This window comes from Fringilla coelebs (assembly GCF_963513975.1).
Source record: "Fringilla coelebs genome assembly, chromosome: 17".
Classification (NCBI taxonomy): Eukaryota; Metazoa; Chordata; class Aves; order Passeriformes; family Fringillidae; genus Fringilla; species Fringilla coelebs.
In genome coordinates this window covers 3,966,315-4,027,262 of record NC_140043.1, presented here as the reverse complement: position 1 = coordinate 4,027,262, position 60,948 = coordinate 3,966,315, and the positions used below count along the sequence as shown (strand labels likewise).

At 47.1% G+C, this 60,948-nt stretch overlaps 4 protein-coding genes across 4 annotated transcripts; 2 read left to right on the top strand and 2 right to left on the bottom strand.

The window, feature by feature from the left end:
- Positions 1-645: 645 nt before the first annotated feature.
- UPB1 (beta-ureidopropionase 1) lies at positions 646-14,061 on the top strand (the record flags this gene model as incomplete). The annotated part of the gene is made up of 10 exons (XM_084217126.1): positions 646-746; positions 1,393-1,564; positions 3,031-3,118; positions 3,790-3,884; positions 4,127-4,288; positions 7,148-7,317; positions 8,849-8,930; positions 9,732-9,774; positions 10,510-10,664; positions 13,954-14,061. 10 exons carry the CDS (start codon positions 646-648, stop codon positions 14,035-14,037), a joined length of 1,152 nt encoding a protein of 383 aa, XP_084073252.1. The 3' UTR covers positions 14,038-14,061.
- A 1,084-nt stretch (positions 14,062-15,145) lies between these two features.
- GUCD1 (guanylyl cyclase domain containing 1) lies at positions 15,146-24,456 on the bottom strand. The gene is made up of 6 exons (XM_084217398.1): positions 24,133-24,456; positions 22,563-22,647; positions 20,941-21,106; positions 20,118-20,209; positions 18,274-18,515; positions 15,146-17,798 (listed from the first exon to the last, which is right to left on the bottom strand). Exons 1-6 carry the CDS (start codon positions 24,167-24,169, stop codon positions 17,707-17,709), a joined length of 714 nt encoding a protein of 237 aa, XP_084073524.1. The 5' UTR covers positions 24,170-24,456; the 3' UTR covers positions 15,146-17,706.
- On the top strand, positions 24,434-26,974 carry SNRPD3 (small nuclear ribonucleoprotein D3 polypeptide). Its single transcript, XM_084217399.1, has 4 exons — positions 24,434-24,528; positions 25,047-25,196; positions 25,795-25,987; positions 26,811-26,974. The coding sequence occupies exons 2-4, from the start codon at positions 25,071-25,073 to the stop codon at positions 26,870-26,872; spliced, it is 381 nt and encodes a 126-aa protein (XP_084073525.1). The 5' UTR covers positions 24,434-24,528; positions 25,047-25,070; the 3' UTR covers positions 26,873-26,974.
- A 10,716-nt stretch (positions 26,975-37,690) lies between these two features.
- On the bottom strand, positions 37,691-56,429 carry LRRC75B (leucine rich repeat containing 75B; the record flags this gene model as incomplete). Its single annotated transcript, XM_084216930.1, has 4 exons — positions 37,691-38,213; positions 48,645-48,757; positions 51,679-51,807; positions 56,172-56,429. 4 exons carry the CDS (start codon positions 56,427-56,429, stop codon positions 37,691-37,693), a joined length of 1,023 nt encoding a protein of 340 aa, XP_084073056.1.
- Positions 56,430-60,948: the final 4,519 nt, after the last annotated feature.

Genomic DNA, 60,948 nt, shown 5'->3' with positions numbered 1-60,948 from the left:
ACCACTGCCATTTAATGAATTATTTCCAAGCCTTTTTGTTGGACAGGTATCACTAGAAAAAGCTCCTACAGATGTTCTGCTTTTAGATGAGTTATTGTCTGAAGCACAAGAGCTGGTCCAGAAATGGCAAGCAGCCAGGAATGGCCCCGTCCCCCCACATCCCATCGGCTGGGCCGATGGAACCAGGGCAGGTGATCTTTTCCCTTTCCTCTCCTTACCTCTCCTTTCCTTCCTTCTTTTTCTTTCTTTCCTCTTCTTCTCTCTCTTTTCCCCCCCTTTTTCTTTCTTTCTACTCTGTGCTCATATAGTAGGTCAGGCACCAACATAACGTATTCCCACACCAAGTGACTTTTTGTGCACTCTCCGACTTTGTGGTTCTTTTCCACCACGAGCATTTACGAGTCCTGAGCTCTCCCTGCCCGTTTGTGGCCCCACTCGCTCCCGGGGCGGCGAGACTCCGGCAATGGCGGCGCCCCCTCCCCCCGTCCCTGAGGGCACCGGGCGGGCCTGTCCCGCCAAAACCCGTGAGGGGAGCGGGGCGTGGCCGACGGGGCCGCCCGGGGCAAAGTGCAGGGGGCGCCTGAGGGGCCGCGCGTGCCTGAGGGGTGCGGGTGCGTGAGGGGCTGCGCGCGCTCGGCCTCCGCCATGGCGGCAGAGCTGGAGTCGCTGGAGTTGTGCCTGGAGCGGCACATCCCGCCCGGGGAACTCGCCGAGGTGAAGCGGATCCTCTATGGGGGCGAGGCCAGGTGCGCCACCAGGACGGGCTCGCCCCCCGCTCTGAGGGTTTCCGTCCGTCCCTCCTCTCGCCGGGCTCCGCGGGGGTGCCCGGCCCGGGCGTGAGGGGAAGGGGGCAGTGTGAGGGCGGGTGGGCAAGACTCAGGGCTGGGCTGAGGGGGAAAAGGAAAAGTAGGGCCTGTGGTGCTGCAGTGAGGTGGCTGGGGTTTTTTGGAGGTGATCCGGGTGTGGGGAGCAAGGCAGTGCGAGAAGATGACGGACAGGATGGAAGACGTGAGGGAGTAGTGATATCGGGGCGATGGAGCCTGAAGAGTAGGGATTAAACTTGAGGGGAAGACATGGGAGGGAAAGTGTTTGTAATCCAGGTATGGCCGGTGGAAGTTTGTGTGTGTGCTCCTTGATTTCTGCAGCAAGGTGTTAATGTCTGGGAATGACAGGAGGACAGAGGGCGATGATGGGTGAGGTGGAGGTGAACAAGCGGGAATCAGCACAGGAGCTGGGCTCTGCCTGTACCCTGGCTGGTGGGTGATGTGGGGCATGCGAGCTTGGGTGTCTCTGCAGGGTAAGACAGAATTGTCATCCCCTTGGTCCATTGCATTCAGAACAGGAAAAGAGAACATCTCATCTTGAAATGTCTTTGTTTCCCGTTCAATCCAGAAAACTTGATTTGCCAACTGCTGCGGTGTCAGCAGCTCAGGAAAGAGATTTTGAACTACAGGGCTATGGATTTGAAGCTGCTTTGGAGCAATTGAGAAGGCCACGTATTGTTCGAGTGGGACTGATCCAGAATAAACTTCCTCTTCCCACAGACACAGCAGTGGCAGTCCAGGTACACAAACTGGGACTGGGGCTCTTTCTGTCTCCTCCTCTGCTGGGTTGAGACGTAACACAGTTCAGTTGTTGATTTTAGGAACTTATCATGAAATGTCTAATGATTGCCTGGCAGTACAGGACCCATCACTACTGCAGTAGAGCATTCTGTAAGAAATTTGAGTGACACATTTAGGTTCATTGTTTCTCAGAAACATCTCCTGTATTTACCTAGCACGTCCAACCTGCTTGCAGTTTTTCCAAAGCTCAATATAAGTAGCTCATTTTATACATGAAAATCCTTTGCCTCTAAAATGAAACAGAAAATCATTTACACAAAATCAAAAGGGATGGCAACCAGAGGAAACCACAGGTGCAGTTCTTGTTTTAATTGAGAAATGTTCCATTACAGGAAAATCCATTAGAGGAAACAGATTAATAAAGCTGTGTTCATTATTCTTTGTACGGCAGTGAGTGAAATCTTATTACAAGATAACATGGTTTAGTGGTGACTTGGCAGTGCTGGGTTAATGGCTGGACTTGGTTGATGATCTTAGAGGTCTATTCCAACATTAATTATTCTGGAACCATCATCTTTTAACATCTTGGACACAGCAGCACAGAAGTGACAAATCTGTATAGAAATAGTCTCCTGGGACTAGCTTTAAAAAAGGGAAAGAAAATACTGCATTTGTAAAATATCCTGGAGTAGTAGTTTTATACGGTGACAGGACAGAACATTTCTGAAGTAGTTTGTTTTGGAAACATTACCTATCACAGATGCAAGTCATTAATTCAGTGAACAGATCAAGTTTGGGGATTCTTTATAAGGGCTATTGAATAAAGTACCAGCTGTATTAATGATTTTACTTTATGAATAACTAGTTAACTGTTTCTGTAAATCAATGTACAGTTTTTGATTTCACAGACATAGACAAGACTGCAGTCTTGTCTTAATTAATTTTTTTTTTGAAACCTGAAAGTAGCAATGCAAAGTACTACGCCTATGCTTATCTTTACATAGAATACTCTAGAAAATATAATTCATATTATATTCATATATTCATAAATACTTTGATCATCTTTCTTGGTAATAATTAGCTAGCTGTTAGGACAGAGGGCTTAACATCCTGTAGGTTGTTTACAATGAGAAACAAAATTATAGTTTTTGTTGATTCTGTTTAGATTTTCAGCTTTTTGCGAGTCAGGCAGCAGTGAGTTTCTAGCTATATGAATGTTGCAACCATGGAATTAGAATCCCATTGGAATGCCTTCTCTATTTTCAGTATCTAAATGCTTTTAAAAGTCTAACTCTATTACCAGTGTTCAGGAATGATTCCTCGAGTTACTCCCCCTGGAAGCAATGGCACTAAGTATAGAACAGGATAAACTCAGTGTGAGCAACGGGTGTAAAGCCAGGCAGGTGACACAGAGGTGAGTTAGAGCATGTGGCGTTTTTAGTGGTGTGACATTTCTCGCCCTCAGGTGGCTGCTCTGCACAGACGCATCGAGGAGATGGTGGGCGTGGCTGCCATGTGTGGGGTCAACATTGTGTGCTTCCAGGAGGCTTGGAGTGAGTATTGCCGTGGTTCCCTCTAGGCTCTCTGAGTGCCCTCTATTGTAACAGCTGTCCTGTAAATGAACAGTAGAAATCTTCCAAGCTACAACAATTGACTGTAGTGATTTGCTTCCTAAAGGAAAAACCAAAGAGTCTGAGGTAGCAGGACTGTATGGAAGAAGTATGAGGGGTGTGTTGTATTGAAGACTGCCATGTGATATTTGGAGCTCCTTCATAGCATCCTTTATGATCCTTTCCTCATTTTTTTTCTCCTAAAATTTTGGTTTGTTTTTCTAGAAAGGTATTAATATTTAAAAATCTGCTTTTAATTAACATGGAATGTTTGAGGCTTAATAGAAGCAAAACCCTTTACTTTCATGGGCAGGTGAAAATCCATGAAATGTTTGTGAAAGCAGGTTGTTCACAGTTACACCAGTGGCTGGGGTATAATGTCTTTTTGCCCCTTCACTAAATGCATCCATTCTCTTCTGGTTTGCCCTGTGTGAGCTCAAAACTCCTTGCCCTGGCTAAAAATGTTTTAAAATAGCTTTTACCTTTAACAGTAGAAGGAAAACAGTTGAATCATTAATTGCTTAATTTTTTAATCTGTATTCATGCAAATATCATTTATTTCTTAAATGACATGAACAATTTTATACATTTTACTTTGCTTTGGTGTTTTCCAGCCATGCCCTTTGCTTTTTGTACAAGAGAGAAACTTCCTTGGACTGAATTCGCTGAGCCAGCAGAGGATGGGCCAACAACAAAATTCTGTCAAGAGGTAAAAAACCAAGCAAGTAAAAAAAAAAGACCAACTGACATCATTTGAAGGAAAATACAATATATTGGTGAACTGGCAGGCAGAATTTGCTGTATTTCTGATTTGTACCTGTCTTATTTAACATTTCTAGTTAACATGTAATGCTGTTTTACCTTTAATTAGCTGTTTTTTGGCTGTGATGTCTGTCATTCTGGGGTGCTGCAGGCTGGTGTCTAATAGAGGAATTGTGTTCATTTGTGCAGCTTGCAAAGAAGTACAATATGGTTGTGGTGTCTCCAATCCTGGAGAGAGATGAACTGCATGGTGGAATTCTGTGGAATACTGCAGTGGTCATTTCTAATTCTGGAGCACTCCTTGGCAAAAGTAGGAAAAATCACATTCCAAGGGTTGGAGATTTCAATGAGGTAAGGTGCAGTGTTGTGACAGTCAGGTTAGTCTTACCTTGCAGCCCTTGTTTGTGCCAGCATGTGTTGTGTCAGAGTCACAGTGGCAGGAAATGCAATGTGTTTCTAGAAAACGTGGTTCATTTGCTGTCAAATCAGTTTTTCTGAGATGAAGTGATAGTTAATTTATCAAGAAGGAATAATTTTTGTGAGAATGATGAGTCTTAAAGGAAAAATAACATTGGATCTTGTTAGGTACTCTTCCTTGGCCCAGTGAAACTTCAAAAGTATCAGGTGTCCTTTAAAAGGATTGTTTAAGTTACAGCTGTGTTATGTTTGTTGTGCATGATTGGCTTGGGTAGTTTTGTCATGTGTGCACGTTGAACTTACTTTAATTGGCAGGGCAATTGTTTCATGGTTCAAGCATGAACATTACTTACAGCCTTTCTCTGTTTTTCTGTGGGGTTGTCTTGGAAATGACAGTTCTTTTGCTTGTGCTTATTCGAGCAGAATCCCTTAATTCATTGTGCCTCTGACTGAATAGCTGGTTTATGGCATCTTCTGTTTGCTAATGGCCTTATTGCAGCTGAAGCCCCCAGCAGGTTTTGGGCCGTCCTCCAGAATCAGAAACTGAACTGGCAGTAAAGGCAGTGACTGGTAGATCTGAAACGTGTTTATCCATCCAAACAATTATCACAAGCAGAAAGATCAGGATTAAAAATTAACTGAAATCTAAAAATACATTGTCTTACCTGACTAAATCTCTCCTTGTCAGCTAAAGTGAGTAATTAACAGAGGCATTTCTGCTAAGCACTGGAGGCTGCTGTATACCTGCAGTAGCTTTTGTTCCCTGTCTGAACATCAAACTGAGGCATCAGAACCTAAAGTGCTTTTTTATTAATATAAAAAGTTCTTTTGGGTGTCAAAACTTTGTGTTCAAAGACCTCTGGAAGTTTTGACCTTGCTCCCAGTCCTGATCAGGCTGGTTTGAGTTTCCCCAGAAGAGGCTGTTAATAGAGTTCTCCACAATGAATTTCTGGCACAGCCTGTCAGTCACCAGTCTTAACTTTGTATTTTTAACACTTATTCTGATATTGAATATTATTTTATATTTGTCATTTAGCTAGCAAAACTAGTAACTAACAAATCCATTGGTTACTTTCCACATTTTTTTATTTGTTCTTTATGTAGTCCAACTAAAAATAAATTCCTGTTGCTTGTGCTAAAATATGATGTGTTTCAGTTTTCCTGACAGTGTTTCGTGGAGAATCAACAGATTCCAAGAAACTGATTGTTTGCTATGAAACTGTAATGAGAGACACCTAAAAAAAGAATGTATTTTTACTTTCTCATGTGAAGTATAAATAGTTTCCCTGAGAGTTTTGCATAGTTGCTAAAAGAAGTTAGGTCTTAGAATCCTAAATGCCAGAATTACTACAAATCTGTTTATAGCTTCCAGATATCCTGTAATGATTTGGTGTTTGTATCTGCTTGTTACAGAATCAAGTAGTGCTTACCCAAGACAACACTGTCTTCAGCTGGCTTTGTTAGCAAAGCATTAAGTCCACTTTTCTCAGCTGAACAATTCTGATAAAGCAACTTCAGAAACCACCCAGGCTACAGGAAGGGATTATATTCATCTCTGTTACTTTAATGTTGTTTTCTTTATCAACAAAGTTAACCTCAAGGAAATATCGAATTTGAAATTATTTCTTGTGGATTGTCTCTGTAGGGCAGATGGGAAAGGAGCCTTGTTAAAATCATGCCCGTTGAATCAGTAAGAACTAAATATAAAGGGCAGAGAGGTTGGTCTGTGGCCTATTCAGCCATGTGTGGGAGGCCTTATAAACAAAAATCAATCCTTCTTGAGACATCACAGTTTATTGCTGTGGAGAGGATTGTGACCTCTGGTGTGAAATAAAGAAATAGGAGCTGATGAATTCCCTGAAGCAACAGCATTCTTTTTTTTCTTCTGCTGTTGTAAGAAAAGAAACTGAGAATAGGAGAAAAAATGGAAATATATTCATTCATCAGAATTGTTTTGAAAAAGACTTGTGTGAGCACCCACCATGTGGTCTGCTGTCCACAGACATGAAAGGAGATCAAATCACTGCCCAAGGGACTGTGCAATTTCATGAGAACTGATAATAAACAAGAAACATGAGATGATTATTTTACTGGACATACTGAACCTGTAGCCCTTGGTTTCAGAAGGTGACCCCCCTGTATCTTTCACGTCACTGTCCCACACTTATAGGAGGCCCAGGTCTGTTCCCCAGCTGTACCTGCTTGCTTTAGGCCTCAGGTGTTTCCACTTCCTTCAGGACCAGTGGCAGTTGCAAGGAACAGATCATTTCAGTAAAGAGGGCTCTGCTTTACAGCACACCTTCCTTCTGTGATGAGAGATGTATCCTGTTGGCTCAGGATGGTGCATGGTGTCCCTTGCTCTTCTGTCTCAGATCAGCACCAGAGGATCCTGTCAGCACTCAGCCTGGCCACTGCAACTTCTGTGCTCCCTTGGGATCCTCAGTATTGTATAAGGAATGTTGGGTGGCATGTCTTGTCTCCTTATCTGTGGGTCTTCATCACTGTCTTTGTCCTTGTCTGAACCTGGTGATGGTAGAAGTTCCTTTGCTTGAAGGCAGGTATAAGAGTGTAATTTCAGTGAATACACACTCCTCCTGCTGCCTTGGCATTCCTGTATCCATCTTTTCTACTGCCTAAGTGATTTTGTAAATCTCATCATATTATCCTCAGCCTTCCATCTACAGATTAAAAAGCTTTTTTAGTTAGAGGTAATTCATTGCACTCTTTTAAGATGTCTGCCTTTGTGGGGTTTTGTTGGTTGGTTGGACTTTTTACTTTTTTGTTTGTTTGTAGTCTACTTACTATATGGAAGGAAATACAGGACACCCAGTGTTTCAGACACAGTTTGGGACAATTGCTGTGAACATCTGCTATGGACGCCACCACCCTCTGAACTGGCTCATGTATAGCATGAATGGAGCAGAGATCATCTTTAACCCTTCTGCCACTATAGGGACACTCAGGTAAAATACAAACTGCCATTGCTTCCTTTCTGGGTTAACTGAACCTCTGAGCCTCTCACTGGGGCCTAAAAGGCACCTTGCTGAGGTCTTGGGAGTGTAGTCTCCTTGTTTTGCCTTCAAAAAGGAGCCTGCATTCTCCTCCACCAGGAATTTTGGGCTTCCAGTCTCATCCCAGTAACTGATTCTCTTTAAGAACTTTATTTTACATCAGCAGCTCTGCTGTCTTTGAGACAGCATTCACCAGCATCCAGCTGGTGCTCTGAAAACTGAGAGTTTATTTCGATTTTTTTATGTAATATTTTTGCTATACAGTGGGTAGTGGTCATGTTCAGGCTTATTTTACCAGCTTGCATTGTCCACCTAAGGAGAATGGTATGAAATTGCAGTTTTCAGAACAAGCTGAGATACCCTTTTCTCGGAATTTTCTTTTAAACTGTTGGCAATTTTATGATTATCAGGCCTCTTGAAACAGACTGGACCAGTGTCAACTGTCCCTTGAGATTAATCTTCTGCAGATTAACAGTAATTGCGCCCAAGTGACTTGATTTCTTAAGAGCTAACTGTGGCTTCTTGGACAGAAAACATGCAATGTGAGGCAGTGAGAGTGTAGATTTAGCGCTGAAGTGTGCAGTGAGTGCCTGCCTCTGTTGTGTGTGTGCAGTGAGTGGGCGCCTCTGCTCTGTGTGTGTGCAGTGAGTGGGCGCCTCTGCTCTGTGTGTGTGCAGTGAGTGAGCGCCTCTGCTGTGTGTGTGCAGTGAGTGAGCGCCTCTGCTGTGTGTGTGCAGTGAGTGAGCGCCTCTGCTGTGTGTGTGCAGTGAGTGAGCGCCTCTCTAGTGTGTGTGCAGTGAGTGAGCGCCTCTGCTGTGTGTGTGCAGTGAGTGAGCGCCTCTGCTCTGTGTGTGCAGTGAGTGAGCGCCTCTGCTGTGTGTGTGCAGTGAGTGAGCGCCTCTGCTGTGTGTGTGCAGTGAGTGAACGCCTCTCCTGTGTGTGTGCAGTGAGTGAACGCCTCTCCTGTGTGTGTGCAGTGAGTGAGCGCCTCTGCTGTGTGTGTGCGGTGAGTGAGCGCCTCTCCTGTGTGTGTGCAGTGAGTGAGCGCCTCTGCTGTGTGTGTGTGAACGCCTGTCCTGTGTGTGTGCAGTGAACACCTCTCCTCTGTGTGTGCGCGGTGAGTGAACACCTCTCCTCTCTGTGTGTGCAGTGAGTGAACATCTCTCCTCTGTGTGCGTGCAGTGAGTGAACACCTCTCCTGTGCATGCAGTGAGTGAACACCTCTCCTCTGTGTGTGTGCAGTGAGTGAGCACCTCTCCTGTGTATGCAGTGAGTGAACACCTCTCCTCTGTGTGTGTGCAGTGAGTGAGCACCTCTCCTGTGCATGCAGTGAGTGAACACCTCTCCTCTGTGTGTCTGCGGTGAGTGAGCACCTCTCCTGTGCATGCAGTGAGTGAACACCTCTCCTCTGTGTGTGTGCAGTGAGTGAACACCTCTCCTGTGCATGCAGTGAGCGAACACCTCTCCTCTGTGTGTGTTGCAGCGAGGCGCTGTGGCCGATCGAAGCCAGAAACGCTGCCATAGCCAACCACTGCTTCACGTGCCCCATCAACAGAGTTGGAACGGTTCGTATCTTCCTCGCTTCATTCATGCCATCATTCAGGCCTTGAGCATGGGTTTGTTCAAGGCAGCATGGGTTCCCCTGCTGGGTAACCACTGTCCTAGAGTTTATGATGTGATTTGAAGATGGACAGTAATGAAGAGATTGAGAGCTGCCTCTGTAGCTGGCAGCCTACTTTTTGGTTGTGGCTGTTTTCCGTTCTTGAATTGAATCTTTGTAATAGGCACACTTTGCTAACTCTTCCAGTTTCTCTGGTGAAATCAGTATTCTTTTAGCCAAAATGAGTGAAAAATTCATATATCCTCAAGTCATCCGTACACAACTTGTGGCTGTTGTACAGCTGCTATCTGGACTGGAAAATTCTACAATTGATTAATGCATGCAATAGGTCATTCTTACCTTCAGACTAGTCCAATTACACTATGTGTATATTTTTAAAATTAGATTCCCTGCAAAAATCCAGAATTGTCCCTGCTGCTATGTGAATATGTTTGTCTTTTTTTGTGATCTGAAAAGATATATTTGGTTAAACATCTCCTCTTTTGCCTCTTAAAACTTGTGAAATGGATACAAGGCATGTTCCCTAAAGCGTATGAACAACAGGCAATGATACAAAAAGACCTTGTGTTCTGTGCTATCCATCACAGAAACTAGGCCCCTCTGATGACTCCCTTTAGACAGTGCTGATTGTGTGCCAGAAAAAAATATTTGTAGATTTATATAAACTCCCAAAATATGATAGACTAAGGATTTCTTGAATGAAGTGGAATTACACTGCCACCTATGGATTCCTCTTATTTCACAGGAATACTACAAGAACGCCTTTACTTCTGGAGATGGTTTGAAAGGTATGTTCAGAAATCACATTCAGTACCAGTTCCCAGATTTGTTGGAAGTTAAAGAGAACAATCAATGAGGAGTATGAGATTTTCTTGTACGTACTTATATGTTGAAACCCAGTAATTTGTGCTGTGAGAACTGTGGCTGCTTGTGGCTCCATCCAGAGTGTGCCTGAGCCTTTTTTAGCCAGGTTTGGAGCTAAGTGTTTTTAGCAGCTGCATGAGAAAGGTCAGTGGAATCCATGGCTTAGTAATACAACAAATGTGATTGATTTTTTGGCACAACTCAAGAGTTGTGCAATATAAAGTAAAATCTTTTCTGTGCCTCAAATCCCAGTGTTTTCACCTCTGACCTTTTATTGAAAATAGAATGGGTGTATCTCTGTCAGCCGTTTCGAAAATGTTCTGATTTGACAATCAGAATTCATTTAAATGCAAAGTAAAAAGCAATGAAAGCAAAGCCTTTAGTCCAGAGACTTAATAATGGGAGAGCAATAGTGGTGCATTATTTGAAAGGCAGTGCAGGGAAATTTTCCCTATTACTTCATGGTGTAGTGTGCATGAAAATTATAACTGGCCAAAACTGCAGTTATTTTAGGATCATGCTGTGACTCTTCAAGATTATTATCTTGCCTAAAGGACAGTGAGTCCCCAAGAAATGGATCAGGTTTTGTGGGACACTGCATGTTAAGTTACAAACCTATTTGCAGATGACATTACATGCTTTTTAAAAATCTCTCTAAGCACACCATGAGCTGGGCCATTTCTATGGCTCCAGTTATGTGGCTGCACCAGATGGCAGCAGGACCCCGGGACTCTCTCGCACTCAGGATGGGCTGCTGGTGGCAGAGATGGACCTAAACCTCTGCAGGCAAGTCAGTGACAAATGGAATTTTAAGGTAAGCCTGACTGTAAAGGAAATACAATATTAAAACAAACAAGTTTTGATAATGATGCTTTGTGGTTGTCAGTTTCCCTGGGTCTGGATTGAAGGCACTTGGACTGTAGTTCATGTTCACACTCAGGTGTTTATTATTTCTTATCAGTAACACAGTCTCACTTCTGTGAGTTCAGCAGCTTTTCATTAGAAGGTACAAAATGGCCAACAATCTCTTGTTACAAGGTCTTTTAAGACTGAACTGTTCAATTAAGAGCTGACACCTGGATTATTTTGCCTTTTAACCCAATAACTGATCCCAAAGGGCCCCCCAATGCAGACTTGTCTGCCCAATTACAAAATGCCACCCAAACCCATGGAGAAGAAACCCAGGACAACACCCTGTGCCCTCCATTTTGCTTCCATCCACAACATACAAAAAATCCCAAACCCTCAGTTTCTCACCTGCACTATTCTCTATGAATGAGGGTCAAAGTCAGTGCTCCCCTGGGGGTCAGGGCACCCAGAGCAGACAGAGAAATATTCCCAGAGCCCTGGGTTTCCACAATTCTGTGATGTTACAATAGTTAAAAGGCAGCCTTTTTTTTTTTTTTTTTTAAATTTTTTTTTTTTAGCAGTTCAGAGCTTAAATTGTTGAAGTAATTTAACAGAATGCTATGGAGGCCAAAAGCATAAATGGATTTGGAAAAGGAGTAGCTAAATTCAGGGAAACTAGGCCAGTAGCTTTCAGATGAAAACTGTAGCCTCAGGACCTTAATGTGGATTGCCAGCAGCTCTGAGGATTGCTGGGGAAGAGTTTTGCTTTCCTTGTGCAGTGAATGCAGCCATTTGTTGCTGAGCTGAGCCAGGCTCACTGGATCTAGCTAACATGGTATATATTCTTAAAGGCCTTAATTGTCAGTTTTGGTGAAATTTAGTGAAAACCCAAACCCGCGAGCTTGAGAACTTTCTGAAGGCAAAATTCTTGCAATGTTAACTTCCTGTATTTGTGGATATGTTGAAACTACAAAGAAAGAACTGTGTACTGAATATATTCGTCTCTGAAGCATCTTAACACACGTTTGAATTTATCTAAATCAGATTAAGATAGCTGCAAGCCACTCCATATGGCTTTAACAAACCTTATTTATTACTATTTTTTTTGTATTCTGAGGTAAAGCTAATTTGGTTCATCTTTCCAGAGGGTATAATTGGATTTAATTTGTCCAGCAGCAGTGCTGGTTGAAGAAATGGCTACTTCAGCACAGCAGCTTGCTCACCCTTCAGTTGTGCCAGTACAAGCTGTGTGGGGTGCTATATTATATACTGATTTAGTGGAGTGAGCAGATTAATTGTTTTTAAACAAACAACTCTCCTTTTTTATTCTGATCAAGTTTACAACCGGCCACACAAAGATCCTGTTGGAACAAAAAAAGTGGCAACTCTGGAAATAGGCTTTGTTGATGAAGAAAACATCTTGTTTGCTTCTGTGGAGACAGATCTTTTGTTCCAGTTCTCAGTACTGCTAAAGACTAGAAGTTTTTCCTAGTCACTCTTAAGATCAGCATGATTTGAATCCTAACAAAATAGAGCAGAACTCCTGGCTAGCAGCTGTACAATATATGTAGGTTCTTCAGTGATCACCTAGTACTTAAAGTAATCATTTGCAAGGAGTGTCAGTTTTTGAACATCATGCAAGCAGACCTTTATTTTATAGAGCTGCTTTATTTGCCTGTTGTTCATTATAGTATGGTGCAATATTCGACATGTTTTGATGTCAGTTTGACATAAAAATGAAAAGTCTCTGTGGATTTGAAATGCTGAATAAGCTCTCTAATTAAAAAAATAGTAATTTTTTATCTATAGCTCAATTTCTTTGCTAATATTGCTCATCCATACACAGGGGCTAAAACCAAGAAGTAATTTCAGGTCATCTTCTGGAACAGAATTGCATTTGTTATTTTACAGATGCCTGTGGTAGGCATGTGGTTGTTGCCATAATGGAATTAAGTTGTGCTGAAAGATTCTTAGCTTTTCAAGTCAGGCACGCATTTAGTTTTGCTTTGCCACGAGTCTGAGGCCCTCGCTGCAGAGCAGAGGCTTGGTGTGTCAGGAAGCACATGGAGCATTGCTCCTACCAGCTTAGGAGGGGTATCTGAACAAAAGCAATTGTATTGATTAGGAAAAACAAACAGTAAAAGCAAAACACTGCCCTTTGGCTGATTTATGTAGAATTGTGTATTTTTTGTTTTCAACTCCTGTGCTTTCAGCACCTTTATTTCATGTTGATGGTGTGGAGTGCTATTGTTGGGTTTTGGCACTTAAGGCACAGCTGTGGTTTTGTTTATGTGACAGGGGAGAGCTGTTTCCTTTTCCTCTCAGTTGTGGCCAAGACAGAGGTGATTCTTGCTGAGGGGAATGAGGAAGTGTGGTCACAGGTTTTCTCACCCACTGCAGAAAACCTTTAACAAGTAGGAAGCTAATTAACCTGCTCTGGTATTGCAGTTTGCACCCAGTGATGTCTGAAAGGGACATTCTGTAGAGTGTCTTTGCTAAACTTAGAGCAGCAAAGGGGTTAAACAAATTAAATAAAGATGTAATTTGCCTCTCTAAAAACCAATGTTGTGGGTTGTGCACTCAGAAGAAGACAATGGCACTACATCAGGAGCTGTATTGCAGCACTTCCAGCACTTGCTCTGTTGCCCAAACCATTGATATTTTGTATTATTAATGGGTGAATTAAGAATAACCCTAACAATGTCACAGTGGCAAATATGCAAACATACTGCTGGCAGCAGGGTTCTTTAATTGTCAAGGACATGACATGAAGCCCTAATTACTGAGACACTCCTCTGCCTTCATTGACATAACTTAAAAAATTGTTGATGCATAAGAAAGCAAGTCCACCTTTCACATTCAACTTTCAGCTATCCAGAATAGCTATAATAAGTAGTAAGTCAGTGGACATGACTGTCACTGAAGGAGAGCTGCAAAACAAGAAGGTGTTCATTTAAAAGTTGGACTTTTCAGGGTGGAACTACACTTCTTTTTTTGATAGAAATACAGTCCTAGGCAACATAAGTTCTTTCATAAAAAAAATGTTTTTATAAAAAGAAGTTCCTTTATTAAAAAAAAAAGTTTGTGCTCAGGCACTGGAGATCTTGATTTTGAGGGAATTATGGTTTTGATGTTTGGGACAATTAAATCATATATTGTCATAGAAAGAACCAGCCAGTGGATATAAATATTTTCTACTGAAGTACTTTTGTAGCTTACTTGAAAGAACTGAAGCTTTGATTTTTCTTTTCCAGATGACTGGTAGATACGAAATGTATGCAGAAAAGCTTGCTGAAGCAATCCAGCCTTTCTTTATACCCAATATCATCAAAGAGTAAGAGAGCATCTCATTACACTCAAATGTTACAAGACAAATTCAAAGTTACTGTTGGATTATAGCTTTACTGTGAATCACAAGTTGCTGTTTTAATGTTGTCAGTTTAATTTCATGTAACCAATTTTAAATAATAGGAGTTAGAAGTGTGTTGTGTAAAAATAATTTAAAATGGCTTCTTAAGTGTTTGTCATTTACACTACTGAGTCTAAAGTTGTTCCTAGCTAGAAATACATCCAGTGTTTTTCCAGAGTAGATACAGTGTACTGTGATAGAGTTGATGGGATGAATTCAGAGGACATGAAAATTCTTACGTAAGCTTTGCATTGTACATCTGCTTCTGCTTTCTGGTTTTTACCCTCTGCCCAAATGCATAATTTAGGGAGAAATGAGGCAGAAATTGTTTTCATCTGGGTTTTGTTGGCCTTTTCTGCTTACAAACTACTTGATGCAGTTCAGTTGTAGCTGAGTAATGTACCAGACATCCCAGCTGTGTGAAGATTTGTGGGTGCTGTAAAGCAGGACTGCTTTGGTTCTGTTGCCTTTTACACAACCACAGCTGGAGCAGTGTCTTTGCTGGGCCCCTTCTAGGTGCAGAAGTCGTGCTCAGAGCTTTGGTATCTTCTGAAGCTCAGTGCCCTGAAGGGAAGCAGAAATAGAGACCCTGGCCAGCGCACAGGCAAGGCTGGGGCAGTTGCATGCTTTTCACTGTGAACAGAAAGCTCAGGATGGGTAAGGAAAACTCCTTCCCTGGGGCTGCACTCCAGTAGGATATGTGGTAGCTGCAGAGTACACAAACCAGCTCTGGAATAAAGGTAGTAATGATACATTTGCTATTCTTAGGCAGTACTGAAGTTTTAGTAGTATATTTAGTATTCTTAGGTAGCATTCTGAAATTTTGCTTCATATGTTTTGAGTGATGGCAATGGGTGTTCAGACAATGCAGACTGAATACAATTTACAGCCTAGCAACTATGAATTTGTAGCTAGTAATAGTAATAAATGTTTGAACTCTTGTTTTTGTTTTACTAAATTACAATTTCAGATTTTCAAAAACATTCTTTCAAATAAACTTGTTAATAAATGCACTCGCTACGTTGTGTTACCAGGTTATTTGTGAGCTTAACCTTTATTGAGAATGGCTTAATTACAAATAAAAATATATTTATGTATAAAATCCCTGCATGTAAAATCCCCTTCCTTTGCTATTGACATCCTGACAGAAACAAAGCAACAGAACATTTTCAGAGTGTTTTGTAATAGGACAAATCTTGTAATAGGAAACAAAGTTTCAGAAAATGCAGGTGTTCTGGATTCTTGTGCAGTGAGCTGCTTTTTCAGTTGAATTTGAGTCACATACTCAGTCTTTTCACTTGGCTTTTGCTTCTTCCTTGTGTTTCCATCTCTCACAGCCATCTTCCATTTGGCAGCTGTAAGAGATCCTGTTATAGTGGACCTCTCCTTTTGTCTGCACTAGCTGAGACAGCTTCATTTATCTTTCACTTCTGTTGAAGCATTTAAACCCTGGGTACTCAACACTTACCTGTCAATATTGTTACACCAGTGTGTGCACTGCAGAACACTAAGTCTGCCCTTAAGTTCATATTTTCTATACACCAGGATTCACTTTTGGTAATGGAAACTGTAAGATGCTGAATGCCAATTACAAGCCTTTGTAAGAATTGTTTTTATTCAACTAATCAAGCCTGCTCTAAGATAAATCCTGTGGCAGTTTAATGGTATTGAATGAATGACCTACCTGAAAATGCATGGGTAAAGGAGGTACTCTAACAGCCTGTAGCTTCCATACCTGTTAATTATTAACAGAGCTAATACACTCTCTCAATATCAAACATCATGATTTTGGCCCTGGACATAAAAATTCCCAGACCAGGAGTCTTCTGGTTATTTACTTTGGAGGAGTTGAAAGGCACTACCTGCAACAGGTTTTGTACCTTTCTTCTGGAAGGATTCTGCTGGTGGCACTGATGGACCAGTTCTACACAAATCACATCCTACCTCTTGCTCATCACTGCCAGAATATATTTAAACTTCACCAATGACAAGCAAAATTTGACACACAAAACTTCCTGTCATGCACTTTTGTTTGGATTTTTTTAAGGGTTACTGCATTTTAGATGTCTGTTACTATTTTTTGCCTTTGTACAAAGGAGCACTCTTGATTCTATTAAGTATTTAGTCAACACTGTACACTTTTCAATTAGTCAACAACGGATTAAAAATATGTTTATCCTGCTAAAAAAACTTTCTATGCTGAAAGTAGTTTCCTATTTATTATATCCACACAGTTTCAGAACTTGAACAGTTCTTTTCCTAAAACCATGCCAGAGATGTGGGATCTCTGCCTTAAGTGCAAATTTTCCTAGTTTTATGTCAGTGCTGATTTTCCTACTCACTTTCATATAGGCAGGACTGAAGACTGAGACTTATAAGAAATTAGGATGTATGAAGCTGAAATAAGTGGCTTTTTGTTACACTTCAGAGTGCTCCTCAGGTAACAGAGGAAAGGGCTATGAATGGGCTGCTACCAGTTTCACTTCATGTCTCAATATAGCAACAACTTAATCCACATACAGCTGCAGTATAAGAGCTAGAAGAATCTAAGTTCCTGCCTTCTTACTTGTAGAAGGTATGTTTGTATTTCCTCTTTCCTTAATTGATTTTAACTCTTCTGAGAATGTCACTGAACTAATACAAACAGCAAAATTTGGCTCAGATTATGATTTAGCATTTTAGATACAATGCAGTAGATGCTGTCAGATATTTACACTTTACACACAAAATATATACCATTAGTGTGGATGATAATTTTCTGCATTTGCTTAATAAGTTTAAATATTAAGAATGTTCATATTTAGAATGGATTCTGCAGAAACTGGCACATGTGGGTGGCATAACATTCAGAGCTCTTTGCAAAAAGCACTGAAGACTTCCAAGTACAAATAAAATCTTTCCACTTAAAGTTTTGGAGCAATATGGAGCTCTGAGCAGTCATCCAAGAGGATTTAGCCAAAAGAGATTGAGTTTGTAGTGCAAGGGAGTAATTCCAGTATTGCAGTTGCATAAATGCTAAATCTCTGTGACTCTGGTAGAGGTGAAGTTTCCTACATTGCAGACAATACTGATGAACCAGCAAGGCATTTTTTTGTTATTTAAAAATTATTTAAGTTCGTATTTTTTTCCTTTTACAATATTCTGCTGAACTTCAAATCCATAGGTTTTGTATGAAGACCAGCCCTTCATGCTTTGACAGAGAGAGAAACAGGTATTTTCTATTTTTTCCTTTGTTTACCTAAACCTATGCAAATATTACCAAGTGTTGAAATTCATAAATTTGGTGCTTTTTTCTTATGTATATAATTTGAAAACAAGCTGAAAGTGAACAGGCTCTAGGCCTGTATTTTAGAACTGCTGTCAAATGTGCAGTTTTGAAAATTAGGGGAAAAAAAAACCAAAGAGAGATATTGCAAAATCAAAAAAGAAAAAAAAGGTAAAGACAGCATTGCAATATAGTCCTGTCAATGTCTGTAAAGCCTCCCTTGTTGAAGGTCCCACTGCAGTCCAGGAGTGAGGCGTGTGCAGGGGAGTCCTGAGACGAGCAGCCAGCTGCCCTGCAGGCTGTGCAGGAAGGAGCAGGAGTGTCTGGTGGGTGTCAGCTGTCTGTGTAGATGAACAGAATATCTTCATCCGTGCCATAACTTGTCCTGGCTTCCTCAAAGTTACTGATGCTGGTGCAGCATGTTCCTGGAAGGAGGAACAAAATGTTAGAAAAAATTCAGAAGGATTTGCCAGTGAAAGGTTCTTATGTGGAATGTAACAGAATCCACAAACCAAACTAGTATAGACACCACACCCAGCAGCTTAGGTTACAGCTTTACTGAGGGAGATTTTTCACCTTAGAGAGCTCACTGAAGTAGTGCTGCAGATAGGTACCAAACTGGCCCTTCTGCTATATTCTGCACATAGGCATTTCAGCATCTCTCACTAACCCATCTGAAAGCCAGACAAGCCAATTGCTGGAATGCCCATCTGAATCCTTCTGCTAAATCACACCAAGAAATGCAGCACTGATCTAATTAACGTGGCAAAACCCCTTCTGACAAATTGGGTAGTGATGCTTAAAATGCCTGTGCACTCTGAGGGGAAGTCCAGCTGTGGCTCTGTGTCACTCATTAGTAGTGGACTGGCTGAATCCATCCAAAAGGGACAGGCTACTCACGGTCAGCATAGGCAGGGTTGTTGTAGTAAATACTCCCTGAGGCTTTGTTGTAGCCACACAACACAATGAAATGGCCCTGGTAGTCAGGGCTCCTGCAGAAGCACTTCTGTCCAATGGGAAGGAAGCAGCAGTATTTGACAGGACTTGAGCAAAGATCACACAGCAGCAGGACTGCATTCACAAGGACAATGGCTACGTGACCCTGGGACAGGTGGTTTTGGATGTCTTGAACAGTTACTGTGCTGCAAAGAAAAAAACAGACACACTTATTGAAAGAGGCTGGTGTAAACAAAGTGCCTGATGGTGGACAGTGCAGCTGGCACTTTATAGATACACTGCAGATACACTTCTTTATCAGAGGTACAGCTCTCTGCTGTTAAACCCTGCAGGCTTTGCTATGGACAAAGCCTGACAGAACCTGTAGCATTTACGACGTTTTCATTTCATTGCTGCTGCTGAAGTGCAGAGCAACAGCTCTGGATTCTGCAGTAACACAATCTGAGATGACACATCAGATGCCCCAGAGAAGAGAATTAAAGGAGCTGGCAACTCACTCAGTAACTTGAGGGACTTCTGTTGTAGGAAAATTTTAAGTGAAGTGTTCTCTCTTGCTGTTAGAAAAGCTTATCTCTGAAACACCAAATCTTTATCAACTGAGTGGTTAAATGTTGTGTAACCACTAACCAAATTAAGATGTACCCAGATTTGCCTGTGTCACACATGACTGTGATTCTCCTAGCTGAAGTTTTGAACTGCCTCATATTTTGGGCTGTATTTCTACAGAGAGAAAGTGTTCACCAAACATCCCCAATAACCTCATCTGTTAAGAGCTGTCACTCTCTGAGGCAGATGGTGTGTTCCATGTGCGTGAGAAACTCATCTCTTGGATCTGTTCCAGGTGTCTGTGCTGTGTGCACCACCTGACTGAACTCACGTGCTTTTTATTTATTCCTTCCCAGTGTCACTTCCCCACTCTGATGCCCCAGCCTCAGTACTGCACAGGTAGATATGGCCTGTCCCAGCCTTGATCAAGGCCAGTCTTAAGACTGCAAAAGCAAGAGGGACTGGGTGTCCCTTCTCTCCTGTCACAGCTTATTAATTAAAGTGAAGGTGAATCCATGCATGTTAGAAAGGACACTTGATTCTGATAAATAGAAGTTACACTCCAGCACTCAAATGTTATTGTGGCTGCCCCATATCCTCTCTTCTTTCCTTACCCCTAATCATTGGGGTGGATCCCCACTTTGACAGCAGGGATCCAAATCCAGCTTCCCTATAAAAAGGGGTGCAGCTCAAGTTGGATGCTTAGTCATTTCACAATAGAATTTCACTGCTGATTATGAAAATTCTGCAGTTTTTCCATTTCTTCTGGGTTTGTAGTTCTTTCATGAAGTTCCCTATTTCATGGTCTCCTTGGCAAAAGCTCCTGTGCTAACTTGTAATTTGCATGTTTTTCTGGGAACAGAAATCCATAATGATTGCATAGCTCTGGGAACAATGAGTTCTGTACCCACACAGCATTCTCCTAAATTCCAACAATGGCCAATTAGAGTGCTGTAGGCACTCCCTACTGCCTAAGTGTAATGGATAACCAAATTCAAAACATAGTCAGCTCCTATCAGCATTTTCTTATCACTTACTTTGCATCATGACTAATTTTTCTTCAAACTTCATTATTAGCTCTTGATGTGCAAGAGGTTTTTTTGAGACAGATATAGAAGAAAGACACTAATTGGTAAAAAAAGGCTTAGGGCTTGATTTCAGTCTCTTTCAGTGATTTAGCTTGGTGCCTCCAAGAAAAGCAGGGGCCCACAGAATCTCCAAAGAGAAAGAAAACAGCTTACCATTTCTCCACCAGCACCTTGCAGTCTTTGGCTTGTGCAAAGAGCTGATTCACTCGATTCTCTTCTGTGTCAAAGTGCTTCCTGTAAAATGACTGTGGAAATAACAGAAGTTCTGAACTGGAATGGTGTTTACCTTGGGTAATCCACCACTTAGGAGTCTGCTAGCAAGAGCCTGCATAAGTTGGAGCTCTGGCTATAGGATAAAAGATCTCTCCCTTAGTTTGCTGGAAACAAGACAAGGATTTCTGCTCTGAATTACGAATTAAATTGCTCCTGGTCAATTACTGTTGCAGTTTTTATCCAGTGGCTGTTCAGCTGCCTACATAAGAGAAGCCTGTCAGGTTTCCCAAGGGAAACTGGGCAGGAGCTTGCAATAAAGTCACCACTGCTACAGGCCCTCCTTGGCCCCTTGCTGGCAGTCCTGGAGAGGCCAAGCTCTCAGTGGATGGGAGGCTGAGTTCCCCTCTCACCTCTAGAGGTGGATCTTCCAGGTCAAGGCTGAAGCACGGTGGTGGGGAAAGTGTGGAAGCTAAACACTGCTGCTGCCCAGGCTGTACCTGTTCTGTAGATAAATACAGGGCTTCAGTCTCCAAGGCTGTCAAATAGGTTGGAACCTTTCATGAACACTACATGCAAACTTTTTAAAAATTCAAAAGATGGAATCAATATGGGATCATATTGCCTTTGGAACAGATCTGTGCCAGTTTTGGCAGTAGGTCAAATTTACCGTGGCTGACTGTCAGTAACACACCAGAGCTTTTACAGCATGGCACTTAAGGCTTTTAAAGCTGCCTGCTCACCCCCTGTAGATGAGAATACCAACCTGATTTTTGTAGCCCTTGTCCACTCCAAGTGTCTGGGTGCAAAATTTATGCTTAACTCCGAAGTGCCTCATTAGGTAGGCCAGGTCAATAGTCCAGATACTCTTTGTTAACTGGAGTTCCTGGATGGCTTTCTGAAACTCATCATTGTCCAAATGATTCAGGTACCTATAGTATCAAGAAAGGCAGGGGAAGGGAAGCACAGATCTTAGGAAAAGCAAAATGTATGCTGTAGTCCAAGCCTCTACATCACAGCACATAAAAACTGAAACAACAGGCTTGGCTAAGAAATAACCAAAAAAAAAAAAAAAAAACCAAACCAACCCACAAAGGAGACAGAAATTTAAGGAAGGGAATAGGGAATATTTAACTGGATTTATTGCTGACTTTTTAAAATTGGAAATGTGTGGTGCCTTGACTGTTTTAGAGTGCTAGAAGTGTACAGGTGCTGTACCAGAGTCAAGCTGGTATAGAACTCTGTCCTGAAGGGTTTACAGTGTAATGTACAAGTGTATTAGAGCCAACACAGAAAGAAGAGTTAAAGACTAAAACTTCCTTCACACAATAGATGGATTTTAAAAGGAGGAGCCGTAAAGGAATTCAGTAAATATTCAAAGGAAGCTTGTCTTAGGCACTGAAGACACAAAAGGAAGAAAGTGGGAAATGGAAGTCAGGAGGAAGCTTGGGACAGGTTGCAGAGGGGCAGGGCAAGGTAGCTACAGGGAGATCTGAAAGTAAGAAAACAAATGGAAGTAAATGATAAAAAATAAAAAGCAACTGGAATTGAGGATGCAAGGCAAACAAGGTCAGATCAGCAGGGTAAGAAGAGTAATCTTGGAAGCTGAGTTTTGGGCAGACTGGAGTGGCAAAGAGGTAAAGGGAATAGAGGTTACAGTAGTCAAGATGGGAAATTACCAGCACACGGACTAACGTCTTGGCAGAAGGGATGGAGAGAAATGAAAATCTTCTGCTTCATATCTACTAAGTGGACATCTAAATAGGTATTTCTCCTGCACCTAAGCTCATGTTCCTCTGTGGAAGGAAAGAGGAGTTCAGCAGGACAGCTACTAGTTCAAAAACCGGTAAAACCAAAAATAAACAAAAAACCCCCAGAGGGCAACACAATTTTGAAGGTGAAACTACTCCTGGAACACAAACACTCATCCCACAGGTTGGGGCTCAGCAGGACAGAGGTAGTACAGGTACAGCACACACTCATAAACTGGGATACACCTACCCATCACTTGAAAACACAGACAGGAATCAGATGAGTCACAGCTAACTATCATTTCTTAATTGCAACAACAAGAAAGAGGCAACACTTTCTATGAGCTTATGCATGCCAGCCTGCAAAGTTCATAGAGCTGCTTAGGTATTCTGCATCTGTGTAATCAGTCAATTATTCAAAAGGGTCCGAAGTTCACTTCAGTTTATGTTTTCCCTTGCTCCTGCTGGAGAGCTGGGCCAGGCCCAAGCAGCAGTCACTGCCCAAGGGTACCTCAAAACCTGCTGCTCTCCTAAGAATGAATTCATGGCTGCTCCAACACACCTCTTCTCCCTGGGGTTTGCTTCCTGCTACCCCTCCCCACGGAATGGGATTTCCCACTCTAAGAGAGCCACTTACTGAAGCACCATCCTGGAGCAGGCCAGCCCGCAGTCCCAGTGGTACAGCTGCTGAATCACTGGCACTTTCAGCTGGATGCAGTCAGCTGTGTGAGCAGGACACAAACAATGTCAATCCATACAGAAATGTTTTTCCATGCCACTAAAAGTCAGCCTGTTCTCAGCACTACAGCCATGGAAATTTAGGAACATGGTTTTGTCTGACTGGCAGGTGGATTTTTTTCTTTCTTAGGAGAACATACATTTAGTATTTCTGTACAGGTAAGCATTTGGTTTAATCTCATACTCCTTTATTGTTCCATACCTAGATCACTGGCTTTCCACCCCTTTTCCCTTGGAAGTTTCTTTTTTTTTTTTTTTTTTCTTTTTTTTTTTTTTTTGGTGGGGTGATGTAGCCACCACCCCCCAACTGAAGCTGTGTCTCTCCCTGGATAACAGCAGGTAAGACACAGGTATTCATCGTTTCTCCTGTGTCTGATTGTACTTCTGTGCCACAAGAGGAGTTCAACCAAACTGGGAGAAAACATAAGATCTCTGGGCAGGAACCTCTTAGAAGCCCCACAGATTTAAACCTTTTCTATAGATGTCTTTTTTCTCAGGGATGGTAATTTACAGAATTTAAACAAAACAAGTTAAAACTTGCAAGTGGCACCAGTTGTCCTTTTGTATTAATTCCATCAAAACCTCAATAGAGAGGGAAAATTAATAATCTCTGCCAAAAAGTCCCAAAATACAAGCTCCATCCTCTGCCTCAGTTTTGTGTTTTTACAGAGTTGGCAGAGTTGGTTTCAGTTTCACCACTAGCAGGACTTGAAGAGTTGTGCCTGTCATTGCCACTTCAGCATTGACAAAAATGAGTTAATCACAAAAAGTTTTTCTCAATAACCTTTGGTCTAGAAAAGGACTTTGAGAAATCTTGTTAACAATGTCCTCTACATTTTATGATGGGAATAAAAATGCATTTGACATCATGTGGACTTGTTTAGTTTTGGGCTAATACAATTTATAGAACTTTTTAGATAATGTTATATTTTTCCTAGCTACTTGTGCCTCTGTTTAATCATGACTTTAAAGAATGGCATACCAGTTGATATATTCAGTCTTTTAAATTCATCTGCCAAGTCCCACATTAACCAAGAGGTACGTGAAAGCTTGAGAGAGCAATAACAAGTTTTCTTGGCCGTCCAGCTTCCAGTCACCTGTTTCCCAACACACCGAGAGCCCTTCAGCGATGGCTGCCGGCTGTCCCGAGTCAAGAGTCCAGCCCGTCTCTGCCGTGCCTGTAAATCACCCTGCGAACCCCTCTGCGCTCGGCCAGCTCCCGGCCGCCCCGACCTCACCGACGGAGCCGGTAACTCCACATCGCTGCTGCGGGCCCAACCCGCAGCACGGCGGCTCGGCAGGACCGGGAGGCCGCCGGCAGCTCCGGCGGGGCCCGCGCTGCCCGCCCGCTCCCGCCGCCCGCCGGGCGCTCTCCCCGGCCCGTTCCGCGGGGCGGACTCCGCCTCCCCGCCGCCCCCTGCCCGCAGCGGCCCCGCCGGCCCGAGCCGGGCTGGGCGGGCCGCACTGACCTGGCGGCGGCTCGCCGGCCTCCCGGGGGCTCTTCATGGCGGTGGCGGCACCCGCCGCCCGTTCACTGCCAGCCCCGCCGAGCCGGCGGCGCGGCCCCGGGGCCCGGCGCTGGCTCCTCCCGGAGGCGGGGGCTGAGGGGGGCCGGGCCCCGGGGCGCTTGCCCCGCGCCGTGGCGGCGAGAAGAGCGGCGGGGTTTGCGGGCGGGCAGGGGCATGACACGGCGGGCGGGGGACGCGCAGCCCTGCCCCGGACCGGGGGCACCGCGGGGCTGCCGGGCTGGCCCCGGGCGGGAGCGGACGGGACGAGGCCGCGCCGCCCCCAGCGCTCGTTCCGGTTCCGGCGCGCGGAGCAGGGCGGGAGGCGGCGGAGGCCATTAGGGGAGAGCGGCGCGGGCGGTGAGTGCGGTGCGGGGTTCTCGGCTCCCTGCGGGGCACCCTCGCTCCATGGGCGCTCTGGGGAGGTACCCCGGTAGCGCCGCATCCCCTGAGGGGCCGGAGGGGGCCGGGTCGGAGCGGCGAGGTGCGGGAGGGCTGGGGCGGCCCCGGCTCCCTCAGGAAAGGGCCTGAGGCTGGGCGCTGCGCCCCGAGCGCGGCCCTGCTGCCCGCGGGGCTCGCAGGGGCCGGACCGCCAGGGGATCCACCTGGGGCTCTTCCCATGGAGGTGCGAGGGGTTTTGTGGTCCTTAAAAGTGAATTTCCCAGAAGAGACCTGGAAAAGACTGGCTGTTGATGTTTAAAGTCTACATGGGCACGTATCTAGAGAAGTGTTATTGATGTATAGTCAAAACACGTGTTGTGTTAAAAAAGTGAGAAAAATTGTGCTTTGCGCTAATGGGAAGGATGATGGATTGTGTAAGTGGAGCTTAATCTACATTTTGCTTTGTATTAAAGGCTTTTGTTTTCCTTGTGCCTCAGGTGTAGAGCCACAGCACTGCAGCCATGTCCATTGGAGTGCCCATCAAGGTCCTGCACGAGGCCGAGGGCCACATCGTGACCTGTGAGACCAACACAGGAGAAGTGTATCGAGGCAAACTTATTGAAGCTGAAGACAACATGAATTGTCAGGTATCTTTTGTTTCACAAGGATGGAGGGAAGGTTGGCTGATCTGGGCCTTGGAAGGCTGAAAACTTGATGAAGAGACTGTTGGTTTTGGTTCTGGGTTAAAAAAAAACTGTACTGCTGCTGTTTTTTACCGTGAGGAAGTGGATTCAACATTACAGAATGCTCCAAAGAGGCCAGAGCTTATTTCCAGTTTCAGAGTAGGATTGGGTATCCCTGTCAGTACGATCAGAGATTTTAAGAGTCTGTCCTGTGAACAGTGTTTTTCCAGAGTTCTTTGTTTTAAGCCGCTGAGTGTAAGAATAAAAACCCCTTGATTTAAGAAACTGCAGCTTATTTAATGCACATTACTGTGGTCATTCCAAGAAGGCCTAACTTTGACTTCAGGCAAGTGCTCATTGAAATCAGAATGTTTTCCTAATAGTTGGTACTAAAATAGCTTTATTAAAGTTATTTGTATGTAGGAAAACAAAAATAATAATGCTTATAAAGGTAATTTTTAAACTGGTGAGAAAGCAAAAGTTCTGGGTGTGTTTGAGTGGTCATGATGCCTTGTGTCACAGCTGAGGCCTTTCTGAGCACTGACTGATTTTTCCCTTCCAGATGTCCAACATAACAGTGACATACAGAGATGGCCGGGTGGCACAGCTCGAGCAGGTGTACATCAGGGGCAGCAAGATACGGTTTCTCATCTTACCAGATATGTTGAAGAATGCTCCTATGCTAAAGAGCATGAAGAATAAAAACCAGGGTTCTGGAGCTGGGCGAGGGAAAGCAGCTATTCTCAAAGCTCAAGGTATGTACAGTTTGTTCCTGGTCCCTCCCCCTGTTTTTCTGTAGATCTGGAAAGCTCATCTCTGTCACTGAGGAGATTAAGCAGTAAGAAGTGAAAAGATGACTGGTTCATACAGTGTTTTTCTGTATGTTTTATCTTACAGTGAGAGTCAAGACTCAGATTGTCCCAATTACCTGAATGTGTGTATTGATGCTATAGTAATTTAGAGGTAGTGAGTAGTCTTGTTGAACAATGCCTTTCTGTTAAACTTAAGAGTTCTGCTTTCCTGCATTTGTGGCCACCAGCTGTTTGAAATGCTTAGGGAAGGATTCAGGTGTTTTTGTTGAGCTGTTGTAGGAAAACAGCTTTAGTTACAAAGATGGTACTTATGCTAATGGCAAGCTGTAATTATTGCCTTTTCTGTAGTTCACTCTCCTTTGTGCCTTCCTCAGGGGATCAGTCTAGTTATTAGGTAGTTGGGTAACAGTCATGAGCCACAAAATCCCTGGGTAACTTCAGTGTGTAAGTGTGGGGAGTAACTTACTGAGTAGTGTTACAAAACCTTGCAAGGGCGTGGGGTTCCAAATCTCTTGTGTGACACAGATTTGTGTGTCAGAAGGAGCATGTGTGAGATGTATGAATATCTCCCTGAGGAGTCAGACTGTGGGACCCTTAGGTTCTGGTTCTTCTCATAGAACGCTTCCTGCTCTCACATCACTTTCTGAGCATTTCCAGGCTCCTGAGCAAGAGACCTTGAGTTTTGTTGATGTTTTGCTTGTCAGTTGTTGAGATAAATATGCAGATATGTCAAATTCATGTCATCCCTGATGTTTTCTTTCTTCAGTGGCTGCAAGAGGAAGAGGCCGTGGTATGGGCCGTGGCAACATCTTCCAGAAGCGAAGATAATTTTGGTCTTGGCCAAATTGCTTTTTTTTTATTAGGGGTGTTAACTTGACTATGTGTGCATTGGTATCAGTTTTGTTTAATAAATGTTTCTGACAAAAACTCGTCTGCTCTTACCTGACAGGACTATTCTTGGGCAAATACACTGTAGGTTGATTTCAAACTCAAGCCAGCTTTGGAAAATAGTGAACTTTATAATAATCTAGTTTTGACCACTTTTGTGTGATGCATTGGTTTTTGAAGGTCATTATGTTTCCTTTTTCTTGTTTAGTCCTGCTGTCATTTATTCTCTAAAGAATTAGAAGGCATTCTTAATGAAGAATTTTAAGTCATGCATTATAAAGTCTTATTAGCAGCTGCATTTATGGAAAATACAGCAAAACAGAGGCAGCTTCCTGAGAAGCAGAGCACTGTGTTCTTTAGCTTTATATGGACCTACAATAGAGGGCCATCTTCAGATCTCTATATTGAACTTGTATTCTTGCATTTCTTATCTTCCTCTTTGGATATGGGGAGAATTTTTCATTAGGAACCCACAACTTTGATAGCCTGAATCTATATTTGCAGTGAAAAAATCTATTCTCACTTTCTTAGCAGTTTTTCCCTGTGTCTGGGAAAAGATGACAGAACATAAAATAGGTGTTTTCCAGGATAAGTGTGAAATGCTTTGTAGATTTGAAAGGTAGTGCAGGTGTGTGAGGAAGTTTTATAACAGTTACCCATTAAACACAATCCAAATGCTGATGTTTTGAACAAAACTCACTATCAACTTCAGCTTTTGATTTTATTATCTACACACAGTTGTGTGTAGATCAGCTGATCTGCAGGAAGCAAAATGCAGTTGTAACTTCATGAAAGTGTAGCATGGGTGTTTTTACTGACTTAAATGGTTGAAGTGTTTCACTGTAACCCTTGTGTACCTAATCACATACTTGCATATGGTCAATTACCGGTCTGTACACACACAGAAGAGCTGCTCCTCTGCCTGGATGCTGTGAAGACTCCTTGTGTGCAGACAGGAAAGTTGAACTAATGTATTGACTTGTTGAATTGTGTGTAAATAAAGCTGTATTTGGTCTCCAGGGAAAGCCCTGCTGCATGTTCTTCTGGGTGGTAGTGATCCTAAAATATTTGCAATGGAAACCTCCTTAGAATGTGTGTAAGGGATACTTGAGCTTAACTCTGAAAGCATTGTAATGTCATCTTATGCCTCCCATGAGGAATGTGTCCAAAAGATGGCAGTCCTCAAACAAGGGACCATTTCCACTGCTGGTGACTGGCTCACCTCTTTTAAAGTTCCTGCTCTCCTTCTTGAGCAATGCCAAGCTGCTGTTCTCTCAGGAGCAGTGGATGTGGCATTCAGCAGCACTGAGGGTGGGGGACAACCACGAATTTTGGAAAGAAACACTAACCCTCCTCAGGAGGTTTGATGGAACAAACTGTATCTGCTTTAAGAAGATTGGAGTAACTTCTGTAGTGCATATCAGCTTTGAAGAAGATACTGGATTTTGCATAAACAAAGAGCTTTGCACTGTTGCTTCAGGTTGAGGCTGAGTCTAGGATGAACTCTTCAGAAAGATACTGTGAGTTTGGTGTTAAAAATGTTGGAGTTTTACCCACTGGTAGGAAAGTCTCAGCCAAGACAAACATCACTTAGCAATTTTTGACTGGAGTAACTGGAATGCTAGTTTGTTACAGGCTGCTTTCCAGAGCCTTCCTATGCTGTGTGTATTATTACAGTGTGATAAATCAAAATTTCCTTCTCACAGACAAGGTCTCACCCACTAGATGGCTCTGTTGGGAAGAGAATGAAGCTCAAGAACCCAGAACCCTCTGGAAAAGAAAAATGCAAGAAATTTTACTTCTGCTATAAAGTCCATAAACTCAAGGGCTATTATAAACTAGCATGAAAATACTCACCTTATTTTCTTTCTTCTTCAGTGTTCCCTGAGTGCTGGCTTCCTACATGGCTGGGTTATTCCAGCTGCTGATTAATGCTGTGTTTCCCTGATACTTGGCTAATTGGGCAAATGCACTTAGATAATGCAGATTCCTCAGTTCAGTAATTTAAGCAATCCATTTCCCTGGGAGGGCAGATACTAAGGAAAGATGCAGCTGTTTTTAACATCTGCACTTATTTGTCACATTTTTTTTAAATCACAAATTGCAGCATTTCTTTTCATTCTTTGCATCACACTGTGTGTGGGCTTATAAATCTCATGCTCTTCAGTGGGATCAGGGCTCTCTATAATTTCCTGCTTTTGACAGAGAGAGACAAGCACTGGCCTAAAGCCTTGTTCCAAACTTGCCCCTTTGATAACACCAGTGCAGGTGCCTTTGAAGTATTGGTGGGACAGGGAATCTGTACTGTAGGTGTCCAAAATGGTGTATGGAGAGTGCAGGTGGAAATTCAACTAATCTTCCAGGGTCAAAACCACACTTTTGCTCTTGTATGAAAACAAGGCATAACATCAGAGAAAAGTTCAAGAAAGTATCACTTGAAAAAAATTGCTTGGCATAGAGGATCTTTCCTCACTGAGCAGGTGCTTTCATCCCATACACGTGCAGCTCTTCTCTCCAGGTGTGTCTAACTTATATTTGATCCTAAAGTTGTACTTTTCTTTAGTTCATTTTTCAATGCTCTTCAGAAAATGTCTTCTAGAAGGGCAAAATGGAGTGGGAAATGTGAATTTCTGCTGCTGGTAGTCAGGATAACTTTCCAGTCCATATCTCTTTGCTACTTGAGCTTTACAGTGAGCTTTCCTGTAAAATAGATGTGATCTATTTCTTTTGCCAGTGAAATGTGAGCAAGAATGAAAGGCTGATGTCCCAGTGGACCAATGGTTTGGTAAGGTAGCAATGGATGGAATTCTGAGGTCTACAAGAATATGTCAGTGATTTAGCTGTTTATTTCTCAAGGGCAAGTGTCAAAAGGGGGGAAAGAGTTCTCCCAGGGATCTTTGTTGTTTCCATTCTGACAGGAGCAAAAATTTACATCTGGACTTGCACCAAACTGATTTCAGCCAGACCTGGTCTTCCTCCTCCAACATCAGGTAAAACTTTACAGGACCCTCCTGCCTTTAGAGGTTCTTTGGAAGGAAATACAGATCTACCACTTTAAAAGCATGGTCATGGAACAGCCTCAAAGAAGTGCTGGTGGGTGAGTGTGTGCAGATCACTTTGCAAGTGAGAGAAGGCTTCACCTGCTCACACCTGCAGACAGGAGAGCTGCTGGGGCCTGAAGTAGCCAAAGCACTGCCTGTCTGCAAGTATTTTCCAGGTCAAGCTGTGTTTTGACTGCTCCAGGTGTCCTGTTGTTCCCTAGACCTGTAATGAGAGCTCTTGATAGAGTCAAGAGTATTTTGGAGGTAGTGAATAAGAACATGCCAGCCTTCCCTGCTCATGGTAACTGTTCCTCACAGACCAGGGTGTGGGATTATTTCACTCCTGGAGGCTGACATTAATGTGCAGTATGAGTAGTAGGTTTGGGGTGGGTTTATGCCACTTTATTCAGACGTTTAATGAGAAAAGTATTTGGGGTTTGTGTGTGAGTTGCTTGTTCCTAGTAGACAGGCTATTATTCCTGGCACAGGAGCAGTCATTGCATAAGCAAGTATTGTGCAGCCTTCTGCTGCTCAGCAGAGACTATCAGAGTCTATGAAAAGTGGACATTTTCCAGCATCGTTAATTCAAGGGAGAATGCTGAAGCCCTGGCAAAGAAACAGATTGTATCCAGAAGATCTGTAGTTATGCTGGGAGAAAGGAAAAGAATTGCAGAAAAACACTATCATTGTTCTTTTGTTGGGTGTACTTCTTGCAGTGAGCATTTAATTTGTTCTTCATTTTCCCTTGCCTGGGGGCTTAAAATCTGTCGTGTGGTTGGGGGTTTGCCCTAATTCCAGCTCACTGGAGAGATGCTGGTACGTCTAATCCAGAGCAAGCTACTGCTTGTGAGGCAAAACTTCTTACATTTTGTCCCTTGGTGCCTAAAATTTTAATAGGGAGTGGAGCCCACAGCCCCAGAGAGGTTTTGGAGCACTGCAGCTGGTGGCCCTCAGCAGACATGCAGTGAAGCTGATATGTGACAATGCACAGACCCACCTGGTGGCATTTTAGGATGTTTATTGATATCTTTACACTCCCCTGAAATCTTGAGTAAACTGTAGGATGAATTGGGTTTTTTTCCCTGACACCATACCCAGCTGAGACACAGAACTGGCACGTGGAGATTTTCACTTTTCTCTAACAAAGAGGTGTTGCTGTTTGTTGCTTCATGATCAAATGAGCTCCTTTCTGTCTCATGTCTCTGAAACAGCTCCACAACAAGCCTGTTTTTGCAAAGCTCAGCCAAAAGTCAGTGTTGTTCCCCTTGAAGAATACTGTATCAAAGGGCACATCAGATGCATCCTCAGAACCAGGCAGCAGTGTGTCATTTGCCTGCAGTCTTGTTCACCTCATGCTTTTTGAGGGCAGCTTGGATGTAGCAGCAGAAGTGCTGTGGTCTGGGGAAAGGAGTGGCTGCACTTAGAGCAAATGTTGCTTCTTCCTTTTCTCTTGGTACTTGTTAGCATTGGCTTTGTTTTGTCTTTTCACTGCAACCTTTCTTTTTTTCTTTTCCAGTTAATGATCCAAATTTGACTTGGAGAAAGTGGATGAAGCTCTAGGGAACTCATTAGAGGCTTTTCATGTCAGAAAAGCCTCATTTCCCTCCAAATACATGAAGCCTAATCCTAAACCTAGGCAGAGATTTATACCATGGGATGTGCTGAAGCTTCTGGCTGGAGGCTCTTGAGAGGGTCCATGTAGGAGATCTCACTTTATCTCCATGGCCTCATTTGAGCCTGGCTTTTACTGGCCCTGCAGCCCCTGGCTGAGCTGCATACCTTGGGAAGGAGCTCTGGGGGTGCATCCTGCTGTCCTGCTTGTGAGAGCCAAGTGTTCACCCAGCTCCAGAGCACCTGGCCTGCTGCTAGCAGGAGCTTTGGGGCTGCCAGTGACACTGTAAAGCACTGGGATTCACACTGGAGCTGAGGGATGGGCCAGTCCAGGGCTGAGGCAAGGGGACAACACTCTGGGCTGTTGTCTCTGAGTTATCTGGTTACACATCAGATCTGTTCCTTTGGCCTCCCCTTGGCTCTCTTTCCATTGCAGTTTCTGAAAAACTAAAACCCCAAAGAGCTGTTGGTAAAATGGGTGGATGGGTTGTGACTTGCTCAGTTTTTCAGTTGCAGCAGAGTTCAGACAAAGGTGCACACATCAAACTGTTGGCTCTGCAAACCAAAAGATTTCAGGGGATCAAGAACAAAGCTCTGCTCAGAAGTCTGACATTGAAACTCAAAGGCAGCTGCCTCTGCTAGTCTGGAAAGGGCCTTTTCCCATAGTTTGTGCCATGTTTCTGTTGCTGAGACACCATGTATTTCGGGGGAATTACACAATTGAATAAGGCCCACATGGTTTTTATAGCTTTTCAAATGCTTCCCATCATTGTGTCCAATGTGGGGCAGATTGACACAAAAATGGACTGGGAGGAATAACCCTCCCAGAAGCTGAGGAACTGGCTGGTCAGAAGGCAGGAAAGTGCCTCTCTTCCACCTTTGTGACACACCCTGCATGCAAGCAGAATGAACCTGCTGCTCCTGTGGAAGGAAATGTCAGTGCCATTGTGGCTCACTTGCTTTTGAGGCCCCTTTGGATGCAGCAGGGGGAGTGCTGGGCTTTGGGAAAAGGAGTTAATGGAATAAAAGCTGACTTTCCTCTGATCTCTTCTGCTGAAGAAGAGTTCCTGTGTGATTATTGTGTTTAGTGGCTCTTCTGGTTTTGAATCAGCATCACTGAACTGGGATCCTGTCAGATCTGAGAGGAGCAGCAGAGGGTCACAGTCAGGCACTTGGTGTCTCAAAGTGGATCCAGAGGCAGTTGTGGCCTTCTGGAGCACTGGCCTCAGCCAGCAGTGTTCCTGTTTTGTTTTGTGAAGTGCTCCTTGGCAGCCTTAAACCAGCTGCTGCATCTATCCTGAGAGCACCTGCTTAAGGCCAGTAAAGTGTAAAACAGGTTCTCTTATCTATGGATAATGTCCCCAGCTGGGGTGGCTGGGCTTCCTGCCAGCTGCCCTTGGAGGCTTTTTCAAGCAGGGACTGCATGGGTTTGTGTTGAGGCACTTTGCCTCTTCCAAGCTTTGAGTCACGTCCTCTGATAGGGAGCAGAGCAATCTCTAAAGGCAATGTTTAATCTTCTCTTGTTTATTTTCTTAAGATGAAACAATTTATATTTTTGACATCTTTGTCAGCAGCTGTCCACTAAGGAGCTTGTCAGCCTGCCCCAAACAGTGCAAACTCCTTTATCTTCCTAGTGCTTGTGATGAGAAATGAATTATAAGTTGAGAAAAGAGCCTTGGCAGTGCAAAAGAAAAGGGCCTTGACAGGTTTTGAAGTGTGTGAAATAAAAAATAGATTAGACAAGTCTGTGCTTCCAGCTGCTTTTTGCATCCTTACCTCAACAAAATAATTACCACTTATTTAGGCAGAAGTGAGGGAGGCTTTTGCTGAGCTCTGTGCTCAGCATATTGCTACCTGGAGCATGCCAAGATGCTTACCTGGGTTTTGTGGTCAGAAGTTGAGGTAAAATACAGGATGGAGTTGCAAGGAAGGTTTTGTCCTCCTAGGCAGGGAGAGAACAAGGGTTTTTCTGTTGGAGTAACTGTTCTTTCTTCCCTCCCAGGCACCAATGGCCTCATTAGCTGTGGTGTTGCTCTTTATCTCCACATGTGGCTGGGCTTTGCAGGCTGGTGCTGTTGGAGCTCTCTGCTGCTGCCTGAGCCTCAAGGAGCCCCAGCTGACAGTGCTCACCAGCATCTTCAGGGGGGTGCTTTACACCTGTGACTTCTCCTTCCAGCAGGCTGCTGCTGAACAGTGTGCTTAAATGTCTCCCAGAGCTGTGGTGAGACTGATCACCTGCTGGGGAAGGGGCTGTGGAGCTGCAGGCTCAGCTTCCTTCCTGCTACATGACACAGGTCCCATCCCAGGCTGACCATCTGCAGCCTGCACGGAGAGGGAGGCTGGCAAACTGAAAATGGTGGAGGCAGAGGCTGGTGTCTGAGTCTTGATACTGAGTGCTGCTCTGAATAGCTGAGATTACAGCAAGTACCTCCTGAGGAGAGTGTTCAGGCTGCTGTGCTACCTGACAGGAGACAGGCTCACTGCAGGGCAGGTGTCCCCTGATTTAGCATCATAACTAAGCTGCTCCCTCTGGGTATCTGTGAGGAGACCTGAATTAGCAGCTCATCCCTTTAATTACCCTTTGAGAGTCCTGAGCTTTCTCATCCAGTGCAAGGAAAGGCTCATTTCAGTTGTGTCATCCTCTCTGGTTGGCGAACTCAGCTTTTATGAAAATTGCAGATTTGGGGTCTCTAGGTCTGCTCCTTGAGCATGCACCTCATCTGTAGGGGGGGCAGGAGCACTTCCCAGTTTGGGATGAGCTGGATGCACTGTGCTGCCCAGAGCCCCTCTCCTATCCATGGCATCAGGAGCTGGCAGGGAGTAGCTGGGTGTGCTGGGATGGTTTCTGCTGAGTTACAGCCCGTCAAAGTTCATTCAAGAAGCAGTGGCAGGACTTTGTAATTTGCATTTTCACATATTTATTCACAACCAGTTCTCCATGGGGAGCTTTCTGTGGCAAAGCAAGCAAGTGCATATAGAGAAATAAACATGCATGCCACAGCTGCTCAGCTGAATCAGTGTGTTTCCCGCTTTATCTCTAAATCCTGGAGCTGCCAACTGGCAGGTGGCATGGCCAGAGACTGGAACAGAATTCCCCTGCAAGGGGCTGAATGTCTCATTCCTGTCCTGCTGGGTAGCAGAGCTCAGACTGAAAGCAGAGCTTTGAGCAGGGCTGGAAACAGGCTGGGGCTGAGCCAGGGGCTCTGCAGGGAAGAGCTGTGTAGGGGTGCACTACACACTGAGGGTCTCACCTCATTTTAGGGGGGTGCTGCTGTTATGGAAAAGCTGGGAAATACCTTGATGCAGAGCCCTAGGGGGACAGTGCTCAGAGCCAAAGACCAAATGTTCAGCAGCATTGCTCACTCTTTGTAGATATGCACTGGCTCACCAGGCAGCTCCAAGCCTTCATTTAAATGCTTTGTGCCCGAGTTTTCTTCTTGGCACACAGCAGAGCGCTGCTCTGCTTAGACTGTAAGAGTTTAAGCAGATCTTGCTGACATCTGAAATACTTTTCATTTTTGCTGAAAGGTATTTTGGAAGGAAAAGAAAAAATTAAAACCATCTCTTCCATAGCAGGGAAGGAAAGGAAGGGCTGAGCCTGGAGAGTGGTGGTAAATGGAGCTGCAGCCAGCTGGGGCTGTCACTGGTGGGCTTCCCCAGGGCTCAGTAGTGGGGCCAGTTCTGTTTCATGTCTACTGATTATCTGGATGAGGGGACCGAGGGCATCCTCAGCTGAATTCACAGATGACACTGAGTTGGGTGGGAATGTTGATCTGCTGCAGGGTAGGAAGGCTCTGCAGAAGGATTTGGACAGGCTGGATTTGATGGTCCATGGACAACTGTTTGAGGTCCAACAAGTGCCAAGTTCTGCACCTGGGTCACAACAATCCCAAACATGACTCCAGGCTTGGGGAAGAGCAGCTGGAAAGCTGCTGAGTGGAAAAGGCCAGTGGCATCCTGGCTAGTAAATGCCACAGTGTGGCCAGCAGGAGTGGGTTGTAAAGCATTGAACAGGACACCCAGGGCAGTGGCTGAGTCACCATCCCTGGAATTATGGAAAAGAGGTGCAGCTGGGGCACTCAGGGACGTGGTTTAGTGGTGGGCTTGGCAGTGCTGGGTTAATGTTTGGACTCAATGACCTCAAAGGTCTTTTCCAACTGAAACAATTTTATGATTCTTTAAGATACTACACTGAGAAGGGAAAATGTGTTGTGAGAAGAGAGCAGGTGGTGACCTTTGTGCAGGTTAACACGAAGGTTATGAGGTCCTGCACCTGTGACTGGAGTGCAGATAGGACTGGGTGCAGCATTTGCAGTGCCAGATTGTAATGCTCAGCACAGTGTCTAATCCCACCTTTCTTCCTCAGTGAACTGGTTTTATTTGGGGCTTTTGGTGGTTGATCAGAGACACCAATACCTTCCAGAGTCCTCACACTCTTGATCACTAGAAAAATATCACCAATTTACTTCTTGCAATGTCTTGTAAAATTAGTAAAGAGCATGAAAGGTGTATCTGTTCCATGTGAATTTGGGTTGTTTTCATATAGGAGCGTTGCTTATATGTGTTGCTCTGAGACTCACAGAGACAATCAGCAGAGGAAGGCAAAGTTACCATTGTTAATTTAGAAGGGTGAGGATTTTTAAGGTGGTTTTTTTTTATATGTCTCATTTTTTTAACTTTTAACTCTTTCAAAAGCTCATCCAAGTCTGAATTCCTGTGGGGACAGATAACTGAGAGGACTTATCAGCTAAATCTCATGAGTTTTACTTCTACCAGCCCCTTGCAACACGAAGGATGGCAGCCTACCACAAATTAACACCCATGTTTCTCTTTCCTTAAAGGAAAGAACCACACTGCCCAATGTGAATGGCACCTGATCCTGTCCCTCAGGCACTGCATGAGGGCTCTGGGCCATATTCCAACCTCTCTGGACAACCCCGATACTCAGACTCTGAAGTGCTTCCCGCTCGTGTCCAAGAGAACTCTTTATTATGTTTACATAGAGCATGAGCAATGTGGAAAACACTGGAAATTCTGCATCAGTGGCTTGGTTTCTGGACAGCACTGGAAATGGTGGTGCAGCTGCTCACGTCGTGGCTGCCTTAGGAGGTGTGCAGCGTGCCACGAGGAGCCAAAGCTTTGCGCTTCCGACTGGGGAGCGCCCGCCCCTGGCACGTTCCCTGCTCGCTCCTCTAGTGCCACAGTTAGGTGCTCAGCTGTCAGCTTTTCCTCAATTTCACTTGGAACTTGCAATTGTAGTACCTTGGAACTTGTAATTGTAGTACAAAAGCACAGTTTTTGAAACCAATCCTACTAATCCACAAGACCGTTCCCATTCCCTCTCCTCCCCCCTCCTCCCAATCCCATCCCAACTCATCCCATCCCCCATGCTCCCACCAACACATGCCTCCTTCCCCTCCCTCTCACCCCGGTCACACAGCAAATATCCTGATGCTGCAGTTCCAAGCCATGTGTCCGCCCCAGCCTATGTGATCCAATGGTCTCTGACCAGGTCCCTTTGTTCAGACGTTCATACAAAACACACAATAGGAAAAAAACAAAACAAAAGGAGCCAGACACAAGAGGGAGACACACTGCCGGGCTCCAGCTCTGGCCTCTGAGCCCTTCCACTAAGCTCCACAGCACTAGGCTCTTGGGGTACCTCCTTTCACACTCTAGGCTGCGGGTCCCAAGGTTTCCAAGGTGCATAGGAAAAGGAAGAAAGGAAGTAAACTACAAGCCTGTTTCTGTTTTAGCTTCCCCCCAACCCCTTTCTCTCAACCCAATGGCTGCTGGAGGATATTCTTGACTCCGACAGGTCTTTTCCCGTCTTCCAGTGAGACCCTGCCTGGGGACCAGGTTCACTGTAAGTCACCGGTTCCTCTCTGGAACGTGGGCAATGGGTTTGGCAGCGAGGGGAGGGAGCGGAACACGTCGTGGGGGGACGACAGGCTTTTGTCTCACAGCAGGTGGGGGGGGAAGATGTCAGGGAAGGCGAGAGAAAAGAGCCAAGGGAAGCCGGTCAAGCTGGCCCTCCGCTTGATGTTTGTACTCAAAACTTCTCCTTGGGGTTGCTTCAGCGTGCCAGCGCCGGCCCGTCGCTCAGTCACCTCTCGCAGCCCTGCCGAGAAAGAGCACGTGGCGGGGCGCTTCCGGCTGCTTCATCCTCTGGCTGGCTGCCCTCGTGCCCGCCGGCGATCTCAGAGTCGCAGTCGAGCGCCTCATAGATGGTCGGCAGCGTGGTCTGCTGGCTGAGGCGCTTGCGCAGGCCCACCAGCAGCGGCTGCGGCATGGAGGAGACGTCCACGTTGTTGCCGAGGTCAACCCAGGCCAGGCAAGGGAACTTGTTCATGTCCTTCATGGTGTCAGTCAGCTCCTTCATGGTGGCCCGCGTCAGCCGGTTGCCGTTGAGGGAGAGGTGGGTGAGCTTGGGCAGCGCCCAGAGGAAGGGCAGCAGCAGGCGCACCATGTCGTCGTTGAGCTCCGTGAAGCTCAGGTCCACCGAGGTCAGGCGGTCGCCGTTGTTCTGCAGGTAGTAAGCCATGCGGTGGACGTCCCGCATGGTCAGGGGGATCCCGGACAAATCCATGGAGTCCTGGCTCACCTTCTTCTGCAGGCTGGTCTTCAGGCTGATGGTGGAGAAGGGGAGAGATCATGAAGGTTTAAGCATCGTTAAGGGGAGCGCTCCCATCCATCTCAGCCAAGTGAGAAAGCATTTGGGACAGGGAGAACTCATTAACAACATGGGCTAGAATGTTAGGGAAAGGGTTAATAGAGCTCACCGGGGAAACAAGCACCATACCTCAGGGCAGACTGTGCTGGGGCTTTGCTGTGTATTTTCAGCACTTGCACATAAACTTTGCCAGAACTGGCTCAACACAGGTTGCTAAAGTGTCTCCCACCAGCAGATGTCAAAGGGTTTGTCTCTATGTGCCCATACAGGCGCTTATGCATAGAAAGCAAAAATAACCAAGGCAAGCAAACTGTCCAAAAGCACTGGTTTATTCTGTGTGGGGGCTGTTTGTGAGCTGCCTCTCCAGGTGAATGCCAAGGTCTGTGCTGCAGAGGAGAGCCGTGTTAAACGTCTGAGAAATGGATGTTTCATCGGGAAAACAATAGAGAGGCAAAATGCACTCCAGGAATGGATTTACTGCGTGTCCCTTTAAAAGCCTTCACAAGCAGCACTTAGTCAGTGAGCAGCACCAGTGGCTGTGCCTATTTGGGTCTCTGTGGTCAGCAGATCATCTGGGATCTGCTGCAGCTGTGAGGAGGCGGGGAGGGCATAAGGGTGCTAAGAGATGGCTTCAGCTATTTCTTTTATTGTCTGCCTGGCCAAGGGAGTGAGGAGGAGATGGGAAAATTGTGTCTTGGGGCCGCTGGGTATGCAAAGGGAACGGGGTGTGGAGCTTGATGATGGCCTGTGGGTTTGTAAGAGTGCTGTGAGAAGTGGGAACTGTGGGGCTACAGGAGCTGCTGGGGGATGCGCTGCAAAACTGAGTAGAAACGTGTGTTGGTGTAACATAGGAGAACCTAATCTCTTACTGTAAATTGTGTTAGTCCTGCTGCTCTTTCAGACCCATCTTGCCTTAAGGACACAGTAGGAACCCCCCTAGTCACGTGCTCAGGGGGTCTTGTAAGTGCCTTATTGAGTTTGGGAGGATCAGGGTGGGTTAAGCATTAACCACCACTTCCAAGTCCCCACTCTTCCTGTCTGGCTCTCTGTAGTGTCCTGCACACCTGTGGCACAGCCAGTCCCTGAAAGCAATGGGGACATGGGGACGTGCAATCTCCTCGGAGGAGGCTACAGCACCGCAGGAGCTCCCGTGGCAGGTGAGAACGTCCCTCCAAGCCTCAGTACTGCCAGGCTCTGCTGGAGCTGTGCAGAGGATGTGGCACTGCCTCTGCAGCTTTGCTTTACATATGCAGTTCATGGCATCCTAGAAATTTCAGCCTTTAATAATCCCCTGTAAGCATGTGTTGAGATAGGTCAGTAAATGTGCACCAGGGCAGCCCTTGGTAGACACATTGAGCACTGGCACAAACCTGCAGATGCACTTCTTGTAGGAGCATGAGGCAGAAAGACCTCATGGCCTGCCCTGTCAATTCTTAAGCCCACAAATTCCTGCCCTGGGTTTACCAGTACTTTCCTCAGGCTACTTCTATGTGTCCTTGTATTTCCCATGGGAATTCACTGTGCAGGGCTGAAACCATATCTGCAAGCATGCATTTGGACTAAGGAGCTCTCATGGCAGAGAGCTAATAACAGCATGAATTAACTTCTATTCAGACCTGAAGTATTGTAAGTAAAATATATTACTTACTAAATATTTACACATCAGATGACCCACACTACACCTCAGAGTAGGAGGGAGAGGGGAGCAGTGCTTGTCTGTCCTGTCAAACGGGCAGGGACTGATGTGCTGGGGAATTATAATTGGTCTGAGCACACAAGGGAGGTCTCCAAAGGGCCTTGAAGATGGTACTTGATATCCCTCCACTATCTGAAGAATTAATTGATCCACCACATTGCTTGTAGCAGCAGTGCAGTTCTTTTACCTGCTGCAGCAGCAGTTGTGAACTGTGCATGATGTGGTCTGGGTGGCACTGAGCAAGTCTCCCTTTTCCTGCTATCCAAGACATGCTTGAGATCAGCCCAGGCTTCTGGGAGCTGTATTTCTTCAACTCTCTTGAAAAACAATGTGTGTGTTTTGTTATAGTTTGTCACCAATCACTGGCAGTGGTGTAGCACAGTCTACCACAAAAGAGGGTTCATCTTGTATGAAATTTATCAGGGACCAGCCTCGAAGCTGGAAACATCTCAGGTTTCCCCTAGCACAAACAAGAGTTATCCTTTTAATCATGGCTAGGCATTTTATCTGGGTGTTTGATCTGGAGTACTTGTTCTAGCAGAACAGAGCATCCAATGCACAGTGCAGGTGTGCATTCATGTGGATCAAGTGAAACAGGGAGAAATGCAATGGAGTGTGAACCTGAGTGCACAGGGTAACTGTGCCCTGTATCCACAAGGGGCTGGTACAAGAGAGACAGCAGCCTTCTCTGGCCTGTAGGGGTTTAGAATAAGGCTTCCTTGGGAGTGTGGGGAATGGAGGATAAACAAGCATAGAAACAAGGCTGTCACTACTTCAGTGCCTGTTTTGTACAAACACAGCCTGTGGCTCCTGGAAATTCTCTTCCCCAGCGCTGTCAAAACACGGCAGATCCCGGGTGGGTGGGGGACACAGAAAGGAGACACGAGCACAGGGGCACATTCCCCTTGTCTCTGACTGTGCAAAGCCTCCTCAGACCTTCCTTTCTGTAAAGCTCCAGGGCAGGAGCCTGGTTTGGAGTGGGGATGGGAACCAGGCTGGAGTGGGGACCACTGGAGGGCACGTCTGAGCCGGCACCGCTCTGCTGCCGGCCCTCGGCATCCAGGTGCCGCCGTTCCTGCCCTGCCTGCAGCAGCAGCTTTCTCAAAAGGGGACAAGTCTGAAAGGCTCTTGGGGTCCCCTCTGGAGCGACTTGGCTCTGAGTGCAGACAGTGATGACTGAAGGGAAATGTCTGAAAGACAAACGCGATGTGCTCGTCTGCCTCCGCTCCCCTCCCCTCCTGTGACTGCCGTGTGGAGGCTGCAGTAATAAGTCACAGATCGTGCTCTCACCACAACAGGTACCTTCTGCTGCTCTCCCAGCAGCGAGCCAATACCCCAAGGAGGCTTTAATCAAGCAGACAAATTATCTTCCCATAATTGATTCTCCAGACTGGACTGCTCCTGGCTGAATGTACTTAAACCCTCCTGTCCTGTGCCAGAGCCCGCCCTCCCTTCTTTGCTGGCTTGTTTTCCTTTCCTTTCCTGTGTTTTTTGCTGCTTCCTTTTGCCCTCATTGCTGTACCTGCCAGGGTGACTCTGGGCCTCCTGTCTCAGGACTGGGGGCTGCCTCCTGTGTTTAAGCCGTTCTCTTGCCTATAAAAATGCCTCTTGTAGGGATGTGTTTGTAGGAGCCTCATCCTGGTGGACACAGCCCTATGCTGCAGCCAGGCCCTCAGCTCTCTGGTAAGTGCTGAAGCATGAGATGCAACACCCCACGCATGCTGTGAACCCTCCCTGGTGTTTGTGTGCTGCTCCAAGAGGCACAGCTAAACCCCCTCTCTAGCACAAGGCATAGAATAGCTACCCAGTCACTGCTGCTTTAGAAGAAAACGGATCTGCAGTCAGAAATGGGTCAAGGAGATGTGGGTAGATGCTTTACTCTGAATTCTCTGACACTTGGTATTGCTTTGGAGGTCTGTTAAGCTCTGTTTCTTGGGGGGAGAGGGGGAGAGTGATACACAGGGCACCAAGCTCTCAGTCACTTGTGCAGCAGCTGAGAAAATACTAGGTTTATTTCCAGGGAAATGGGTCATGTATTATCCCCTAACTTCTGCACTTGAAACAGGCTTTAAGATTGCTTCAGCTGCAGAAAGCTTTTTCCTTTTGTGTGAGATACAACAGCTACTTAGCAACGTGGCTCTTGATGCCCGTGGGACTGGTGGCCAGAGGCTGCAGAGCACTGGGGGCTGGATTAACCCAATTAACCCACTGCTGCTGCAGTTGGGGCTCAGGGCACGTTTGTGACTGTGAGGATTTGCATCTCTCAGGATCTGGACCCTGGATGCAGGGCAGCAGACTGTTTGTATTATCTGCAGCAAGCCTGGAGAGGAAACAACCCCCCACTCCCTCAAATTGCTTGCAAGTGAGAAATTCTTGGAAACTTTGAGCAAGAAACATGGACAATGAGCAGCCCAGCCCCTACTGCCTGCCTGGGGGTGCAGCATCCAGTGAGGAATGGTGCTGGCCCACAGTCCTGTTTCTAAAGGATCAGCCCCCTGCTTGCAACCCTTGTCCACCCCTGCTGAGGGATGGGAGCTCTTTGAGGTACATCTCCTTGCTTCTCAGGTGAAAGGTTTACTCTGCATTGTTCCCAACTCCCTTCTGGGGATCTGGCCTTTCTCCCATGGACAAGGAGGCAGTCTTCCTCCCACCCTCACTGCCACTTATCCCTCCCCTGGGTGCCAAATCTCCTCTTCAGCAGCAGTCCCTAGGCTGCACTTTGAGCCTGGCTATGGGAGATCCACCCTGGATCAGTCCAGACAGAGCAGGGGCCTGAGAGACCTGTGGGTGTCTGGAAAAAAAAAATCCTCTCAGTGAGAAATGTGGGCTGGGAAAGAGGTGAAACCATTTTGTGCCTCCCTGGGCTTTATTTTGGGATAAAAATCTTCCTCTTTCCACTAACACCCAGCCAGTGTTCCAGCCCCCTGGGAACTCAGCTATTATAAGCAAATACAGAGCTGTCTTGAAATGGGACAATTAGGAGACCTGAAATTAATTGCTAGTTGTTTGTCTCCAGGACCTGTCCCAAGAGAATTAACCCTCAGGCCATCTTCCAGGTCCTTCTTGGAGTCCATGAAGCTGCAGGCTCAGCATGTTTGTTTTTTCTATTAGCACTGAATCCCATCCATTTCTTGCTCATCAGCTAAATTCTCTGGTAGCAGCACCCAGGGGTGTAATGGCTCTGTTGGGACTTGTAGCAGTCCCAGTGGTGTCTGGCCTCTTGTTAGCTTTGTGGGCTTTGGGGGAGCTGGTTCAGCCCAAGAATGTTGAAGTTCCTGGAGTCCCAGCTCATTTCCTTTTCTCCATGCTATGGAGAAAGGCTGGGAAGAGACAGTAGGAGACAGAATTTTGCTAATGAGGGGTGCTCACCACTTCATGCCTATTTCTCTGGAGAACTACCAGCTTTCGACTCCTCTGTCTTTTATTTTTACATTAAATTTGTCTCCAAATATAAAACTTTGCTGATGCCAGAAATTCCCATTAGTGGATATCCCCTCTGTCATTAAGAGGCACTGCCAGGAGTGGCTAATTAGCCATGAGTCAGGTATCTCTCAGCTGCTCTTTCTTGCACAGAACCTCAGGCATGTCTGGATGGCATCCCTGCTTTGAGCAGTGATTTAGGGGATGGATTCTGAGCTTTTTAATTGCCTACTTAGCATAATCTGCTTGCTTTGCTTCCCCAGTGGCACAGGAGGCTGCTGTGCAGGGCTGGCTAATGCAACATGAAAAAGGAAAGAGAAGCCTCAAAAGTCCTGACCTAGACCAACCCAGCCCCAGCTGATCCAAGGCTGGGAGGATGGAGGCAATGCACACCCAGGCCACTTCCTTGACAATCCCTCAGTCACATCTCCATCCTTGTGCCCTCAGACCAGCTGTGGAGAGGAGGCAAAGGCAGCCCTTCTCCTGCCTCACTCCCTCTGCAGCTGGCGTGGGACAGGGAAATCTGTAGCTCTTGATGTAGCTCAGTGCCTTTTTTTTCCTGCCTCTGCTGTCACTTTGTCCTTGAAGGTGTGTTCAAGAAACCTGTGAACCCTTGGCCTTCCTCCTGCTGCTACTTGATCTGTCCAAGGCCTCAGGTTGTTTCCTTTCCTTATTTAGGCCTCTCCTAGCAAAGCAGGGAATGCCTCCTTGCTGTAAATGTCCTGTATTGACCATGTCCTTGTCAGACCTTCAGCTGGGTAAGAGTCACAAAGGCACAAGGTCTCTGCTGATTGCTTTGAACTGCCTCCTTCCACCCAGCCTCTGTAATTTCACTCACTGTCTCTCCACAGAAGTGTCCTGCTTCTCTTGCCTGCCAGTCTTGGCCTTTTTCCTCCTGACCCTGGCAGGGCAGTGTCAAGCTGCTGGCTGACCCTTTCTGCCACCTCCAGCAGCCTTTCCAAATGTTTGGGCCCTTGATGCTGCTGGGAGCCCTGCTCAGGGGCAGTGTCTGGGATGCTCAGTGATGTAAGATGAGGGCACAATTCCTGCCTCCATCCACAACTCATCCACCAGCTCCTGTCTGTCCATCTGACACCTCTGTGAGCAGCAGCTCCCTGGAAGCAGTGTGTGGGGCAGCTCCTGTGCTCCCATATGATGTTTGCCATGTGGCTTTGGTTAAGTGACTTGGCTCCCTCTCACCAGAGCAGGAATGATGGTGCCTGTTTACCCTGTTGCATAAGGGTGACACAAAGCTGTAGTTAATATTCTCCTCATGCCATGAGAAGGCTGGGATCTCATCTGCCAGAACTGTCAGCCTCAGTGCTGAGTGATGTTTTCAAGGAAAAAAAAAATGATGTGAAGCCCTTTAGAGCTGTTTCCTTGAAGTCCTCTAGACACAAGTGCTTTCACTGCATTTTAAAAATGCACCTAATGCTGCAATGCCTGGCCAATGCACATCAATAACAGAAAGGCAACAATAAACCCAGAAGGGATGCTGGATTAGCCATGATGAAATTCACTCAGATGAGCAAAGTAAAGCTGTGGTGAGATTTGTGAAAAGGAAAGGCCATGTACATGTGGTGTGGGAGTTAACTCCATACACACCACTGCCTTTGCTCTTCCACTGTGTGAAAAATCTGGAGGGTTTTTGTCACAATTCTAAAGCTGTGTCTGCCGCCTGCCTGGTTTGTGGAGTCAGGTTTTATCCTTTGCACTCAGGAAAGGAAGGAGTTACACTGAAGGAGCCAGCTCTGGGGATGATGCAAGTGGAAGATGCATTAAGGTTCCCTGACACAGCCTGGCCAGGACAGTTCAGTGGTAATCCAGAGCTTCCTAATCACAGTACCAGACTGTGATCCAGCTCTCCAGACAAAGGCACTCTTCACCTGACACCCTTCTCCCTCTCTGCTCTGAACTGCAGCCCAGTGTGTCTGGCCTCAAAAAATAATACACCCTCTGGGTCCCACCCTGTTCTGGCAGCAGATGGTGTCAGTTTTCTTGAATTCAGCATGGCAAGAGGCCCCAAGAATTCTGAAAACAAGAATTAATAACACCTGAAAGTTTTGCATCTGTCAAAATGCCACAGAAGTGGCACTGATAGCCTAAAAGGTCTATGTCTGTATGAAGCAGCATTTCTTAATCCATTACTCTTTACACACTAAACATCAATTTAATGAGAAGTGAAGCTGGAGTTATACAACACTCCAGGATGTATTCTGCTCGTTAAGTGGGAGTGATCTATACAACTGTAAAATGGTGCTAAAACTAAATTCCCTCTAGGATATAAAGGACTGAAAATTGTGTAGTAGTTATGCTAGTCCCTGCTGCAAAAAAAAAAAAAAAAAAAGAGCTGCAGAAATCTTATCCTCCAGCTTTTGAGCTTTCAATTTTAAAACCCCCAGAGTAAATCTGCAAGAGCTTTTCTTCCTAGTTTGGTTAGGCAGCCAACCCAAGTAGGGCAGAGCCAGTGGGGTGCAGGCTGTTGGCTGCAAACCTGGGACAGGATTTTGCAGGAACTGAGCCCCTTCTTTTCAGTGTGGCAAACCAGCCTGAGCATCACCAGGGCAGCTGAAATAGCCCTTTGGGTGACTGCACAGCTGGGGACTGCAACCCTCCCTTGTGCCAGGCATACAGCCACTGCAGGGAGCCCACAGGCGTGGATCAGAGGGCAAATTGCCTCCCAGCTTCACCTTCAGCACTTTATCAAGCACAGAAACCAGACAGAGCCTGGGCTGGATGTCTCCTGCTCCCTGCAGCTGCTGTTGCATGGACTCCATGGACCCACATGAGCCTGGAGACTGAAACAGCAGTGCTTGAAGAATGTCTCTCATCCTTTTTGCTTTACCAGCTCCTGGGTGGCTCAGGTGTGTACCTGCTGGATGTGGGTCCCACTGAGAGCAGCTGGGGATGTAACTGCTGTTGGTTTGTTTGTGACCCACTGGTTTGGCAGTGGGGACAAACACCTGGTGCATGATCTGACTCCAGTATCACACTACCACATCTCCACAACAGCCCAAATGTAATTAAAACCTGGCAGATGTTCCAAGCTCTCTGTATGGCTGGGCTTGCTAATTATCTCCTGGACCCATCTAACATGCTGCAGAAAGTAGAAATTGCATTTCAGAGAACAAGGGAGTCAGGCATCAGCTCTGTGAAAGCCAGATGCCAAAGCCCAGGAAGCTGCGAAAGCAAGAGGAGAATTTGGTTTCTGAATGTGGTCTCCATGCACAGATTCCTCCCTGCTGTCCTTAACCCCCACTAGATTTTAAAAATTCCTTCAAAGTACTGCTGCTACACCCATGCTCTTTGCAGGACCCAAGGAGCAAGAAGGGTGCAAGCCAAGGGCACAGGGTTGGAGACAGACACTGTAGTAAAATACTCCCACCAGCAGACAGAGGGAAGTGCAGAATTTGGATCCTGTAAAAACAGCCTGCCTAAACAAACTTATGCCTTGGTATCTCCAAATGAAGCAGCTATTTCTTGCCTTCCTGCTACTGGCAACACCCATTTTCTAGCAGCGGCCTCAGATGCCAACTCTGCAGGCGTCTTCTGCTGCAAACTGCAAACCATTTCATCTCCACACTTAAAAGAGAAAGCTCTGCTGTTAAATATTTCATCAAAATTAATTTGTGCCTTATGTAACACATTGTAACTGGGTGTGGTAGGCAGGCAGGGCAGACCTATTGCATGTTGCCTTGTTGCTCTCTCCCTGCTGGTGCTCTGTACCTGGCCAATACCTGGGGCCTGACCCCTCTGTGTGGGGTGCTCACTGGACCCAGGGCTCTTCCTCTGGCCACAAACCTCCCCTCTGTTGGTACTAAGTGATGGGTTTGCAGCACTTTGCAGTCCTCTGCTGTCCCCAGGCTGTGCAATCACAGGGAACACTTCCAGTTTGACCCTTCATCCTCAAGTCCAGCTGGAGAAGAGGTTTGCCTGCAAGCAGGAGTTTGGAGTTCTGAACTACTTCTCTTAAACTTGGGAGGGGACAGGGATGAGGTCAGAGCTGCCATCTGTATCCTGCATCTCCAGTATTTTGCAGGGTCCTACAGGGAAAATGTCATTGAGTGAGTTTGGAAAAGGACTCACTCACTCTGAAAGCTCAGTCTTGCTCTGAGCTGTGGTTGGCACCTGCAAAGCAGCACAAACAGTGTTCCCTGTGGGCTCCTGGGGGTGAGAGCACTGGGAGTGCTCAGCTGCTGGCAAAGTGGGGCTACAAGTGCAAGAGGCAGATGGCCTGGAAGTCATGGCATTAGGGATTTTATTCCTTAAGACGCACTGGGAACCTGCCTCTGAGTCAGAATGAAAGGTATGATGGAAATGTCAATTCTCATGGGGGATTTTAAGTTGCTGGCACACACATCAAAGACCAAAAGCATCAGAAAAGCCCAAGGCCATTCTCAGAGTGCTGCTGATTTTGCATTTCTTTTTATTCTATCCTGCATTTATTCCTGTGAATCTAATGGGGCTGACATGAGCTCTTTTCTTAGTCACTTCTCTGTCTTTTCTTCAGCAGTGGTGATCTGTGTCACAGGAGCAGGGTTTGCTCCAAGAAAATGACAAGAGGAGGAGTGGATTTAAAAGACATGGGGATTGCTCTTTATCTGGGCAGAAAAACCAGCAAGTGTCAAGGAGGGAACAAGTGTGGGTGTCCAAATACACTTCTGGAAGTGAAAAGCAGCTGCCATCCAGCAGCTGTCAGTGACCAACATGCTCTGATTGGGTTCTCTGTGCATCTGCACCATCCCAGGGCCCTCTCCAGGTGCTGGCAGAGAAGTGGGAGCTAAGAAGGATGGTGACCTCTCTGCCAGCCTCCCCAGAGCGGTTCCTGCTGAATGGGGTGATCAGCTGGGGGTAGTGCCTTGTAATGGGACACTTTTCCCACCATCAGGGAAGCTTTAAACTAGGACAAGGTGTGATGCAGGGCTGGGAACAGCTCCCTTTGGCACTTGGGGGTTTTTGCAGGCTGGCAGCCCTGGCCATGCTCCTGGGGCCAAACACCCTGCAGGCCCTGCAGGAGGGGTGTCTGTGCTGTGCACTCAGGGGGGATTGATTTCAGTGCACTTCAGAGAGGGTGAGGAACTGTCACACCACACGGGAGGGAGCAAATGGCAAAACACATCCAAGAGAGGGCTGCTGGGGCTGGGCTGTGGAAGCTGCTGTGCACTGCTTTCAGTCCTGCCTCTCTGAGGAGGGAGTGGTGGCAGGCTGGGATGGGTTGCCCAGGCAGATCCCCCTCTGTGCCCTTCCACACAATCCCTGCTGGGCTCTTACCACACTTGGGACTTCCTGCGGGGCATCCCGTGCCGGTGCCATTTCGAGTGTGGGGTCAGGTGGTAAATCAGCTGCCTGCAGATCCTGTCTGAGGATTTCCAGGGGTCATATTCCTGAAAGCAAAGGGACAACTTAGACTGCCTGCACCACAGCAGAACATGAGAAAAGGAGGAGGGCAGAGGAATATGGGAAAGGAATAAAGATGGCAGTGGAGCAGGGTGGTGTATGTAAGGGAGCAGATGAAGAGAAGGGAGAACGGAAGAGGAATGGTGAGAAGGCCTGAGATGCCTCTGCCACATGCCAGCTTCTCCTGGGCTGGAGGAGGAGCAGGAGGAGTTCTGCACTGCCAGGAAGAACCCAGCCTAGCCAGCAGGGCTACAATTTCCCAGGCTGCCCAGGAACAAATGAAACTCAGAAGAGGAGATCGTTTTCCAGGGCTGAGGCAGGGGTGACTGACAATGCTCAGACCCCTGCACTGCCAACTCCTTGTGTTACAGGAGTTGTGCTAAATTTCTCTTCATTACCTTGCTGCTGTGCTTCCCCACACTCTGTCTCTGGACTACCTGCTACCCTGATGTGGAAAGGTCACTAACTGGCACCCTTGCCCCATCCCCGAGGTGCTTCTTGCTCCTCCTGCAGTAACACACTGACTCCACAACCTCCTGTGCTCTAGCTGGGAGATGTCAGGACAGGGAACTTTGGCTACTTCCCCATGGTCCATCTTACTTCCTTGCAGTCCACTCTGCTGCTGGAGGTTTGAGTTTGGGAGCTTGCAATGCCAGCAGTTCCCTCCCGCCCCTGCACTAACTCGTCAGGAAAAGAAGGCACCCACATGGTTGCTGCCTTCCTGGGTTATTTTTGCACATGTTCTTTGGTGCCATGACTTGGAACAGAACCTCTTCCTCTGCTGCAGCAGAATGGCAAATGGCAGCTGCTGAAGGCTGGGACTTCTGTCTTCTCTGTTGTATTTTCCCATTGCTGACAGACACCTGCATTGCCACCCCTCAGCCCTCCAGCCACGGTGCCATTTAGGGATTTGATAGGTGAACACCCAGTGAAGCTGTCAGGGAATGCACTGATTTATTCCTTACTGTGAGCAGTTAAAGTGCAGCACTGGGGGCCAACAGCTGCTCTGTGACTTTGCTCAGCAGTCCCTGAACCAGCTGAACTCCCCAGGCATGCACTGCCAGCATGTGGCAGCTCTCCTGTGCCAAGGGGAGAGGGATCCCAGCCTTCTGCTCAGCTGAGCATCCCCTGATCCCCATCCCAGCTTCCCTAGGAACCCCACAGGGACTGGCCCATGCCTTTGGCTTATGTGCCTTGTCCTAGAGTCCCTCTGTGCTGGCAGGGCTGCAGCTGGCACTCTGCTGTCACCTACAGCAGCAAACCTCTCCAAGTGGGCGCACGTGCACAGCAGGCTCGGCACAGCAGCTGGCACAAAGCCCTGCCAGCCACTGTGGGCTCCCAGCTGAGAGCTCCCCTCCTGTTCTTTCCTGTGTCCTCTCTGATTTAATTTCCACTGACAGACTGGGAATTGCACTCAGCCTGCCTGCCTGTAATGCAGTTACACCCACCAGATGTTCAGCAGGGTCGGAGAGGGGACGTGGTCTGGCATTGTTCTGGGAAGGGTGCTGGTGCTGCAGGTGCTGAATTTCTACGAGAATTTAATTAAATAATTAAACCTCTGCTGGCTTTGAAGGGCAACTCAGGTGCCTTAGGAATGGGGAACATCTTCCTTAGGAATGGGGAAAACAATTTCTTGTGTAATGGTACGTGTGTCAGTGCATTCATCAGGCATGAAACTGGAGTGGGGGGATAGGCAGGTGTATAAAAATGGTAATGTGCTATCTGCCAAACACATGGGTGTTGGATTAGAGCAAGATCCCCTCCTGCTGCCTGCCCTGAGGGGCACTGCACACCATGGGCTTGAAGGAGGTCTGGTAGAACAGCTGGAGACGAGGTCAAGTGAAGTGTGGTTAAAGAGATACCACTGCTACAACCCAGCCCTTCTTTCAATGCTCCCATGAATTACACACACATTACTCTTGGAAAGGGATTTTCTTTTTTTCAGGCTGTGCTGCAGCCTAATAATGATGATTAAACTTTGGCTAAGTGTGGTTTGTCTATTGAGACATGACTGGTTAATTGTTATCAGTGAGCCTCAGGAGATAGCAGAACAAGGTTAGAAATGCCACTAATCTACACCAGGCATTCCCTGGGGCACTGCTGCTTGCTCTGAGCTCTGTGTACTTAATATCTCCCTTTCAATAAAGAAATTCACTCTATTCCTCTCCTTATAAAGCAAACATGACACTTGCCAAGCCTAATGAGCAAATGGGTACATTGCAAATCCAAGTGTCTGTGGTGGCAAAGGGTAACAGAAAGAGATGCTGGTTGTTGCAGTGGGACTGGGACATCTGTGATGTTTGTCTGTTCTCAGCCCTGCCTTTCTGTCTCTGCTCTCCTCATCCTCTGAAGGAAAGTGCTGCAGCAGGCAGGGATACTGTGCACATTACACATTTACTTCCTGAACCCCCAGGGGCAATATATTCCTGCAGCACCATTCTCTGTGGGGAACTCTGAGAGTTTATGGGGAGAAATAATGCTGGGTTGAGGTAGTTACATATGGCAAAGGGCCCAGGAAGAGATGTGGTTTTCATGCCAAGATCTCTGCTCTCCTCTGCAGCTCCACGAGCCTCCCATAAGCTCTAATAGCTTTGCTGTAATCTAAATTGCTTTGAACCCCTGTGACACCAGTGATTATGGTTCTCTGCCCTGTCACTAAGTTTACTATGGGCACAAAAAGTTATTTCCTAATATCTGTGCACATAGCCATCCCCTCCTTCAGCTGCATTCATGTTCTGAGGTAGTTTTAACTGATTTCTACAGAAATATGCCCCACAATCCACATGCTGCCCCTCCCAGGGCACACTCTGCCCGGCTCTGGAGGATGGATTGCAGCTCCAGCTGCCCCAGGAGGGCTCTGCATCAGTGCTGTGCCACAAAGCATTCACTGAGCTGAGGGAGAATTCACCTTTTTGGGACATTGCAGATCTCTGGCAAGGCTCATCAGCAGGTCATGGGAGATGGGATCCACCAAGTTGAGGAAAGTTGCGTTTTTGTAGAGCACTTCATTGAGAAATGTTCCTTCCAGTCCTAGGTCCTAAAACAAAAGCAGACAGTCAGGCACACAGGCTTCCTCAGAGCTATATGTATGGGAAGTTCTGAAAGCAGAAATAAATCTGCTGCGGTGCCAGCTGGATGCCCAGGACAGGAAATGATCCAGCAGAGGTGAAGCAGCCGTGCCTGACCCAGCCTTGCTGTGCTGGGGGTGCAGGCAGCCAGGGAGCTGAATGAGATGCAGTGCTAATTTGAGCTGGTCCACCTTATTCCCACCTACCACAGGAAGGTGAGAATTTTATCATTTCCAGGCTGGAGAGAATTAACTTCAGAGAAACACAGTTTTGTCAGCTCTGTGTGTGAATCTGCTGAAGCAGCCAAGCAGGAAGGCTGCCTCTAAAGCTGCTGCTCCAATCTCAGCTTTTCTGGAAGGATCAGACCTTCCTCAGGTATTTAGATGCTGCCATATGCCCTGGTGGTGGCTGGCTGAGCAGAAGTCCTGCCCACCTGTGAGAGTTTAGCTGTGCTGAGAATGTCTCAGGATGGGGTGCAATGGTAAATTTAGAGGTGGCTTTACACCACAGTCAGAGGAGCTCCTCTTCCACAGTGTGAGTTAGGGGAATATCTGTGGTGCATGCAACTTATCTGTGTGGAGCAGGGGATGGGGCACCTTTGGAGGAAACCTCAGCATCTTTGGGAACAAAAAGCCTTCCTGGGTTTGGATAATACTGCAAAGAACGAAGCTGTTTATTGCTAAGGGAAAGCACAGAGCTAATATGCTGACAGTTATTATAACAAGAAGGTACCCCAGAGCTGTGAAAAACAAACAAATTTTTTTTTAAAATGTGGGAAAGAGAGATCACATATTCACATGTGAAAAAAATACCCTAGGAGTAGAGATGCAGAACAGAAAAACTCTCTAGTAGGGACAGTGCTGGGTTTGATTCAGTTGATAAGGAGGGCTCAGCTAAGGGAGGAAACAAGTCTTCTCCCCATTCTGTATGCAGCTGACAGGAGAAATGAATAAGCAAATGGGTGCCCCATATGTTCACACTGCTCTACTGAGTGTGTGTTTCAGACACCACCCAGTGACTGGGAGCTAAAAAAAAAATGGAGTGCGAGGGGGGGAAAAAGCTGGATGTACGCACATACATCACAAACAGGGACAGAGCCATAGCTGGCAGAGGTCTGGGATCTTAACTCCAAGCACCAGTCAAAGCCAGTGCTGCATCCTGCTCTGGAATTGCTGGATTGAGCAGAAAGCACAACCCCAAAGAGACCAAAGGAGAACAAATGAAATATTTTACAGCCCCATCACTCTGTGTACACAAATGACACCTGTGAGCAGGCAAGGAACCCAAGCAGCGGATAGTCCTGAAGGACAGACAGCCACAGCTGGACATGGGCCAGGAGCCCACCAAGGCATCCTGCCAGTGTCTCCCTCACCATAAGGCTTCAGGGAAATGGAGCCTCCCACACCAATGTGCACAGATGAAGAAAGCTGCTGTGAGGATGGCATGGCTGGGCATGCAGCAGTGGATGTCAGAGCAGTAATTAAACTCCCCCAGTTGGAACTATACCATTAGGATGAATCTGCATTCCCATTATAAATCCTGCCTGCAAGGGTTTTGTAAGTAATATAGCTGTAAATGTTCACTTCACATTGATATTCCATAAATTCTTAGCCCAGAGGCATTTTTCAGCTCATCTTATTTATTTCCCTCTCTCCCTCCCTCTCTCTCTCATTTCTTGGAAAATTTTGTACCACCTAAAAGGTGGCTGCAGACAGCAGAATACTAAAACTCTTGCCAGTTCAGTTGGCTTAGTGCTGTTGTCTTACAAATGACACTTTGCCATCGTCTCAGCACAGGGAGAACAGATTACAGCAGACTTTTTGCTGGTCTAAGTCTAATGTCTCCCTGGGCTTCAGCTGAGTGATGCCCACCTAGATCAGCAGGAAAGCTGATCTGGCTCCTGCTGGTGGGCATTTCTGGGGTAGATGAAGTGCACTGGAGCTGTCCAAGTGTCCATGTACAAAGCACACGTGCACCTCTGGTTTGCAGCTGTTCTCCATGCAGTCCTCTGAAATGCTGGGATCTCACATCTCTGTTAGTGGATCTGCCTCTGCCTGCCTTGCTTGCTTCACATTATCACACTCTCTGAACATCCTAGGGACAGTCTGCAGCCCACAGGTGAAAAACCACTGGCAGATCCATCAGCAGGGCACACCTAAAGCGCTGGGCAAGGGGGGATGTGCTGGGAGCAGCAGGAGGCGCACACAGGATCCCACGTCCTCTGCTCTGGCTGCAATTCCAGCCCCACCATTCCTCTGCCTTCCCTGCAGTGTTGGCACCCCAGCCCAAGGCACAGTGATGAGGTGTGGTGTTAATACCCTCCCTGTACACTAGAGTGAACAATCTCTCTTTTTCCAGGTAACACACAGACCCTCACCTGGGACACCTTAACCTGCGACTCCCGAGAGCGCCACGCTGCCAAGGTAAGGGGGGAACGCAGCTGTGGGTGAGGCAAACCTGTGAGTTAGAAAGAAAGGCTGAGCTGAAGCTGACACTGGACATGTCAGGAGGACTGGTGGTGATTACAGGACCCCAGGTGGGTGACAGCTGGGCTGGGGTACATGTTAGTGGTGTAAACCTGAAACCTCCGAGTGCTCAATGAACCAGAGGCTTTGGGGGGTTGCTGGATGGGTTCCCATCCTGCTTGGCAGAAGATGTTGTGATTACAGGATGCATATCCCACTGTTCTGTTGTGAGCAGATGGGCAGACAGTCACTGTTTCAACATGGCCAGGCAGAACTGGGGACCAGGAATAACATGGGGAACTGGAAAGGCCGCAGGCAAAACGTGAATGTCCGTGACATGGTAATTGTCAAGCGCAGATGTGGGGAAGCCAGGTGTTTAACTGATCCTTAAAAGAGCTTAGAAATGACCCTGCATTCCATATGGCCCTGTGCCTTAGCACTCAAACCCTGCCTGTTCCCAGATGGACCTTCTGGAGACCTCCAGGGTCTGTGCAAGGTTTCAGTGCTTCAGGCTCCAGGAGAGGTGCTGAGCACTACAGAAAATGACATTCTGTACTTCTGGCCTCTGGCATACCCTAGTGAAGTCTGTTCATGTTACATTGCCACATCCATGAAGTCAGTAGTTGCCTCTCTTTCTCCACAAGCTTCTTGCAATAATGCCTTCCCAAAACTGCCTTAGAAATCTTATTCAACCTTTGTCTGCCACAGTGGTGCACACATAGAGGTTCTCTGCTGTGAGTTTATCTGTCTACACATGTGGCAAGAAGAGTGTGGTGCTGGTAACAATCTTCAAGTGATTGGTAAAGTAGTGGACAGGAGAATCAGAGAGGTCATTTTTGGTCCTGTGGATTCTTACCTGTGAGTGTGGAACTTCCTGGTAGCCCAGGGCAGTGAGCACCACTGTCAGATGTGCTGTAAAACCCTGGACATGCAGAGCAGACAGGGCTGTTCATGCAGCTCCCTGCAGCTGGTGGTGTGGGTGAACAAGCATCCAGTGAGCCAGTCCCAGCTCCACTGCACCCACACCCAAAGGCCACTTGCTACTGAGGCAAGAGATGATTCCCAAGATGAAGTTGGATGATCGTTATCTAATGAAGCAACACGACAAGCTACAAACTGATTGTGTTTGATGTCCACATCAGAGGTGGGCTTTGTCCCCTGTGCTGCCAGTCACAGAGTTGCCTGCAGTTTGGGGCAGCTGAGTTTGGCTGGAAAGCGATGGTAGCAGTGAGTGATGGAGGGGATGGCTCTGCTCCAGCAGCAGGGCTCTGTCCTCAGCATCAGTTTGGCACCGCTCTGTCTGCACACTGCCTTTTCTGTTCCTGAATGGCGGCAGACTGAAACACGCTCCCACTGATACACTGACCCCTTTACCTCTCCTCTCAGCCTCGATTGTCCCAGAGGTGCCCTCCAAAGCCAGTTTGGGATTTCCCAGACATATCTCAGCCAGGCTGGCTGAGTGGCCATAATGAGATGTGGTGGCAGTGGGGCGGCAGTGGCTTTTTTCTGGAGGGGCATCAATCCTGAGCACACCCTCGGGCTGGCATGGAGGGGTGTGGATGAGCACAGCCCAAGCCCGGACCCCCTTCTCCTGCGTGCAGCACAGTTCCCCTCGCAGCTCCCTCCCAGCCCCTCTCTCTGCTCCCGGCAGTCGGGCCGGGCGCCCCTCGCCCAGCCCGGGGGTCGGGGAGGTGGCTGGTGTCGCCTGGCACGGAGGGCACGGAGCGGAGAGAGGCAGCACAAAGAGCCCCAGAGGAGGGCTGCACACCGGGGAGGGGACTCCTGCACCGCGGCTGCTGCAGCCCCCGGCCCCGCTGGGCCCTTTGTCCCTGCCCTGCCCCGCCCGGCCCGCATCCCGCCGCAGGTACCTTCCTGAGCAGCCGGAGGATGTGCACGGCGTGCTCCCGCTTGTGCTCCCGGATGGTGGCCTGGATCTCCCGCAGCCACCCCACCCGCCGCACGTAGGGCGCGGGCGAGGCTTTCCGCAGCACCCCGGGCAGCTTCTGCGGGTGCAGGAGCAGCGAGGAGAGGTGGAAGTCGCCCCGGCCGCTCTCCAGCCTGCCGGGGCAGGGCTCCTCGCCGCCCTCCTCCTCCAGGCTGCTCTGCCGGCTCAGCCGGGAGCCCATGGCCGCGCTCCGGCCGCGCCGCCGCCGCGCTCGGACCGGGCGGGCTCCGGGCTCCGGGCTGCGGGCCGGGGGAGGCGCCGGGGAAGGCGGGGGGTCCGGGCAGCCCCGCCCGGCCGGCCCCGCCCCGGCTCCCCGGGCTCCCGAGGCTCCCGCAGGAGCGACGCCCCGGGGCTCTGTGCTCTGCAGAACCCCCGGGCAGCGCCGCTGCCTCTGCGCCCCAGGCGCCTCCTCCTCCCGGGCTCCTTCTGCCGGGAGATGCTCGGTGGGGAGGACAAAGAGAGACGCGGATGCTGCCGAGACTGCTCCATCCATCCAGGCATTTCGGGGAGCTATTTTGTTCCTGGACAAACTCTTTGAACATCGCAAAAGGTTGTCTAGATTAATAGTAGTTCAAAACGCACCATCTGCAGGGACTGCTTCTGTGGGCTGTGTTTTCTATCAGTCTGCTCTTGGACCCAGGGGAGGTGTTTTACTAATCTAGAAAGTGGTGGCAGGAATTTTGCCCACCACCCGTCATCTGCAACTGATAGTACGATGCTGGCACTGTTCCTCACCTGCTGTGGGTAGAACTGTTTTCCTTGTATGCATTCTTTGCTCCTCCAGCAGTGCACAGCAAATTTAGCACATGCTTTTCCTCAGACAATCACTGCCATCCGACAGGATGGGAAAAAACAAAGCCTGCATCCCATCTCCAGCCACTGAGATCTTGCAGGCAGCTCAGTCGTGCTCCCAGCATAACCAGTGGCTCAGCCTGCCCTGGTTTTTGGAATTGGAGCCATAAGCTGACTTCTACCAGGACTATCAGCACAGTGAGCCCAGGTGCCCATGGCAGACTGTGAGTGCTGCATGCAGAGCAGGGGTAGCTGTGATGTGAGGGCACACAGCTTTAGGAACAACCTGGAGGTCCCACTGCCTTGTGCCTCCGTGGACAAGCATCATCCAGTGCATCTGTGGAAGAATTGTGGCTGTTGGGCTCTCACTTTGGGGGAATGGGGTTGGCCATGGCTTTTCGTGGTACAGAGCCTGCAAGGATAATTTTCCTTCTCAACCTTCCTGAGCCATGAATGGGGATGGAGATGTGGATGCTTTGCATCACGACAGCCTCTTTCAGATACTCTGCTGGTGATCCCTGTCTGGCTTGAAGAGACAGAGACAAAAATGGGCTGGACTCTAAAGCAGCCTGGCTAATGCATTAATTTTCAGTGTCTGTGCAACCCTCTAACCATGGGAGGTGAGATTCTGAAGGCCCTTCTCAGAATTTTCCTCAGCTTGACCAGACAAAAGCCCTTACTGTCCATCTGCCCATTTGTCCCCTCCCTGCTCTGAGCACCTGCATGAGGGAAATTAGCATCAACAGATCCTGAGATATGGCTGAGACTGACTCAAGCTAATCCCATTTAGAAGGAGTAGATGCTGAGTAAGGACTTCTGGATCTGGTCAGAGAGCTTTGAGAGAGGCTGGGTCAAGAGAAAATCACTCATATGGAGTGCAGTGTTACAGCTGCAGGATTGGCACTGGGAGCAAAGGGAAGGACAAAAAGTGCTGGAGCAATGGGTAAAGGTGTCAAAGGAGGGGTGCATGATGGCTTTTCCCTGCTGTCTGACTGCCACAGATCCAGGCTGCCACAGATCCGTGCTCCTGCCTGCCCTGCTCTGAGTGACACTGAAAGGAGCAGCAGCAGCAGTGGATGTGGAACCAGAGGATCAGCTCATCAGCAGAATGGCTTTGTGTGGCTCAGTTGTCTCACACCTTACCTCTGAGAGTCAGGAGGAAACACAATCTGCAGTTTACCCCTAGTGGGGGTGAAGCCAGGTGGGTTGTTGTGAGGCAGGGGGAGAACCAGGGCACACAAGTGGCTCAGAGGATGGCACTGTTACCAGGATACCCCTCCTCTGCATGTGGCTTGGAAATATCCTGCCACAGAGCAAATCCTCTTAACAAACAAACAATTGCAGGGCAGTGCAGCTGTCTCCTGGCTGTGCTTGAGCCCTGGGAGCACTACAATGGCATGGATAATGGGAGCTGATGAGAAACACACCAGCGCTCCACTTGGCTCCACTGAAGGAGAGTGCCTGGCCAGCAGCTCTCTGTAGACTGAGAGATAAATCTGCCCTGTGTATGTGTGCCTCCAAAGGGCACATGATGGGAGTGGATGTAGTTCTGCAGCTGAGATGGTCAGCAAGGGGAGGGGGCAGGAGTTTCTGTCAGAGTCTGCATCCTCTGCTCCTGATGCAACCCTAGGAGAGAGTGAGCCAGCGTGCAGGACCTGGGACACACCGATCTACAGCAGTGTCCCCACCTTTCTTTCATCTCTCTGCAGTGTCAAGGGCACCCATAAACTTTACACAGAGCTTGTTTGGTACAACAGAGTGGGAACTGGGGTTTTTCACAAGGACTGCAAGCTGTGGGTTTGAGACTTGGAAATCCCATCCCCGTGGGTATTTTAGCACCTCTCAGAAGGATGTTATCTTGTTTCTAAACTGAATGCGGGGTACATGGTGCTGCCAACTGCATCTAGCTGGGTGCAGCATGACTGAGTTAATTTTACCAAAAATCGCTCCTAACAGGAGAAATGGGAAAAAAGCAGAGATCTTTTCTCTATTCACTCAAATTCTGTGCTCTAAGCACATCTCCTCGTCGCCCAAGTGCCCAGGAATGGGAATGTTCCCAGTTCCTTGTCTTTCAGGCAACTGGGGAGAGCTCAGATCAGTGCCAGGACAGAAGAACAACTGTACAGGATCAGACCACAGGTTTCTTTCCCTGGGATCCTCAATTAGCAGTGGTTAATAGAAGTTGTCCAGCAAGGAGGATAAAACCAGGGGGATGTAGGTCAGTGTGTTGCTGGGTACTCTCCTTACCATCAGCCATCTGTAATTCAGGAGTTTCCTGAGATGTGGATCTCTGCATTTAATAGTCTTTTCAAGTTTTTCCTAAACCCTTTTTTGAGCCTGAGAAAATTTTGGGTATCCACAGCAACTTATGGCACCGTTCAGCTGTGTGAAGAAATATTTACTTTGTTCTGAATCTGTCACTCACTGTTTTCATTTGATGCTTTTGTAGCTTAAATATTGGAAGAGGCAGCAGGCAGTCATTCCTCTTTCATTTTCTCTAAGTCACTCTCAGATAAACCCCTGCTGTGCCCCCTCTCAGGTTTCTGCTTCCCAAATTGAAGAGTGTTGGACTTGTACAGAAACCATTTCATCCTTGGCTAAGTCCCTGCCTCTCCTCTAGCCCTGCTGTAGCCTCTGCTGCAGTGACACATCAGCCATGGGGCTGCAGCTGCACCCTGGAGCTGCCTGGGACCACGCTGGGTTTGTGATTTTGCTCTGGCTGCCAGCACTCACTTGGGTTTTTTTGATTGTGCTCAAGCTTGAGCTGATGGTTTCACTGAACACTCCTGCCTCGCTCTTGCTATCACTCAGCCCCTGTGACTCAGTTTCCCATTAGTGGGCTGGGGAGGGGATAAACATGAATCCACACTGGCAGTCATGGCCAGGGGTTTGCAAGGCCTCATTTCCATCTTGTCCATCCCTGCAGGGTCTGCAGCCTGTGCAGCTGGGCTGGGAGTTTGGGCTCCCATCTGTGCCTGGGGAAGGTTTTGGCTTCCTCACTGTCACAGCCAAAGGGGCTGCCTGGAATGTGCACTGCCTGATGTGCCCTGGCCCCTCTGTGCAGTGCCAGTGCCATGGCAGTCCCTGTGCCCTCTCCCCTGGTCTGTCTGTGCAGTGGCAGTGCCAGTGCAGTCCCTGTGCCCTCTCCCCATGCCCTCTGTGCAGTGCCAGTGCCATGGCAGTCCCTGTGCCCTCTCCCCTGGTCTGTCTGTGCAGTGGCAGTGCCAGTGCAGTCCCTGTGCCCTCTCCCCATGCCCTCTGTGCAGTGCCAGTGCCATGGCAGTCCCTGCTGGAGCCGCTGCCCTTCGGGCACAGCCGGGCTGTCACCACAATCCCAACGTCCCTGCCCGTCACGGGGCTGCTCTCATTTGTATGCTGGTCAAGCTGGCTTCCAATGACAATCCTAATTATGTTTGCCTTGTGTATGATGGAGGTTACATTTCTGACTGATTTTGCCGGGCTGGAAGTGTAATTGATTAATTTAGAGTTTAAGAAGGGAAAGAGGATTAAGGCGGAGGTGAGGCTGTGCTGCCAGACGCTGCATTGACTGCTTCACACTTTCACAGCTTCAGCTTTTGTTTGCCTGCAAACCAGCTTGTCTGAGCTCCCAAGTTGTTATTTCTCGTGGCTCTGAGCTGGTTGGCAGATCCCTCAAAGCCAAGCCTCCTGCTGGGAAGGGAGCTGTAGCTCTGGAGACTATGCAAAGAGCTGGTGCAGGCTCCAGATTTAATTCCACTGTATCCAGGGGCAAACGCACTTGGTTTGGCCAAGAGCTGTTCATGTGGGAGCTCCATATCCCCAACACCTGCAAGCTCCTGACTGAACAAAGCAGCAGACCTGCAGAAGGTCCATCTGTCCATGACAGTGCAGTTTTGGGGAAGAATCCCTCTTGAGGACAACCAATAGGG

Excerpts from the sequence above, each read along its gene's own strand:
- GUCD1 (XM_084217398.1), bottom strand. The coding sequence starts at position 24,169 with ATGAAGAGCCCCCGGGAGGCCGGCGAGCCGCCGCCAG. Across the intron at positions 22,648-24,132 it reads GGCCGGCGAGCCGCCGCCAG|CTGACTGCATCCAGCTGAAA; the intron begins GTCAGTGCGGCC and ends CTGCTCACACAG. Across the intron at positions 20,210-20,940 it reads ACAAGGGCTACAAAAATCAG|TCATTTTACAGGAAGCACTT; the intron begins GTTGGTATTCTC and ends TTATTTCCACAG.
- SNRPD3 (XM_084217399.1), top strand. The coding sequence starts at position 25,071 with ATGTCCATTGGAGTGCCCATCAAGGTCCTGCACGAGGCCGAGGGCCAC. Across the intron at positions 25,197-25,794 it reads AAGACAACATGAATTGTCAG|ATGTCCAACATAACAGTGAC; the intron begins GTATCTTTTGTT and ends TTTCCCTTCCAG. Across the intron at positions 25,988-26,810 it reads AGCTATTCTCAAAGCTCAAG|TGGCTGCAAGAGGAAGAGGC; the intron begins GTATGTACAGTT and ends TTCTTTCTTCAG.